General features: G+C 41.0%; 4 protein-coding genes across 4 annotated transcripts in view; all 4 read right to left on the bottom strand.

Moving 5' to 3' along the window:
• Nucleotides 1–28557: 28557 nt before the first annotated feature.
• Nucleotides 28558–37755, bottom strand: inhbb (inhibin subunit beta B). Its single transcript, XM_084544063.1, has 2 exons — nt 36132–37755; nt 28558–30964 (listed from the first exon to the last, which is right to left on the bottom strand). The coding sequence occupies exons 1-2, from the start codon at nt 36517–36519 to the stop codon at nt 30138–30140; spliced, it is 1215 nt and encodes a 404-aa protein (XP_084400189.1). The 5' UTR covers nt 36520–37755; the 3' UTR covers nt 28558–30137.
• Nucleotides 37756–39311: 1556 nt separating this feature from the next.
• Nucleotides 39312–50777, bottom strand: klhdc3l (kelch domain containing 3-like). The gene is made up of 8 exons (XM_084545395.1): nt 50738–50777; nt 45682–45869; nt 43068–43150; nt 42843–42921; nt 42184–42230; nt 41621–41741; nt 41021–41210; nt 39312–40704 (listed from the first exon to the last, which is right to left on the bottom strand). Exons 2-8 carry the CDS (start codon nt 45839–45841, stop codon nt 40077–40079), a joined length of 1308 nt encoding a protein of 435 aa, XP_084401521.1. The 5' UTR covers nt 45842–45869; nt 50738–50777; the 3' UTR covers nt 39312–40076.
• A 5003-nt stretch (nt 50778–55780) lies between these two features.
• slc10a2 (solute carrier family 10 member 2) lies at nt 55781–58541 on the bottom strand (the record flags this gene model as incomplete). The annotated part of the gene is made up of 6 exons (XM_084544553.1): nt 55781–55947; nt 56576–56733; nt 56920–57095; nt 57240–57328; nt 57560–57678; nt 58159–58541. The coding sequence occupies 6 exons, from the start codon at nt 58539–58541 to the stop codon at nt 55781–55783; spliced, it is 1092 nt and encodes a 363-aa protein (XP_084400679.1).
• Nucleotides 58542–66005: 7464 nt separating this feature from the next.
• The window catches only part of gtpbp8 (GTP binding protein 8), a 9308-nt gene continuing 3224 nt past the window's right edge, over nt 66006–72089 (bottom strand). Inside the window, exons 5-8 of the mRNA XM_084544238.1 lie at nt 70621–70751; nt 69023–69122; nt 67482–67600; nt 66006–66749 (exon numbers count right to left, since the gene is read on the bottom strand). Of these exons, the coding sequence (XP_084400364.1) occupies nt 66659–66749; nt 67482–67600; nt 69023–69122; nt 70621–70751 (441 nt within the window). The 3' untranslated portion in view covers nt 66006–66658. The remainder of the gene's footprint in view (nt 66750–67481; nt 67601–69022; nt 69123–70620; nt 70752–72089) is intronic.

Here is a 72089-nt window from a genome sequence, read left to right as displayed (position 1 = left end):
ATCCACCCCAACCTCCACTCTCTGAGGCCTGTTGCTCTATAACAGTCACAATAGAGATTTTCCTCCATTATCTTGAAATTCTGAGCTATGCCTTTAAAAGCATGGTTAATCTTGTTATCAGTTTGTGTAGATGGTGCAAACCACTGTTTGAACTGTGAACCAAGCATTTAGAAGGGCTGAAGTTGAACAAACACCAGTGATGCAGTGATGTGGTGTTATGGTGGGTGGTTATACTAAGCACCACCTCAACCAATGACAGCGGTTAAACGCTTACTCCGTATCAGTAAAACAACAATGTAACAACTTTCTGAATGCAAAAAGAAGTGTTCCTGCAACAGATTTTACTTGCTGTGGAGCAATTTAATATTGCGGTGTGTAACTTTAAGTCTGTTTAGTCGTCTCCTGGAGATTTTTTCTCTCGTTAGCTTGTAACAATCATCAGTGAAAGCACGGGGAGTTTTTTTTTTTTTCCTGTCAAGTGCACGGTGTGTCAACTTTATATTTGTACTTGTGTGAGCTATGAAGCTCTTGAAAAGAGAACAAGTACTCGTTTCCCCGAGTTTGTTCTTCAGGTGGTGCTTCTTTGCAGACTGGGTGTAGTTATACTATTACATGTATTTGGGATGCTTATGTTGCCTTGGCGGAAATGTGCAGTGTGGTGTAAACGCCACAGATTGCATGAAAGATTCTGGCTTGATTGATTGCAGACTTAATGCAGTATGTATGTATATACTGATAGATATCTGTGTCTTTTTTTAAGTAAGTAATGGTAAATCCCACCACATAAAGGGGGTTGTTCTCTGTATATGCACTCTGACAGACACATTAATAATGTAGCATGAATCAGCAAAATTAACTCAGATATTTATTTAACAAAAGGTGTGGCGTGTCATTACTTCTACTGGAGCAATGCGACAAATGTGCACGAGGGTTATTCAGGAAAAGCAATTACACAAGCAACAATCACACAAAGAGAGAGTCATTTACAGTAAAACGGACGTAAGAGTGATCAGAATATACCCAGTAAATGGAGGCTGCTTGTCTGACCTTTCTTTCGCTATGCTGCTGACACCTCATAATTCCTCATGTTGTTGTAGAATACCATGACAGAGTTTCTCACTTTTGCCACTACTTCACACCTCCCACTGGGAGTCTCAGTCATTCCACAGTGTCTGACCATAGCTGAGGTTATTCATCGTCCCCTCAGGAGGGATCACACAGGTGCAGCCCAACCACAACAGCCTAGGTGCATGCTGCATTATCTAAGGATCATTTCACTGTGGTTCCTCTGGCCTCTTGCTCCCCTTTTCATCCGATCCCCATGGAGGAGATTTGTAACTTCCCATTAACCATAGGGTCCTGCCTGCTGACCCCTGTAAAGCCTTTACTGGCCTTGCCCGCTATTGTGCTTTAGACATTGCTGTAGGAAGTTCCTGCTTCCAGGAAGTGTCACAACATTCATCAACAGCTCATGGTATTCCTGCGACTTCCTACCTCGCTTTGTTCATTTGATTACAGTCGTGTATTAGCATGACAGTGGCTGACGTGCTGCAGTTCATGGGATATAGCGTACGTGTCCATAACAACACAGGCTCATGAATACGTTTTGTATTCGTTTTGTGCTCCTAAAAATCCAATTACAGTTACATTTGTTCATAAAAAGTATCCTTGAGTGCGTAAAATGCATTTATTAACGACTCCCCAGACAAGCAGGAGCAATGGCTAACACCCAAAACAATCTACAGTCTGTTTATGTTTCACTGACTGGCTGTCATGGCAGTAATTACTGCCCTCACTAAGTATCAAAGGCAAGAATTACTTGACAAGTAGGTGGTTAGTCAGCAAAGTCTATGACAGGCCAGTTCACATGTCGAACATTTAAAATTTGCTTCTTTCAGTATGTTGGAACTGTTCTATATACTAGACTGAATTCCAAATTGAGCGAAATGTGTGTCATCATGAGTTGAATGGAATGGTTGATAAGATAGGCTTTGTGGCAATTCAAAGGTTGCCTTATTTGTATGATTTTGTTTTCTTAGCTCATAGCTGGCACAGATAATCCTGCATTGGTTATATACACGTTAAGCTCATTGGAGGCAGACAATAATTTTATCTGGCTGTGTGTTTGAGGTCCAAAATACATCTTGTCACACTGGTGTTTCTTGGTCTGTTTCTGCAGTGAAGACTTACATAGAAATTATTTTTTTCACTTGTATAGAATGGATTCCTGTGTGTATGTAGGATTACAGTGCTTTTGCCTTTTCAGTCAATCATTTATTACAGCAGTTGTATGTTTTGTTCTGAATTTAAGAGGCAAAACTCCACTGACGCCGGAACACCCCTGTTGAGTATAGACGGTCTTTAATGTAACTCAGGACTCATTGCGTTCACACTACCAAAGGAATGCGGACACATCCGGACATGCGAGCCAGACCACCTCCAAATATGGCCAGAGATCAGATCGCTCAAATGTAATCTCAATGCGTCCTGTGGGCGTTCATACCAGTCTTTCACGAGATCGGATCGCCCAGATCGGATCTTAATGCAAGGTCTGAACAGGCTGGCAACACTGAGACCCTTAGTGCAACTTTATTAAATGATGTCCTTTCAAACAGGGTAGAATGCAGTTATATGAGCTGAATCATATATAGTTTTGATTAAATCTCTTCTTCATTAGTTTTGTAATTTTGCCAAATCAAAAGAGGGAAAAGAGGCATGGTTACCAAAATACTTCACGATGGATTCAAACTGAAGCACAGGGAGTCTTTCCTTGTGGACACTCAAATATCACTTAACAGCCCTCACATGTCATTCATGCACATGGTACCAACAACCGTCGATTAGTGGATTCAGGTGCACTAATTCAAGCGTAGAACAATGTGGGTACTTGAGGAATAATAGCCACTGATCTTCAAAGTAGCTCAGCAGTTTGATTCCTTAGTCTGTACTTTGTCTGTGTCATAACACGGGGAGGTATTTTGGGCAAAGTGAAGACTCCCAGCTGGATCTGATGACCCATAGAACCAACAAAAAACCCGTAAGAACGGGATGAAAGAGGGGTTTAATCCCTTCTATTGAATGTTCATTGACAGCACATACAAGGGTCTAGAGTGTGTGTTAGATGAGGGTAATGAGGGAAGGTATTATTTTGCCCTCAACCTGAGTAGTTCCTCGCAGGCAAACATTGTCCATACACTTGGAACGGGAAGGAATGCAGGAGATGCAGGTATAAAGAAGTGTGCACCTCGGTGGGTGGGGTATGATGGTAGAGGTTTAACTCTTGAGCCTTAAGCAATCTCTAATAATTGCACTGTAAAATTGAAGGGATTAATCATGAAAAAGAATAAAGCGCTAAAAAAAGGTTTGTTGACTGGCTATTTCCAACAGAAACTAGAATACAGCCATTGATGGGTTGTACGAAAAGGATGCCCTTGATACAGACATGGAAAATTACCATACCTACATCCTTTCTTTTTTGTATCTTTGCAGTTGTTGTTTTTTGTCTCTTTGTTATCATCCATGTCCATTCAGTAATCCATCCATTATACTACCATTTGCCATGACTCTTGTAGGTGGGCATGCAGGAGTCAGTTATATTTTTGAGGTGGTTCTGCCATTCATGTCCATCGTTCTGTTGACTTGTCTTCTCTTTAGACCTCCTTTGTCATGGAATTCTATGTGTCTTATATCTTCTTCAACAGATATAAGGAGAGAGCTCATACGGAAAAACAACTACACCTAGTTTGATTTTCCGCATGAAATATTCCTTAAAGATACTTTGATACTTTCAGATGAGACTGAAAATCTGCCTGATTATTAGTTGCACTGTTTGGTGTAGCCTGTCACAGCTGACTGCTCATCCACCCCTTTCATGCTTGTAAAAAAAAAAAAAAAGAGAGCTCTGTTTTCCAAGCTCTCCCTGGCTCAACAGGCAGTGATTCCGCCTTTCGTTTGAAGGCATGGAAACCTCAGCAAACATGATGCCGAGCGCTCAAGCTTGATTGATGACCTGCTCTTATTGATACAATCCCTCACATGTGGTTTGGCCATTGTAGCACATGTGGTTAACCAATAGAGAACAGATCTAGGTTAGATGCAAAGAGGGCAAGTAGATTACAGGCTTTGGTTGCCGTTCTAATTCAACTCGCTATATTGTCACTGGTTGGTAAAACAACTCCAAAGGACAGTTATATTTTTCAACCTGTCATTATTGTACCCCAGAGGTTTTTAAATAGGTTTTCTCTCATGCTTCATGATCTCAATAACAGAAGTCAAATTAATTTTCTCATGGAACACAGCAGTTGTTCCTAAGCTATACTTTAAGAAAGCTGGTTTGGTTGAAGGGTTTTTTTTCGGTTACTGATTGTCATTATTTTAGTTTTAACCATCATTCTTACTCATAATATTATCCTATGACTAAATTCCACTTCAGGGAAGATAACTCAGTACACACAGGACAAGAAAGCGTCAGATGCTCTGACAGGTTTTGACAAAGCTACAAACTCACAAATGCTTTAGGCACATGTTTCGGTCTCTTGTGTAATACGACTGGGAGGCCATGATCGATCCCATATTCATTCTCCAGCATGACTGCCAAATATACTGCCAGTCATAAAAAACCTGACCTTGCGGCGCCCTGATGTCAATATAATGGAGTCTGGGACTACATGGAGGGGCAGAAGACAGCCAGAATCCACAGAACAGCCATGGCAAGTTATTTAAGGTGCTTAGAACAACCTGGCTGCTCAGTTAATTGATAAATAAAAAAGAATACAGTAAAAGCCAATTACTTGTGAAGTAGAAAGCATGCAAATAGTACAGTTATTCTTCATTCAGTGTAGTGATAGGTGCTTGACATGTGCAGAGTATTTTCCAGACTTTCGTAGACATCTGGATTTTTGGATCTACCAGATATGCTGTATGTATTTTCTGACTTTCCCTGGCTGTGATGAGTAACTTCCATTCAGCACCCTCAAGTCATTTTTCACTGTCTTTGCGGCGATCAGAAAACGTACTTGCTTACATCAATCAGATCAATAATCAGCACTGTTCAAAGAGTCTTGCCAGTTACAAACCAAATGTTTTGAACTACTTCAACTTTGGCCTACTGTACTCTAATTCTGTGCACATAGTATTTTCTTGCAATGAGGGAATTAGTATAATTTTTGTGTATGCCCAGTTTTGGTTGTACCCCCTAGTAAAGTACTTTGGAAAATCCGGCTAAACTGTTGGTTTATTTACAAACTGCCTCATTGTGTTTGGTCATTTTTACAATACCCTCTGGTCTCACTTATTACTGATAGAAATGGCCACCAAATCTATGAAAAATTGGTCAAGTTTTAATAAATACTGTTCAAGAATACAGACGGAATGCTAGAGTAAAACCGTATATGGGCACTGTTAAGGCCTGGCTTGAGTGCCAAAAAATAAAATGGAGATCATAACACAGTCACAAAATTAAATGGTGTGTTTCAGTAACTTGGTGCCATGATGAGCTTCTACACCTGAAGAATGGTGATGTCTTCTCAGGCCTTTCCAGCCACGTCCTCTTCCACCCTACCTCCAGTGGGCTTATATGGGGACTCAAGCCCATGCATCACCCAAAGACATGTGCACTGCCACTGTAAGGCCAATATGGGTGCAGAGGATCATAACACATCCTCCTTCAAATCAGATCCTATAAGAGCCCCAAAATAACAAAACAATTTGCCTCTGCCATTGTGTCGGATCTTCCATGCAAGAATGAAAGCCTGTACACATGAGGACTGCACACGAAACTGCATACAAACAAAAACTAACGTGACCCACACAAAGTGAAACACAAAACCACAAACCAAAAGGATTACCTCCTCGAAGCAGCGCTGTTGTTTCTTCACACGCACGTCACTGACATCTTGACCTTGAAAGTGAAACCCTTTTGTCGTAAGGACTACTAGTACGTGCATCCGCAGATGAACAACATGATTGTGTCCACCTTCTAACGGTACCATGCAGAAATGCAAGTTTTCCTTCAAGAACCAAAGTCACTGTCATTGTACTCACAAGCAAAAAAAGCAGGGAATCCATTCAGGTTGTCTGACTGCTTGTTTGGGAGAATATGTCTGTGACGGTTCCCAGTCATCCAGTTCTAAACGACTGGTGGGGAGTCGAGGTCTAAATAGGAACATATGTGGGTGTAGCCCATCAGAAACTTGCTTGACTAGTGTCCATTAACGACCAGATGCTGGCACGACGAGTGTCTGTTAACAGCTACATACTTACCTGTCATTAAGCAGAGACTGTTTGTCCCTGTCCCCCGTTAACGACAGGTAAGTCCAATTCCCACTTAGGTCTCAACTCTAAGTGGGAACAACCTGTGTTTGTTGACCTCTGCTGACGTGTACTAGTCCTAAATGTTGAGCACGTTTAGCTCCACGTGGCTCAGGCTGAGTTGAGGCAAGGATGCTGCAGACTGAACTGCAGTCTGAAATTGTTCCCTTCCTTTTATGTTTGGAAGGGTTGGTACTTTGCCTTATCCAAACCACTAAGTATTGAGTGAGGTATTTTTCTCATGTTAAGACAGTGAATAAGCTAGATAGACCACCTTTTATAATATCTAGTGTATAATATGCTAACTAAAGAGTTATTTCTGTAAATCAGGCAACATCACTCCCATCCATCTTCATATCTGTTGCCTGGTGCCACTTTCCTTGCCACGGAATAGGAAGACAATGTCCCCACAAGCTCTAATTGGACTGAATGTTTTTCGAGCAGAACATTTCAGAACAAAATTGAAAACGGAGGTAAAAATTCAGAACTCTCGAAGCATGCTACAGCAGGTCATTCACTCATCCTACTTTAAAAATGAATTTGAGACAGGAGCCAAAATTTTCCCCAGTGTCAAGATGAGCGCTTTCTACTGCCACTGATATATGAGTATGTAGTGAAAGTGAAAAGCACTTAGGAGCTATACAACTGAGTCAATTTACCATAACATAAATAGAAGCTCAAAGAAAGCTTGATTTTGCTGGGTGCTGGCAGCAAATGCAGAAGCCGTAAGTGATGACTGGGGTCACAAGGTCTTTGCGGGCATGACTCAGCTTCATAGTCTGCTGTTGGTTTTAGTTTCAGCTTGTAAAATGGTTTCAGCAAACATTTTTAAAGCTCCCAAATCAGAACATCTTCTGATTTTGCATAAACTTTGGGTTTTGCACTGAGCTTTCAGCGAAGTCTTTGTGATTTATGGATGACATGTTAATTGTGGGCTGTGTCAACAAGCATTTGCAAGCTAACAAGCATGGCAGTTAGTGTACAGCCTGTTGTCATAACTTTTACATATTGTTAACATTTTCTTAATTATCTACCAAAGTCAGTGTGTGTGTGTGAGAGAGAGAGAGTGTGTGTGTATGTATACACGCATTTGAGCGTGTGTTTGAACCTGATGCATTACTGACAGGAGCAGGCCCTGGTGCAGCAGTGAGCCATTGTTTTCCTTGGCAGAGATTAGCGGCCCCCAGGGGCCCATGCCACAAAGAAGGCTCTGTTACCCACTAGAGTGCTTTATTGTGCCCCAAATTACCCCTGTGGAGAGGGCAAAAAAACAACATGGCAAATATCGAGCATGCATAATGTCAGTGAGCTAAATGACAGCTGCTTAGTCCAGAAATTCCATGCTGCAGGCTTCACCAGCACGGCTTATCTTTTCAGTACCAGAGATGTGTCGAGTCAACATTACAAAAACATTTCTAGGTTGCACACTCCTAAACTCATAAATCTAGCAAATGCTCTTTGATGTGTGAGAATCTCTTCGCATTTTCACCAGCGCTCGTGTGTTTTTTTTTTTTTTCTGCTTCTAATTTAATTCTTCTGTTCATAGCCCCTCATTTTATCACACGAGAATAAAGAAACCACATTGTTTTGTGCGGCTTTCCTCCCCCTTCAAAGCTTGCTCTTTTTCATCTAAAACATGGGTAGAACTTAACATCCCCAAATACCTCTAAGACGGCTCAAACCTCTCAAAAAGACGAATGGGGTCACGTCTACAAAGAGCAATAATCTTCTTTTCTATACAGCCTACAAATAGCTCTGTCAACTGGCTTCATTGTCAACATCCTAGGGGACTGGTTTTTGAAAGTGTCAAGATCAAAAGGCTTGACTGACAAAGCACACGTTTTATTATTGCAGTGGCAACCCATAAGCTTTTAATGTTGGAAATTATAGTAATTAGGTACAAGCTGTACAAGCCTTGGATCTTGACTGTGGCTTTGAGGAGTTAACCACAAATCAAAAACACAAGCCCATAGGTGAGATACGGAGGGTTCTATGTAAGTATGAGCGCTTTGTACTGTGCCTGCCTGCGGTGTCTCTTAACATTCTGAGCTGAATGGGACTGATGAAATTTAAAGTGTCTCTGTGGCATACTTGGTTCAGAATAAAAGGAACTGTGGTTTGGGATATGGAAAAAGATAAATAAAGTAAGCGTCTTGGTACGGTGGCCGAGAGAGCTCATCACACTGTAACTTAAGAAAATACATGAAAATAGACAAAACACAAGAAAATGAGGAAAACTTTTTATCCATTTAGTGCACTACAAATACTCACAACACAACCGAAAACAGAAGCCGTTTCTGGTTTCTGTGTTTGCATGTGTTTTAAGGTTTTGCAGCATGTGTTTGTGTTCTCTTCTGAGAAAAGACTAATTGATCGCATCCACTAAGCAATCTGATGTGCCAAACACAGAGATGGATAAACCAAATACCAAATAATTTAGTGGACATGGAGCAATTTAGCATTCACATGGAGCAGTATGTCTAGCTGTAAAATGTAAGTCCAATATTCACTCTCCTTTGTGCTTGGTTTTAGACACTGCCAATAAATAACTAGCTCTTTAGCTGCCTATTAGCTAATTTTTTTCCCCAGTGGCTAGTTATTTGGGGCTAGGCAGGTACTGTAAAGTAAGTTTATCACACTTTATGCATTCAAATTATAACAGAGGGACTGTAATTACTAGTTTACCATCTGTAAATAGCTCTCACAACACCTTCCAAGTAAGAATTACCACTGGGCAAGTGAAATATTTGGCACTAAAAAATCTGTATAAGTTCATTGTAATCAATCACTTAAATTCAACGTACTTTAATCCTCATGTCCAACTTTGCAGTAAAGCAACTAGCACACCCTTCTTTGTTCAGAAAATACACTTGAAAAGCAGTATTTCTTCCTTTCTTGTCTTGTTAGTCTTTATTAGCGGTGCAGTGATTTATGCTACCCTCCCAGAGGCTTTGCTGCAATATGCTCTATGAGCCAAACTATTATTTATCCAAAGTCTATTTACGTCTACAAATCTACACTCTAGGGTTCCATCTGAGACATTTTGGTGGTCTATCATCAGTCTATCATGTTACAGCTACTGCCTTAAAAAGCTGGGATAACACTGAGTTAACACTTGAAACATGTTAAATAATATTTGCACAAACTACACTACAGGTTGAGTTTGAGTTTGAGTCCCTGTGCAGCCAGACTATACATCTCTGGGTTTGCATTGTACAGGTCAACCAAATGTCTTCCATGTGGAGCTGAATATAAGCGCTAAGTGTGCAATTTTTAAACCTGCAGCAGCACTGCTGACTTTAAATTGTTTATTTAATAAAATGATGTAATTAGAACTTTGTTGTACTCGTCTTACTGGACATTTTTTTTCATTTTTGTTATTTATACTTAAGTAAAGTGCTCTCTGTTGTACTGAACCAAACTGCTTATGTTCCGTTACACCCCTATTGTTCACTGATTAAGACAGCTGGAAGTGGACGTGAATACTCACATACTGTAAGCATCTGAATATCATTATTATCATTAACTTCCTCTAAACCTGACATGAACAAACTATTAGTGAGCATAAACCTACAAACAGCTGTACCAGCATGCGTATTAGCACACATTAAGCAGTAAAGCTGCAGTCAACCATGTTGCAGTCTTTCATGTCATCTATGATGTTTAATGTGCACTGCAGCTGTGTTTAAGGCAGTGTGTTCCGGGCAACATGAATGCTCTGGTGAAACAACACCAAGTCTAAGGGGTAATACTGCCTTACTGACAGATCACTGACTATATATTACACTGCACAGACCCCCCTATGACATCACCCATTGGATTCCCCAAAGATCTGGTTTGAAGCTCAAAAATGGACAGGGGCAGCGGTCGGCATCTTGGCTGTGTTTTACTCTGCCCTCACTCGGATACTCTGATAATGGGCATGAGGATCATGTTGGGGCAGACTGAATGATGCCTGGTTATTGAAACACGAGAAAACTCTTGGCTAATACGTTAGCTAATGCTATAAAGCTATGCTATGTGCTATTCAAGGTGATAGCATGTGGCCGGGGCCTGGTTTTGCTCCCCTGCTCCTAGTTCACAGCTATTTATCTCACCTCACATTACTTGAGGTAAGGTAATCTAAAGCCAAACCACTCTTGAATTAATGATTTACTGTATGTGTTATTAGAATTACGCAACACAAGTGAAAAATTCAACATTCAGCATTTTTAAAAGACAGAATCGGGGTAACTTGGCTATAATTCAACCAAGGTTTGTTGAGTGTACAGAACTTTGGGCAGAGTTCTTTAAAGCAGCATAATATTTACTCAATATTCAATTCAATTCAGTTTTATTTATGTAGCGCCAATACCAATACATATTGTCTCAAGACGCTTTACAAAATCTGGTCTGAAACCTGGCCTGAAACCTGAAATATGTGTCTAACAAAGACATTAGTTAAGCAACTTAACCCAAATTTATATTTTCACAACCTTTGTCAAATCACTTGATTAGCTATTTACAGTTCTTACTATAAACGGGTTAACTAATATTGAATTAGTTTATAAAGTTTGAATTATTCCAAACATAAAATTAATACGTAACAGCTTATTAAAGATGTCACAAATGGTATACTAGAAGACTATTCTGTTTTTCAGTACCTGGTCCAGATAATGTCAAGATACCTTATTTTTATTTTATTTATTTATTTTGTACCCTTGTGGCCTGCTTCAGTTTTAAACAGCTGGTATTATGTTGTCTTCATTTGACACTATATTTCAAGGCATTTTTATCTCACTACTGTGACATAATACTATTCTATTCTTATTTTCCTCTCATAGTTGCAGTGTGGATCATTGACAGTGACAGTTTTGTCCACTGCGGGGCCCGGGCAGCCGAAGAGACGTTCAGAAGCGACCCTTGCGTGCTGGATGTCAGTGCCTTTTGTTTGGTGTAGATTCCAGTGGAAACGCTCTTCTCTTCTTTTTCCACTCCCTGCGAGGAAGAGGAGCGCTGGATGTCTTCATCCTTCGCTTCAGCAACACGCTGAGGACATGCTTCAGCTTCACCTCAGGCACCTTGGCATCATATTTTTGTTTTTGACTCAAAGGTGGCTGTGGAAGGCCGGTGTCTAGTCCAGTCCAGCCAAATTTAATACGGCCATGTGTCAGCAGTGTTATGGAGACACGTGTTTATGGCATGAATGATGCCTTGACTGAGTGGCCTCACATTCGACAGTCCTGGGGTATTTTTAGGAGATGATGTTTTCGACTACATTAGTCATGTGAGCACCTCCAAATACAGTGGACATTTCACAGTTGGCAGTCACTGCTTTTGAATTCATCTTCTTAGGCTTATACATAGCCCCATATTTTTTACAAATCACACATTTAAATATAGTTCATAATTGTGGCATTCAAACAGACAAACAGTCTTTTATGCTGATTGTAAATGTTACAGTTCATTAAAATGCCACGATCAACTGTCAAACATACAAACAAATCCTGCCATACTGAAAAAACATTAAGCATTAATGTTCAACTTTGTTGCCTAAGGATATTTGTCTGAAGTTTAGGTAGAAAGTGAAAATACTCCCACAATATTTCAATATTCTGACTGTCCTCAGGACACTGTCTCAAAATGTTGCCAAATAAAGCAAAAATAGACATAATCACCTTAATATTTACAGTTATAACTACTATTTTGCTAAAATAAATAAATAAATAATAGTAGCTAGTTTTAGTTACATATGACTTGAACAAGGAAGCAGAGATATAGTGATTTCTTCATCTCATGTGGATCACCCAGAGGAAAGCTTTACACAAGCAAACAGCTACTGTATATAAACTAATGCCCAGTGTGTGTTATGACGTCAATTATCTCACTACAGGTCATAATTTCATTCATTCATCTCCTGTAACCGCTTGTCCTGTGAAGGGTCGCAGGGGGGACTGGAGCCTGTCCCAGCTGTCATCAAAAATCATCTAACAGTCAAATGCATATTTATTTATTTCGTATTCAGTCATGTAACACCTCACTGACCTCTGTTTAGTAAGTTCTGTCAGTGTTAGTGACAACAGTGTAAGAAAAACACATCAACAGTTAAAACAAATAAGATTGTGGTCAGATTATTAGGTACACATTTTGTCGGGTGCTTGTGGTGGTGTTGAAATGAATTGTTGTATACTGAGAGGTGTTTCCATTTCAGTCATTGAGGTCTACGATCATTTAAATGATTGGGACAGACAAAACAATAGAACAACTAAAACAACTGCCAGGATAGCATAACAGAGTTCATAACTCATATTACATCCTCTGATGTAATATAAGAGCATTTTGTCCTCAAAGTTTGTGTTAGAAGCAGGAAAAATGAACAAGTGTAAGGATTTGAGGAAGTCTGACAAGGGCTAAAGGGCTAAAGCTCTTGCAGGATGTTCCCAGTCTGCAGTGTTCAGTAACTATCAAAAGTGGTCCAAGGAAGGAACAGAGGTCAACCGGCAACAGGGTCATAGGCGACCAAGGTTCACTGATGCATGTGGAGAGCAAAGGCTGATCTGTGTAGTTTGATCCAACAGACGAGCTACTATAGGTCAAATTGTTGAAGCAGTTAATGGTGGTTCTGATAGAAAGGTACAGTGCATCACAGTTTGTTGCATATGGGGCTGTATTGCCACAGACCAGTCAGGGGGCCCATGCTGACCTCTGTCGGCTGCCAAAAGTGCCAACAATGGGCTTGGAGCCTCAGAACTGGACCACACAACACCAGGCTCCAGGATGCACTATGGGAAGAAGGCAAGCTGGTGGAGGCAGTGTGATGCTTTAGGCAATGTTCTGCTGGGAAACCTTGGGTCCTGCCATCCATGTGGATGTATCACATACCTAAGCATTGTTGAGACCATGTACACCCTTTCAGGGAAACGGTATTCCCTGATGGCTGTGGCCTCTTTGAGCAGGATAATGCAGCCTGCCACAAAGCAAAGATGGTTCAGGAATGGTTTGAGGAGCACAACAACGAGTTTGAGGTGTTGACTCAGCCTCCAAGTTCCCAGATCTCAATCCAATTGAGCATCTTCGGGATGTGCTGGACAAACAAGTCCAATCTATGGAGGTCCCACCTCGCAACTTACAGGACTTAAAGGATCTGCTGCTAACATCTTGGTGCCAGATACCACAGCACACCTCCAGGGGTCTAGTGGAGTCCATGCCTCAACGGGTCAGGGCTGTTGTGGCAGACAGAGGGGGGCCAACACAATATTAGGAAGGTGGTCATAATGTTATGCCTGTTCGGTGTATTTGTCTTTCCCTTTGTGTTTCATTTTGGTTTGATCATACTAGTAGTCCCCTTGTAGTCATTGTGTATGGCCAGTTTGTTCAACTTGTTTGTTTTGTTGCTGTAACATTTGAGCATAACTATATTTGCTGACCTCTTTTATAGGCTTTGTAAGTTTGGAATGTGTTTTTTTTTTCTTGTATTTGCGTTTGCTGGATAAATAAAGCTCATTTTTTCAATCAAGAAGTCCTATGTCCATGTTGCCTCCAAGTGCTCTCATATACCAAGACACCACTACACCACTAGACATCGCACTTCTGAGTGGGTTGTTTATTTGGATTCTGGAACTGGCAGCAGCCCTGACAACAAGTCAGCTCACTCAATGTGACAAAATAGTGATCAGAAGGAGATTTGAAGAGTTGGGTATTGCAGCGTAAACAAGGATATGAATTGTTTGTGACGCTACAAAGAGAAAGACAGAGACACAAGCTCTGTCCCCGCTAGCTTGCCATGCAGTGTTGGTAGTTGCCCTTTTAGTGGCCGGTGCGGTGAAAGGCTGGTGGGCAGGGGTGACTTGGCCCTCTCCCCATTGTTCCCATAGCTTGGTATTCCCCTCATAGCATGCTCTGGAGATCCCAGGCCCTTCTAATGGCTCCACTCACCTCTGCAACACTTAACAAACACGCCACTGAACTTAATTTCTGTATCTTTCACCTCTGAATGGAAGATGAGTGTATTCATAGAATTAATGCAACAATAAAAATAGTGATCCTCCCAGGTTATTTCTTCACTGATTTTAATAACACTCCTATCTCCAAGTGCTATATCCTTCTCTTCCACTTTCTCTTTCACCCTTCCTCTCTCAGGCCTCTCTGTGTCTCTCCTTCCTTTTTGCTGAGTGTCCCGCTCAGCTGGCCAGCACCTTTTCACTCTTTGCTGAAGGAATTGTCCCCTGCATGTCAAGTGTAGCCATTAGAAGGAAGGGTCTGGATGAGAGGTGCTTTTCAGGTCCCCGTCCCCCTCACCTTTGAATGGAGACAATAGAGCTGTTCTTTATGTCCAGATGACCACACACAAACACACTCACACATGCATGCTCTGCCAGGAAACTCTCTAGTGTCCTTCAGTTGCAAGGGCCCATACGCTAAACTCACGTTTCAAGAAACGGGTATATTACATAACAAAGCCACGATGGCTGCCTTTGACTATATTAATCAAGGCTTCAGTCAAGTCAACATGACTTTAGTATCAGTAAATTTTATGACATGGTTGACAGTGACTGACTTTGTTCTATCATAATTACTACGACTGTCTGTGGGCATTGTCACTTGTTACATTAACTTCCTGGGCAATCCGATCGCAAGTGGCCAAATGAAAGTATCTGTATTTGCACCTGGCATTAAAATGCGTCTCCACATGAGTAAAAAAAATGACCTAAATCATGGGCTTCCTATGAGGTCAATATGGTTAAGGTTTAGGCCCATAACATACACAATCAGGAAACTTTTCTAACCTTTGAGTTGATGTATAGGCACTAGCTTACTAGTTACAACACATGTAACACGCAGCATGCAATTAGGTTTTCATATGTTGTTTTACAAAGTTGAATGGCTCCATGACCACAAGAATATATTTTGCTAATTATGAAAATCATAAGGCAGAGGTAAAATAGCCAGTTGAACATGATAACTGCTAATAGGAATCATTTTGAGTTCCACTGATGACTTGAATGTTTTGTACATCAAATTAAAATAATACATTTCTCTGTCCACCGAATGAAATGTCCTTTTGTTTCCTGAAGTTTGTATTCCTGAAATGATCAGCAAATTTCATGTTACATTACTTTTGTGACAGAGGGGATGGAGTGCAGACAAATATAAAAAAGTTGATTTAGAACTTCAATTTTGAAATTCTGACTATGACGTCTATGAAAAAACTCGCAATTAAATGTGGTATTTGGGTATTATAGTATAGTTTTATATATTGGTGTGAGTCCCGAGTATGAAAGGACAGCGGGATCCAGGCCCAGACATCGTGTTTGGCAGCCATGAGCCCAGAAACTATGAGGGAACTTCTGGCCAGGAAACCTAAAGCACACAATGCAGACCTGGCATCCACCACATACCCCACCAGTTCCTTTAAAGCTACGGGTGTCAGAACATGTTACTCTCTTTGCTAACTTTTTACAAGATGTGGCAGCATGCTTTTCTGAGGTGGGGACCTTAACAACCTTATCTAAAAGGTCTCTTAAGAGAGCGACTTACAGGAAGTTTGAAAAACACACATTAAAACAAGCTGTATGGGGATCACAGAATAGATGGGGGTTATTGTAAGTGTTACAACAGCACTTCCATTCCCACCACCATGGCTTCGCATAAGCCCTTTAATGATAATGTGCCGTACAGTCCCAAGGCCCCCATGCTTGCCTCCTTGACTGAAAAAGTCACTCATACCAGTAGATTAGTTGCACAGGGGCCCTCAAACTAAATGGCTGTTGGTAATGTGCCCATGATGGACATGCTGCAGCGTGTAGCAGCTAGCTCCAGCTCTGCGCCGCCCTCCACCTCTCGGTCCTATTCATACCTCCCACATCCTTCCCTCCATCCATTCTTCACCTTTTCCCTCCTGCATTACCTAGTTGCTATGTCTGTGTTGAGTTGTATACATCAGATGGGAGGGCCATCTTCCCTGTGCAACAACAAGGTCAAAATAATCTCCAGGTGGATAGTACAGCTATTGTCTATGGTAAACGGCTTTGGCCTTGTTTTTATACAGCACTTTTCTACCTATTGGTACTCAAAGCACTTTACAGTCACAGACGCATCTACCCATTGGCTCACACAGGCACACACACATTCACACACAAGTCCCACACACTGGGATTCTGGGTTAGGGACTGATTCCTGACCACTTTGGCAAATACGTGCATGAGAAAACAAAATGCTACCTCTGCAAGCAATTGTATGCACTTTTCAATGAATACACAAACTGCTTTTGTGCATTCAAATTACATATAAACCCAGAGCTAAGGCTGTCCCAATTAGAGTATTGTTGCGTATAATTATTCCTATGAGACGGGGTGCCACTCACGAATTGCTTGTATACTGTTACATTAGAAGCTATGTGCAAAGAGTATGAGAGCAAGTGAGAGTGTGGAGAGCCAGCTTTTTTCATTATGTATTGTTTCAGAGCGGATCACTTTCACAATAGTGTTGTGTTACCGCTCTGCTTTGTTCTTGAGCTTTTCAGCAGGTGTAGCGCTTGTTGCTGAGCTCCTTCCGAAAAGGGCATCAAATCATTTAAATGATTACTGAAGATAAGTGAGGACACACTTCATTTGGCATGAACAGATTAAATTGACTGTCAGACATTTTGTTTAAGTCAGTAAGTCAGTACAGGTACCAAAAATCATGTCTTTGGTTTTTTCTCTAATACTTTCCCTGCAATAGGGCGTGTATTAACATGTGTGTTAATATACGCCCTGTACACAAAGCAGCTAGCTGGAATTTGGAGGGACCAAGACAGAACTATCAAGAGAGTAACTAATCGACTTTGATTCTCCATTTGGCCAAAACACACCTCCTAATTAATTGAAAATATTTGGTGGTTTTAAGATTAAGCAAGCAAATGTTTCTGGGCAACGACTCCATAAGATAAGTTATTGCCTCCTTAGTCAAGGTCAGGAAGGATCCCTTCTGGCTGACAGGTTGGCTTCAATCCTGGTCTTCCAGTTAAGGATGGATCTTTTTCACTTCAAGAAACTCCCTTCTAATCCATTCTTCATCGTTGATTTGTAGGGTAAGGAAAGTTACTTCATTGGAAAAGGAATGTAAGTATGTTCTGCACTTTGGCCACAATGGCAGGAGATTTGCAAACTCTGACCCACCCAGGTTTTAACTACTCACATTAAAAAGACAGCAGTTGGTAATTATTGTGAGCAAAATATGCTCTTATGCAGTCATTACAATGACAATCCATTGATGAGGCCGTGTTCCCACAGCTGCTTGAGTTAAGAATATCCAGCAAATGTCATATGGAGCACACCTGTGTTCTTTGTCAGGAGTGTGTCAATCCTCATGTTTCCGAGTATAACCTTATAAGGACTGCATCCCTTGTGGCTTCAAATGTGCAGACGTCCTGCCTGTATGAGTTATGAAATGACTGTATGAGTTGTCAGCTTCGGTTTAATTGTCTAAACCCCTCCCTTCCCCTTCTGGTTCCATTTTACTCAGGTAAGTATGTAGTTTCCACATTGCTGTCTGTGTGTGGGTTTATGCGTAGAGCCAGACTAATGTCTGAGGCCTTGCCTCAACCAGCTGCTATCAAAGAAGAGGTGAAGTACCCATACACAGACTTAGTCATTCACACACACAAGGAGTTATACATAGAGTCTACTGGTTGTCTTCTAGAAATTAGTCACACCATGGTTTTGAGACATTCATCAAAATAATGAAATCACTAATAGATTCAGACAATCACTGGTATACTCATTCTATTTTAGTACATTTTATTGATACTTTCTTGCTTGCTACATCACTTGAAAATTCAACTTGGTAAAGCATGTGAAGAAGAAAAAAAGGAACTGTGACTGTATTTGATAAACCTTGAATATATTGAATGAATATAATTTATGTTTTGAATCTCATGTCATTTAACCATCTTGACTTAAGATGCTCCTAAGTAAGACATGACATGGGTAACTTGAAAACTCACCTGGATGGCTTCACTCTTTCATCATTCAAGTCAATTCAAATGTATTTATATAGCATCAATAACAATACAAATCGTCTCAAGACGCTTTACAACATCCAGTCTGGAACCCAGCCTGAAGCCTCCAGAGCAATCCTGAAGGCAATGGTGGCAAGGAAAAACTCCCTTCTAACAGGAAGAAACCTTGAGCAGAACCCAGCTCATATGGAGGGACCCATCTGCCTAAGGCCAGCCAGGTAGAGACAGAGAAGAGAGAAGAGAACAGCAGGAGGAATGAGATGAACATACATCTGTCATAGATACGTACATACATCTGACTAAGTGTACATGTAGAATCTAATGATGATGCAAATACAACATACAGCTGATGATGTTACATGACAGTTTGAGAATATAAGAGGAATCATAGGCAGGTCGGAGGACTGTTCATTCAGGTAGGAGTGGATGACTGCAGGAGGCCATGAAGACTGGGCAGGTTGATGAGACCATGACAACAGATGTAGTATAGAGCTCCACAGGAAACACACAACTCCAGGCCAGAGACACTCACAAAAAGATGGAGAGGGGAAGGGGAGGGAGAGAGGGACACACACTGGTTGCCATGCTATACAGTAATAGCACAGAATTGCATGATAGTAATAGAGAAGCAATTAGATAAGAAGTTAGAGGACAAGAGCTCTGTGCCAGAAACAATAAAGTGGAGGACAGGAGCTTGGTGCGAGAGAGAAGAGAGTAGAAGACATGTGTTCAGTGCATCGTCCCCCAGCAGCCTAGGCCTATCGCAGCATAACTAAGGGATGGTTCAGTCCAGCCCTAACTATAAGCTTTATCAAAAAGGAAGGTCTTAAGCCTGACCTTAGGGTGTCTGCCTCCCGAACCCAAACTGGGAGCTGGTTCCACAGGAGAGGAGCCTGATAGCTGAAAGCTCTACCTCCCATTCTATTTTTTGAAATTCTAGGAACCACAAGTAGGCCTGCACTTTCAGACCAAAGTGATCTGTTGGGATGATATGGTACAATGAGGTCTTTAAGATATGATGGAGCTAGGCCTTGTATGTAAGGAGGAGGATTTTAAATTCTATTCTAGATTTTAAAGGGAGCAAATATGATATAGGGAGAAATATGATCTCTCTTGCTAATTCCTGTCAGTGCTCTTGCCATTTTGAATCAACTGGAGGCTTTTTAAAGAGCTATTTGGACAGCCAGACAGTAATGAATTACAGTAATCCAGCCAGGAAGATACAAATGCATGAACTAGTTTTTCAGCATCACTCTGAGACAGGGTGTTCCCAATTTTGACGATACTACGCAGGTGAAAGAAGGCAGTCCGGGTTACTTGCCTTATGTGTGATTTAAGGGACCATATCCTTGTCGAATATAATGCCAAGGTTTTTCAAAGTAGTACTGGAGGCCAAGGTAATGCCATCTGAAGAAACTAAGTGATTAGATAATGAATCTCTGAGATGTTTAGGGCCAAATACAATGATGGGTCATTTGTCTTAGGTTCTTGAAATTAACTCTGACTGGTCTTAAATGACTTCTGATTAGACTTGGATGAGTTTCACCTGAGATGCTTTGAGACTTGATGCAGATTCCTTGCAGAATAAATCACTTAAAATTCACTCTGGATGACCTGGCTGACTTGGAAGCGTCTTAGCTGACCTCAGATCTTAGCTGATCTCTAATCAATCTCCGATTGACCCACAAATTACTCTTCTGACTCAGCTGGCATGATAAAATGATAACTTGAAATGTTTTAGGCTTGACTTGGACAGCTTGATACTTAAAACATCCAAGACTTGATTGGATTTGGACTTGCCTTAACATCCAGGTCATCAAATGTGACCCGAGATGCGGTCAGACGGACCTGGACTTTCAAACAACCCTTCATTACGGTGTCAGTCCGTTATGCTTGTACTCTGCTGGACATGTTTTCCTCTGAGAGTGTTTGAATAATAAAAGAAAACAGAAAACTTTTGGTACAAAGACAGCACATTCTAAATAGGTCCTTTATGTGACCTGCAAAGGAGAGGGTGTTAACTTACTGCTGCTGCTTAATATGTTGATGATACCCCTTGTGTGGATTTACGTTTAAATCCCCATGGCTTTAACATTGCTTGGTTAGACTTAAACACAACCCTTCCCTGTTATTGCAAGGGATTCTCAGTGAAGCCAACCCAGATACGGGCTACAGTTACCACTGATCCTGCTGGTGTTGGGAAAGCATGCAAAGCATCTGGGTCTGTTGCAGCGAGAGCCCTATTACTCATGGTAGATAATCCTGCTGGTCCTATGAGACACATTTGGATAAAACACACCCATAAAAAAGAAGGGAGGCACGGAACAGACGTTAGGGTACAGGAGAGGAAAGAACTCTAGGGGGCACAAGGAAGGAGTGGGAAAGGCAAGGGTCAAAACAGGGCAAGAACTAAAAGAGGGAAATGGAGAGGCGATAAAAGATGGAAGGGGTAAAACGAAAGTACAAATGAAAAGAGGTGAGGTCCAACAAGATGAAATACTCGGCTTTGTGTTTGTTTTGGTTCTGTGAATTCAGAGTCATAACTCTTTAATCTTAATATTTTAAGCTGCTTTAAGTTGTTCAGCCTCCTACACACGATCCACTCATACATCTTCTCTTTGCTGTGTGATGCAGTGACTTCAGAGAAAGGCGCTATTGATGCACATTTTGTTAACTTAACTCATACATGACACAGTCAACACAGCGGACAAGTTGCCACCTAGAAAGTAACCTCCGCGTGGGAGTAGAAACCAAGCTTCAGTCAGAAGCAATGACAGGCTCCTGTTTTTTTTACCCACAAACCACTTTTCATCAGCCAGTGTTACGTAAAGTTTTCAAGATAGGGACCAAATGAAGATATTATTATTAAAATAGAATGTTGACTCTGTCCATGTGCTTCACTTTACCCCTTGTGCCACCTGACTCTAGAGTCCCAATCTAATCAGGTCACTACTGCCAGCTTGCTGCTCCAGGACCAAGCCACTCCATCCTTACCTCAGCTGATATGCATGTGGTCAAGAGAAGGAAGTGGTTGAGATAACTGAGGCGTTTTTCAGCCAGACAGGCATGAGGTAAGGCATCAGGAATCTCTCACAGGGCATTACCTCAGTCTGCAGGCCTACAAACGGCTGTTGTGATAGCCCTGTAGAAAAAACACACACACACACGCACTGGAGGTGGTACCTATTTTTGGCAGCAGGGCTTGGTTCATTGTCATTATTGTCTACTGTGGTAGGTGAAAACACCATGAGTAATAATTTCACATTATGAGGCTGGCTACGTTTTTGTTTGCAATTAAAGATCATGTCTGTTCTTGTTCGAGCACAGTGTGTGTCAATTTGTTGTTTGACTTCACATGTAGTTCATCGAAATAAAAATAATCCTCCGGGATGTCGGGGGACATGTGTTATAGATGTAGAGTTTGCAATTTCTATGTTTCTATTTGGGTCCTTGCCTCAGCTAGCTCCATAGATATCATTATAGACTCAAAAGCAACAATCTTTTCTTCCTCAGCAGTAACCTGTGAGGCTTCCTGGCACAAACACAAGGAATGTTCAGAATGCACCTGAAAAAGTCAACAATAAAAGTATTTAGGAGACATTAAATTGCACACGATGACTGCCCAGTACAACAGATGTCTTTGTTGTGTGTACCCAGTGCACCACAGAGGTACAGCACAGGCAGGGATCCTATTCCACCGCTGTAATCTGAGATAAAAAAAAAAAAGAAGCGTAGGGGGAAAAGACTTTAGAGGGTGGGTAACTTCAGATGGTATCTGTTCTTCTACATCATCCGAGCCATCAAAGACAATCAAAGACTGTGTGTGGTACACTCACTCACCCTGATCCCGAGCCAAGGCAACACGAAATTAATTTTGATCTACGTGATAGAGTAGCCCAAGCCATGCGTCCACGCCCGGCGAGGACTCCTCATACGTCTCATTGCCTCTCAGGCTTTCACTTTGGGTCCTCCGCAGTGGCTCACTCACAAATCAGCTAAATCAACAGGAATGTCAATAGATCAAGCTCCTTCTCCGGTGCGTAATATGAACTTGTTCCATCTGATAGCGAGCAAAAGTAAACGTTCCTCTGTCACTGTTCATCACCCAGAGATACAAGGGATTTGTTGTTTTCGTTTTTGTTTCTTCGTCACCTCTCATTTTTATCTCTCTTGGCAGTTGGTGCCAAGAATGTGTTTGGAGGAGTGGTGCATTGTTTTTCTTCGCGCTGACAGGGAGGCCGTTTAAACCTGAAGTCTTTCAGCGTCACATATATAAGTGTCGTTCACGTGCTATCTGTCTTTCTCATAGCCACCCGAACAAACAAACACACACGCGCGCGCACACACACTCCTGAATACCTTTAAGCACTTTTTAGGGTTCACTTTCACTTCCTGCACTCAACCTGCATATTATCTTCATCATTTTAGAGTAGAAAACATGTCTGAATGTCCAGTATGATTGCCACAAGGGAATGTGTGTGAAAAAAATAAAAATAAAAATCATAGGTCGGATTGTATTATACATAAATACCTCTTCATATGAAAGTATTGCAAAATTCAATTTACAAAAGAAGAGATTCAAGACAAAATGTCTTTTACATCCCCCTCAAGTAATGTTTTTTTTTTTTTTTTTCTGGACTCTCCCCCCCCCCCCCAACTTAATTCTTATATTACTATAACTTTTTATTAAGTCACTACTTTTTAATTATTAACATTATTTTTCAATTTTTTTCCTTGACCATAGCTTGATTCTGAAAACATAACAACTCGTTTCAAAATACAAGTTTATGAGTTTAGTTTGTCCTGTTATTGCGATATTTCTTTTTAAAATCTGACTTAAGTTAAATTCTAAATTCATTTCTAATTATTGTCATGTCAGATTTTTGTAGCCTTAATAAAGTACGAATGAAAACTAATTAGATCATAACAAAGACATAATTCCCTTTACATTTTCCAAAATCGGTCCCCATGTGTACCACAAACATTATATATATATTAATATTATTATATATATGTTAGGAAGCTGGCTAGACACAAGTAAGACCGATTAAAGAATATGAATCAGTTGTTTTTTTTTCTATTACTGCGACATCTGTCAACAGCTCCTTTGTTGTATTTATTCCAGTCCAAAAGGACTTTCCCATGAGGTCACACAAAGACACTTACCCAATCTCTCACAGACAGCAGGGGATGTTAGTACCCAGACAGCGCTGTCATTTATGCAACCACATCCCACCAGCAATTCATCCGAAATGACCTAGAAAGAAAACAAAAACAGTTCATTTGAGGCCAACACAAGAATAAGGTTTTGACGACTGTCTCGTCATGTTTTCATTCACAAAATCCTCATATCAGTGTCTCCAAGTCTTTTTCTTTTTTCGTGCCGATCACTACGACTGAATCCCTTTCGCCTCTGCGCGCCAAACATCTAAACAGCTGCTGTTCTTCTTCAGATAGGCGCCCTCTTTCAACAAAAGTTCTTCTCTTCTTTTGATGCCGTACGAGCCAGATGAGACTTCTTCACTTTGACTCAGGCCACCGCCACCCCTCCTCCTTGCATTTTTTTGCTGTTGTGTTTTTGGTATGCCCATGAAAAGGCCCGCAAAGACAGAACAATAGGGCACCTGCTAGAATAATGAGCCCTCAGAAAGAAATGCAGCTGGGGCCGAGAGTCATACAGGAATGCTGATGATGGCACCGCTTTAAAGTGGTCAGAGATGATCCTTAGCCACACCTTTTATCCCCCTGGCTGGAATTTCCCCTCACAAAGCAGTCATGTTCAAACACAAGCACACACATACACTCTGGCCCTGCACACGGAGACAATGCTGAAGATAAATTAACGATGCTTGTTTATTTTCGTTGAGTCATGTTTGTCACAAAGGAGTATCAGTGTTTCTTCCTGAGTGTGTGAGCAGATTCTCCGTCACTGCCAGCCTATCAGCTAGTCAACTATCACATGTACTACGTCACTCGAATGAAACTATGACACTCGGAAACAAAAGACAGACTGTTTACTTACTGATTCTGCACTGAGCACATATGACATTAGTCACCAGGATTCCTTTCTCTTTTACACGTTGAAAAAACATAAAACTTGAGTGGAAATGAGTGGAAAATACCTTCGGTGAGCTAAGTTTAGCTGGTCGACAAGTCCATGGAAGGAAACAACTGGTAGATGTCTTAATGCATGAATGGAGGGTGGCACAGACAGATGGAAACGCACATGTTTCCGTCTGTCTGTGCCACCCTCCCTTGTTTCACGTCATTCATGCATTAAGACATTCATGCACACACACACACAATTAAAGAGTTGAGATTGTAATACAGTTTACACCAAAGGCTGTGGACCAAATAACTGCAGAGAATTGATGAGAAGATGCAGACTGCTTAAATCGGCTGGTTGTGTTATAATAATTATTCATTATAAAATGAGTAACACCAGTCCATTATCTTATCCAGAGAGTTTCAACAGAAATACAATCATAAAGATAATCGACTGCTCAAGTTTTCATGAAGACAGTTGATTTTCACTGTTTGTTTAGGACCACCACTTTTTTTTTTTTTTTTGCCACAATTACTAGGCTTACTTGGAGTTATGCCTGTCTTCAGATCGCTCTTCTTTCCTTTGCAAATTCCTTCTGGAACAAGCTTTGTAACCTTGAGATGACCAAGAAATCCAAATGCCAATTAGGTTGTGGTTGTCCTTACCCTTGGACACAAGCCGCAAGGGCAAAAATAAAAACCATGTGGTTTGGTTTATACAAATCTCACTGACAAAGACCACACCTTAATTGATGTAAGGAAGTTTACTGGTATTGGGAGGGATGAGAGTTGTTGACTGCGCAGATGGACGATGTTCTTCAGATGAAGAGGGACCCAGGGAGTAGACTCAGGGTGTTTGGGCTCCTTGCCGCCCTTGTCCTTGTAATGAAAGAGGAAACCTCTGTTGAGAACTGAGACTAACAGACAGAGAGAGGGGTAAGACACCTTATAGGTAAGCGCGGGATATAGAATGACATGGCACGTGGTCGGTCTTGTCCCTGAACGTGAGTGATAATAACTTCTTTAAAGCCATTGTCATCATCATTGTGACAACAGTAAACATGGGGTTAAGGTAATGGATGGACGGTCATGGTTAAAGGAAATGCCTCACAATGGGATACAAACAAGGAAACGTCCGGCATTTTGTTGATCCATCCATCCATGACCTCCTCTCTACAGAACTTTTATGACTCTATAGCGGTGTCACTCCCTCCTTTATTTCTTTCATCATAACCTGAACAAAAACTGATGCCACTTTGGGTTGATGGCCGAATTGGCAGACGCCATTTTGTAAACTATGGTTTGTAATCATCTGCTTTCACGAATGACTTGCGGAGTTGTTTTTGTGGGAGTACAGCCTCGGGATGGCATGCTTTTAAACCAATCTCTGACATCAATGTAGATAGCAGCGAGAACAAGCTAGAGGTAAGATTGCGTAATTTCTCTTCAGTCATTCGAATACCGTCACCGCCTCCATTCATGACCAGTGGTGGCTCTCACACAGCCAACCCATTGCTATACTTCTTTACTAAAGGTGGACAGCGTACACAGATGTGGGCATTGAGGCCCCTGAGGGTGCCTTAGTTACTCTGGGAGTCAGGAGGTCAGGATGGTGGAAGGTGGGGTGAGAAGGTGAGAAGGTTTAAGGGCTGACAGGGAGACATAGTTCGTGGGGGACGGTAAGTATGGTGACAAGGCTTCAGTTGTTTTACTAAAGGGGAGGAACAACCTAGACATTATGACATTGTGGATTCGAGAAAATATACACTCTGTGCCATGTTGACCTCTTCACCTTCGTTGCTATTCAGGAGAGTGAAAGTCGAAGAGAAAATATAATCACTGATCTGGAAACACCACTTAGAATTTTTTTGTTGGCACTTTTTGTGTTGAACTATCCTAGCTTTCAGTTGTAATAAGTAAAACTTGCACACTTCATCTTGACTGCATTCTTTGAATGCATTTGTAGATACCAACGAGGATTATACCCACAATGTTTTTGTCTGCTTCACTGTTATATTGGTGGAAAAAAGACTACTTAAGATCGTCTTTGTGACGGAGGTTGAATAAGAGAAAAGAATTAATGCAGTGATCCATTAAAAAATGTTTTTCACTCATTAGTGCTTACAAATATGCTTTCAAGTTCTAAAGCCATTTTATTCCTCCAGTAATCCGTCTGTGAGAAAGAGCTTGCAGGAAACACAGTCCACGTTACTCCAAAGGTCAAAATGTCACTTTGGGTTGTAGGGAGAAGTAAACAGGGGTGGAATAAGTCTCCTGTCTTAAGAGGCCCACGGCATAAATCCTTAGAATAAGACGGCTTCTACATGATCTCTTGAAGCTGAAACAAAGGGTCACGCTTTAATCACCAGTAACAGAAATCCTGTAGGTCAGTGAATGGTTGCCAGCAAAGGACTTGGATTGTAGGCTGAGGAAATCTTTGGTGGTGTCAGAAACTATTTATACGTCTCTGGAGAATGTGAGTGATCAAAATATCCATCATCAACAAATGTAGTGCATTCCTCTGAACCACAGAGTCAAATACAAGCAATGCAAAGCAGAGGAATGCATGGCCCTGGGCAACGAATAGTCATAAATTCATTAGTGAATGCAGACCAGGCTGATTTGGAAGAGCGAATGCTGTTGCAGTGATAAACCAGTTGACCCTGTCAAGTTGGTGGCTGTCATGACCTCAACCTGTGGTAGTATTAGATGTGGGGGGGAGAAGGACAATATTTGTTTAAGCTGATAACTAGGGGTTGTAGAGGTTGAGTGTGTGTGTGTTTGTGTGAGCACACATATTTGTGCTTGTTTATAGTTTGTGTATGTGTGACTTTGGAAAAGAGCACGCCTATGTATACAAGTACGCATGAGAGCAAGCTCAGCCACGGATCTGTACGTGTGCTTGAGTGATTATCGATACAAAGAGTACGGCTGCATGTGCGAGTACACAAACCTATACCGTGAGTCTGTGTGAGTGAGTGAATGACGAAGGCTGCAGCCATGAACAGCAGCATGCTTAATGGCCTGCAGCTCTAGCTCAGTGTCATTAACATTCCAGCTGTAGAGATTTTGGCATGCATGACAAGACAGCTACACATCTCTCTCCCTGCCCTCAGCACAGGCTGTCATTTGTCAAGGGAGGTACAAGCTCCACCAAGAAGATTAAAAACAATCTGAGTCACTTCAAGCCATTTGTCACAGAACGTTTGTCTTCTTGTCTGCCTGCTTGTCAGTCATACACACGGTCCTATATCAATTTATTTTCTCTCTTTTTTTTCATAGAGACGTTGCTGCTCCAGCTGACTCATTCGTCTACCTACAGGTAAAGCGTTATTTACACTGATCCCTCCCTGACATGCTATTTGCCCTGCAGGCAAACAAATCTCATTGCGCTCCTTGGCAGATCTTAATAGACACATTTAGAGCAATTATCTGACTGATATTTTACACTGACACGTGATGTGTTTTGATGGAGCCTCGCAGAAACATTACTTGAAATCTAGCCGTTGGTAGGTGTTGGCACAGACAGACTTTCAGTCGGGCAAGCCTTGTGCTGTTGCATAAAGTGTTGACACACTGCTGCTGACATTATGGCAACTGTAAACCTGCCTTGGGAAACAGAAACATTGTGTTGCAGGGGGAAACTGCGCTGATGTAACAGACTACGTGGCTGCACTGGTGTGCCACAGGAACACTTCTAGCTTCTGAGCGCACACAAATGCACACATGCACAAGTAAGCAAACTGGAACAAGGTGGTCCTTATGCACATGCAAAAACTCATCAACAGAAACTACATCCAAGAAGGAATCAAGCAGGTATGTGAATGTCTTTTAGCTGGCAACCAGTATGGATGCCACTGAAGCTGTTAATCATAGTTGTAATTACTGTTCTACAGCTACAGCTTATGAGACACTCAATCCTGACAGACGACAGGAGAGAGATGTTTTATGTTTCAACCAGTATAGACGAATACTGTAGTGTGCACATGTTTTTCTTGCAGTACCCAGCTATTTCCACCCCGCCCCATTGTTTAGGTGAGTATCTGCCCAAAGCACCTTCTAGCCGAAAAACAAAAAAAACTCCAACAGATTCAGATATAGGCCCAACCCAGTTCTCAGCAGAAGAAAAACACAGTCTCAAGAACATGACACAGAGAAGAATTTAGTTACAAAATATTTAAGAAAACATTTTATTTTACATAAACTGTACAGATGACATTTATTCGACTAAATGATTCTTAGACAAGAACTAAAAATAACTTTCTTATTAAATAGAAAACTGAAAAAAATAGAATTAAAGATGAAAAATGAAGTGATGCTTATTGTACAAAACAGAGAATGAAAATAGAGATAAGAAATGAAAATCATATATCGTACCCTGATACAGTGGTAGGCCGTTTGCAAATGTTTAAAAACAGTATTGTACAGTTACTCAATGGCCTTGCCATCTCAGTACAATAGCTAAAATCTTGGCCTCTTTGGTTCCATTAATTAGGTAAAATACATCTGAAACAAAATTCAATTTACTTCTATAAAAATAACATTTCAATGGCAGTTTTTGTTTCGCTAATCCCGCAACTTTTCAGTGCAAACGTCACAACAATCATTCGCTTTGGAAAGGAAGCGAAAGATTACATTTCAAGTATTGATAAAGAATTGAGGACTGAAGTGAGAAACAAGGAAAGAGAGTGAATGAGAAGGGGGAAAGAAAATTAAGTCTAATAGAGCGTATTGAGTATGGGTATAGGTTACTATACATTGCATAGCTCATGTGGCACTTATTTAGCAATAGGACAGGACACTCAGTACCCCTTGGAAGGCATTTTTTTATACAAGTGCTATTCAGGGCGTGCATTTCAGTCTCTGCAAGTGCTGCACTGCACTGTGGCGACCCACTGGGCCGAAACTAGAGTCTCCGTGTCCACAGGCCCACTTCTACTGAGCCTTGAGGGGAAGGAGGAAGCAGTTCACTCTCTGTCACTCCCAGTGCACAAGTGAAGTGCACTTACGAGATCTATCTTCACCTGGTTGCCATGGTAGCAGGGCCTGCGGAACGCTTGACAGGCAGGAAGTTGAGGTTGAGGCCCAGAGTGAACAACATGAGTGACAACAACAGCAGCAGCAGCGGTGGCAGCTCTGTGGAGGACTTTCTTTTGCCACTGCACCGCTGTAGAGGCTATAATCCTGCAAGGCATTAAGCGCTGCCGGTCTAATTCCACCAGAAAGGACAGTCAGACTGTGTCTGTCTGCATAGTAGGGAAGTGCTGGTGTTCTGAATTGTATAAGCTGATGAATTGTCAGTGCTTTATAAAAACAAAAGTCTACCATGTGCTTAAAGTACTTAAGAGTGTTGGAGAAGCAGGGTTGAGAGTGTGGGCAGTGAAGCCAATGTTGTCATCGGCCGATTCTGACACGTTCCTTAAGCGCTTTTTTATCTTCATTCTAGAGGAGATGACGGGCCATTATTTTTTGACTAGAAATGGCAAACTAGAGAAAAGTATCATTTGGTGATAATCATTCCCTTCTCATCCCATCGCTGACCAGTTGTTGCCAAATGGACAGAACTCGAACAGCAAGCATGTCACTCAGTCTGATAAATACACACACTCGCGCCATCACGTGCAAACACACACATGCACACATGGACACAACACTGATACTTGCTAGATTATACCAGTGTGCGTTGCTTGCACATACAGTAGTTATAGATATATTGTATATGTGTACCGTACAATAACGTCCTGTTTGTACAAAAGGCCTTTCTGACTGTTCCAAGTTCAGATAATGAATGGTCAGGGTTGACTCAAGCGCAGCCACACTCCTCAACAATCATATTGGGCACATCCCTTTTGACAATGTTGTACTCATCGTCAAAGTAGAGCATGGACATAGTACTGAGCTTGGTGGGGATGCAGCAGGAGTTGACCGAGCCTGGGCTCATCCCTCTCATGCGGTACTGGTTGACTACTGCAGTGTGGAAGGATGAAGCCGAGATTGGCACACCTGCCATGTAGGCTGGACAGCTGCCCTCGCAGTAGTTACCATAATAACCAGCTGGTGCAATGATCCAGTCGTTCCAGCCGATGAGACGGAAGTCTATGTAAAACTGCTGTCGGCAGCATAAGCCCCCACTAGTGCCGTCGCACTCCAGCCCCCGCTTTCGAATGCGGTGTTTTCCATCCACCTGCCGTGCTCGCACCACTAAGAACGGCCGGTGGGATGGATCACCTGGGTCCACCAGCACCGGGGCCACACCGGCTGTCTCGCAGCCCTCACAGTGGATTTCCAGGTCCTGTCTCCGGCTGCCTTTCCCAAACACCGCCCGCACTGCCTCAGAAAGGGGGAAAGTATGCCAGCCGCTGCGTTTCAGATCCACTCGCTTCTCCACCAGGGACCAGCGGCCCGTTCCGCCTCCACCACCACCACCTCCTGGGCTTCCTTCCGCACCACCTGAAGACCCATTTTCCAGGTAATGTATCTTGACGGTCACCTTCCTCCGGACGCCCTTCTCAGGACCGGGTGGCAGCACACGGAAATACAACCACAGGTTGGCCTGGGACACATATAGGTTCTGGTTCCCCTCGTTGGAGACGAGGAAGTACAAACTGGATTTGGAGGATGTCTGTGTATCTGTTGGTGAGAGTAAAAACAAAGAATTGGCTTATTATAAATCTTTAATTTACATATATACATAAATACTATACTAAAGCTTGACACAAGGTTAATTTAGCCGAGTTTTATAGTCAGTTTATTGTCGACACATGCTTGTACTGAGCACTGGAAAGAACTCTCTGACTGAATACAAGATATACTATTGGGAACTTTTTGCTGCTCTTTCTGCTGTTGTTCGTGAGCAGAAAGAATTTGCTCAGATGAAAACTGTTCATGAGGCGATCACACGCAGGACGTATGAAATTTCAGTAACATGATATCACATCTGATCCAAGAAAGATAGGGTTCACTACCAGTTATCAGAGGTCATGTGACAATCTCCATGGCAACTGAGCAAACAGCATTGAATGCAGAAGGCCATGACATTTGGCTGGAAGCTCTTTCCAAGTTCCAAATAGTGCACCTTGTCCTGAAATCCAAAGTGCTTCTGTGATTTCAAGAGAAAGGGCTGTAGGCTCCCTTCATCACACATCCAAACACACACGAACATGTGTACACACAAATATATACTCTCATGGAAAGCAGAAAGAACCCCAAGAATGGCACCGCTTTGTCTTCTTTAGATCTGTTTTTCTCTTTTCACCCTCAATCACTGTGTCAGGTGACCTCTGTGGCAGCTCCTGATAGGCCAGCTGTGACAGGCCAGTTCTGGGATCGGGCCCAGTTGGCTTTAGGTCCAGCTTTGTACGTGACAAGGCCAAAAAGAAGGAGAGAAAGATGGGAGGAGAAAAGAGATGAAGAAGACTAAGTGAAGGAGGAAGCAAGTGGAAAGGTGGGAGGATGGTGGACATGGCCAAGGCCCGCAGGGGGTTCACTGAGTTCACTGTTAGTGCCCAACCCCGAACCCCACCCCCCCACGCTACCCCACCCCTTTCCAACTCTTTCCAGTGGGAGCACCCTCAGAGTGACAGCACAAAGACCCCTGTAAGGCACTGGGAGACAGCCGTGCTCCAGTCCGTCATTGAAACACATGGTTTACCAGCAAAAACCGTGATGAAGCAAAAATAAAAGCCATTTACATGACACTAGCCACTTTCTATAGCAGCACAATGAAGAGATCCCGGGTGTCTAAAGGCGGCACTGGGCTCTCCCTGGCAGTATTTTTTTTTTTTTCTTTTTTCTCTTTTTTTTCGGAAGCCTAATGATGTCTTCCAAATTACCCCGAGGTAACTTGAAAGGTTTCTATTTCAGGAGATTTGGTACAATGTGCTCAGGCAGAGCAGTGCCTTTGAAAGCGGCTAAATTACTTTGTTTGCCGACTGATTAGTGTGTGTCGGTGTCAACAGGTGGCCACCAAAGAAGGGCCCCCTCTTTAAGGCGCCTCACGCCTCTTCCTCCTGTAAACTGCAGCTTTACATTCACACAGGGACCTGTTCAGACCAGCTCTCCACTCTGTAGCATGTCAGCTGGGAGGCCAAGCACTTCACACACACACACACACACACACACACACACACACACATTTGCATCCATCCATGCACAGACGCATGCCCATCGTCACGTAAAGCAATACATCAAACATCAGCATTCTCATACCAACGCCTGTTGGCATGTGTCACGGTGCAAAGTGAGTACACGCTAAGATCCATCTGAAGGGAACAACATAAAGGGATCAGCTGAACAGCAGCTCTTGCAAAGGCCCCTCAGGGCTACAAGTAACTAACCTCACCTCATTCAGCGCTGTGCGTTCTTACGTGCCTCGACAGCTCTGAGCTTAGAAAAAGGGGCAGAGCAGTGCACAGAGTACAGGGTGACAGTGTAATAAACAGGCAGGCAGTGAATCAGATAATAATACTGATCAGGAACTCAGTTTGCTTGATCAGACAACCTGGTCATGACATTTTACACTCTGACTGGTTCAACCTTCATGTTTTCTCCCAAACGCAGTTATGTGGAGTTAAAGCCTCTCCCACAAACCACCGCTTTTGCAGTCTGAAACACATATGTAAATATTATTACACACAGCAGCTGCTTGTCATCACTTGTAGTAGGGATGTGGCAAAATTTTTATTTTATCACTGGCAAACCTGACTTCAATTGGTTCATTAAATCTCAGAGGATGATCTTATCTGATTGTTTTGTCTTACCATTTCAATTTTGCTGGGATCTAGAGGCAAGGGAAATCCTTACAACTGAGAAGTGGGGACTATGATATGTCTGGCAAAACGTGTAGCCTTTAGCCAGTGAATGATTTTGTATTGTCAGTCCCACTTGAAAGCTTCCTATGAAACACATGTAGCAGGTATAATGAGTTGTAACAAATATATGGAACCATAAATATAGCTAATGCCAGTGCCATTTATAGTATGCTCTACTTTGTAGGAAATGCAAACAAGGGATGGATTTAACATTCTGACCAACCAGTCTCACCTCAAAGTCACTTTAGTTGCTGCTTCCCGGCTCTTACTCATATCACATGATGCTCTATAGGAGTTTGCCAGTTACTGTCATAAGACTGTAATGGTCAAGTTTTCAGAGAACTTCCATCTGAACACAAGAACTAAGGATTTAATGAGCAGTACATCAAGAATTCTGTCGACACCGATCCCAGAACTGACAAAATCAACGTGCCACAACATTTATTTCGACTGAGGTCTTTCTAAAGAAGGAATCGTTCCTTTCATTCGGTCTTACAAACACTTTTGAGCTGGCCTGGACACGCCTCGCCTGACCCCAATGGAAACGCTGCAATGTGATTATCAGCAGGCAGGACACCTGGGTGGGCTTGGGTGGATAAAGAGCTACTCCAGCGTGTCTCCACCTGCGCCACCACGTCGGGGAAGAGGCCATGGAAGCAGGCAGGGAGGCAGGCAGGCAGGCAGGCAGGCAGAGCGCTCCAGAACACATTACTCAAAGCTGCTGTCGACAAGACCACACGGCGTGGAAGGACGAGGGCTCGGCGCGCAGCATTCGTGGCTCTCACATACGGAGAGGACGGAGACTCAGCTCTCCAGGAATTCCTCATGGGTTGAGGAAATGTTGGACGGAGATGGAGAAGATGGAGGTTTAGGATTGAGACTCTAATAGACGTTAAAGCCACTCCAACACTGGAGCTGGTGTCAAAGCTTCAATACAGAAAACTGGATAAATCATTTATAGGATCACAAGCTATACAGTAGCAGCCAGGCCCACTGACTGAAACACGCCCTTGTGATTGAATGTGGAAAATGTCTGGCGCAGGTCCAGGAGTGCCATGACTGACAGCTCCTCATGAAAGAGTTGTGTCCTAGTGTAAACCTGCCAACCTGACCCTCTGGAGGACCCAGGCTGGAGTTAATGACCTCCCATAATGAAGTCCTAATTCTGAGTCTTGGACCTTAGTTGACTGGGTTCTAACAGCAACGGCAAGCAACCTAGAATCACTGATCTAAACTTCTCCAACGACCCTTCTCTCTTTCGCTCTCCCTTCTTCCCTGCCTGCGTTCCCTGCTCCGCTCCCATGAATACGGGACACCGAATCCCTCAACAAGTACCCACGGGAGCATGTCAGGGGAGAAGGGAGATTGGCATCATCTCCCTCACCCGACTGGGGCCGCTTGGCAGACCTCTTACCTGTGCATTGCAGCAACCAGAGATAAGAAGCCGCAGCTAACCCTGCGCTGAGGCGAAGCAGAGGACACAGGCTGACCACCCATTCCACGCATACACAAAGCAATTAAACGCCTATGCACATCCATTTGCTGGCACGCTGCTCGCACAGCATATGCCAACCTCACCCCCCAACCCGCCTTGTCCTGAGACAACAATTCAGGCTCCCTCATGCTTAGAGGCAACGCGCCCCTGGCTTCAGAGCTTTCTGGAGACCTTGCCACTGAGCCATGCCCCGGCTGGCAGCATCCGATCTGAGGAGCAAGTGCCAGCTGGCCAAGGGGAAGAAGGGGTCCAGGGACCAGGGACCCGAGCCAGCTCCGTGGTACAATGCCACACAAAAGCTCAAAGGTGTGTGGAAGAATAGAACGGGGAAACAAACAAAGTAGCAGAAAAAGAAGAACCAAAGAAGCCCAGCAAACTTTTAGAACTACAAAAACATTCTTTAAGAACTGCAATATACACACACACAAACACAATATCATCCCACACCATAACCCTCCACATACACTCCCCCCAGTCCTCTCCACAGACTCAAATGTCTCATGCATTATTCTGAGCAATTTCTTTTGTTTTCCCGTTTTTTTTTTTCCTTCTTCTTAACGTTGACATGTTGTGTTCAGCGAGAACACATAGTGCTCTTATAATAATTGCCTGGCTTTTGTTCCCTTGTCATGAGGGTGCTCAGATCATTCCCATTGGAAGGCAGGACCTAGCAGTCTATTCAGGCTAATTGTACCAGCAGGGCCAATGGGAAAAGACATGATGGTGTGTGTGCCTGTGTGCGTGTTCAAGACATCCTATTTTGGTGTCTTTAATTCTATGTTTTCTTTTTTGTTAAACTAACAGTTTGTGTCAAAGACGTGGTTCTCACAGCTCCAACTGACAATTATTGGATTCTGTCAAGCGCATATGATTTTAGATGTGTGTGTGTGTGTGTGAGAACTTGCGTATGTAGGGAGAGGCAGTGTGTGTGACAGGGAAAGAGAGAGGAAAGGGTGTTCTCTTTGGACTTCTGAGAATTAGTTAGATACACATTCTTAGAGGAGGGGATAAATGGCCAATTGAAAGACTTTGTCTGTATTTAAAAGAGGGCTTTATACATTGGAGTATTGAGTGTGAGCACCGCTTTAGTGATGAAATTGGATTCAGAGGCTCTTTTTATCCCCTAGACAACACATGGGGGTAATTTAAGGACTTTTTTCTTTAGTTTCATTTCTTTTTGATAAAACTGAATTTAGCAGCAGCTGGGCAGGCAGGTCTGTACTGTGATGCAATAAGATGATGAACACGATGAAAATCTAACAGTCCAATTAGTTTATGGTTGCAGTTTCATAGTTGTTATGGCTATTCTTCCTCTGCAACCGAGTCAAAGCACGGGGTATGATTTAAAAAAAAAATAGAATGCAATCGATAAATGAGGCTGAATAAATTTTAGCTATAAACTCGGAGGTCTTGTGCATTAAGCCTATGAGGTGATCGAGTGAGTTCACCAAGAGGTCGATTTAGACATGTGCAATGAATTATTGATTATTACCTGATTCCGCAAAGCTGATAATCTCAGAGGTCTCCGCTTGAACCTCGTTGTTGAAGGCAGCCTGCCCGTCAAAGCTGGGGATCTCCACCCGGCCGTCTTCTCGCACTTTACCGGCGTGCAGCCTCCGCAGCGCTGTAACCATCGCAGCCTTCGGGATGGGATGGGTGATATTGGGTCTGTCCCTCATCTGCAGCCTGTTCAGTATGTGCCTCTTCACCGCCTCCAAGAAGTCTATGTTCAGCCGCTCCGACTGATCCGGCGCCCTGAGTCCGCAGGATGCGCACGACTCCTGGGGCGCGCTCTGCGTCTCTTTCCCGGTCGGTGAGCTGCAGCGTACGGAGAGAACGCACGCGACTAAACAGGACAATGCCAGACTGTATAAACTCATTTTTATAAACTTTAAGTTGCAGTCCAGAGAAAATGAAAAGTAACTATTAAATAAGCACACTGTGTGAAAAGTAATTTTTAATTTAGGCTACGAATTTGCATGTTCCGGGAGAACATCCAAAGGTGCTCCCAAAAGTGAGACACCTCAAGAAATCCACAGATGACACTGAAATATTTGTATTCCCCAAACATAAGAGTGCGGCTGTACTACGACACTAATTTACTCTAGTCATTTTGCATTCCGTTTGTTATCCAGCAATCTTTTCTCTGCACAAAAAACAAGTTCTCTTTGATTTCTGGGGACTCGAGAGTTTTGATTGTTGACGCGCTTCTGTCATACCACGAATAGGTCAGACGTGTAATCTACCAAAACAAAAGAGGACAAGCACAGCGCCTCAAGACTAAGTTTAAACAAGAAACCCCTTGGCGATCCCCAAAGGCGTTCAGTCCTCTCTCTCCCATGCGAACATGCAGAAACTCCAAAAACTCTGCAGCAGCCCCAAGGACAATAACAGCGCTCGGTAAGTCCCGTGTCTTTTGTGTGTGCGCCTGGGTGCCGTGTCCGGTGCAGATGACGAGCTCCCGTGCGTCCTTGCAAGATGCTGCTCAGTGAGACCCCTTTCTCCCGATTCAATCACGACAACAGGGGCTCCACACACCCAAAGTTTTTTATATAGGAGTCGAAACCACGTGGGGATTTCCACCAACTGGACGCGGGGATTATACTACAACGTCTCCACACCCACGACTCCACTGATGGAACAAGGTTTTTATTATGGTAACGGGCAGGTCCCTCAGAGGTTGCATAATGCATATGTATATATACCTTTTCACGCAAAAACCTCGCGTTATTTGCCTTATGGTGTAGTGTGACAGACACGGCTCGATCATCCTGATTGTAGATCCAGGTTTTAGTAACCATGCTGTACAGTTCACGCTTTTAAAAGTTAGCTGTGTCATTGTTTCTTCCTGACCGCTTCCTGTCACAACTTGGTAGTCACACTTAGATCACACAGAATTACCAAGTAAAACGTGTCAGATAGAGCAGCCCGAACAATCAGCCACTGGAAATTACTCAAACAGTGCCACCTACCGACACATATCTTGTTCCACACTGTATGAAAGATGATTACGAGTATGATAAATACTCAAATTTGAGTGTTTACAGGAGCACAGTGGTGTCTAATTGTCAAGCGGGAGAATTACCAAACCCACCAAACTGACAAAGAACATAACCCTATCTACCAGAGCTTCCTGAGTCCTTTGCAGAAATGCAAACTTTTGAGTAGAAAGCACCAGAACCTACAAACCTACAAACAAACAAAAAAAGATGTTCAGGTCAGACAAAACAAAGAAAAGAATATTTAACTCTTTGGACAGAACCCCAAATAAGAGCGGATCTCAGATTGGTCAGGACTGAAGAGAGAATGAAGGCAGCCAAATATGGAGAGGTCCTTGAGGAAAACATGCTACAGCGCGTAGCGATCTGAGACGGGGATGACGGACAGCATGCTGCAATGGCTTTGAAACAGGTCTCTTTGGCTGTCCTTGAATGACCCGGACAAAGCACAGCCTTAAAGCCCTTTAGCCTATTAAAATCTCTCAAATCAAACCATATGAGAAGGAAAAATGTGTCGGACTGTGTTAAACTGCTCACATGTCATGTCAGCACTGATGTGATTATAAAGCTTAAACAGGTAGATGTGAGCTCACCCATAAACTGAGTGTGGTGGTAATTCTCTGACAGCCGGTCAGTATTATGCACTTGTATTCAACTCCAGTAGGAATGCTTGCGCTAATTTTCAAGCTTTGTGGTGTAAAGCCAAACATTGTTCATATCCACTGGACTTTAATTTAAACTCAGGTGGAGTGCAAGAGTTGTTAAAATATATCAAATCAGTGATGGCCATTCAAGATGTAACTCTTTAAAATAGTTCACAAATACATACTGCATAAAGAGGACAGCAGCAGGAGATAAATGTTTTCAGCAAACCCAACCTATACAAGAGGAAATACTGCATTTGTTTGGGACTATTTTCAGCTGTGGAAAACACAGGTGTTCTGGTCAATATTTCTGGCAGGACAGCCAGCCAACGTGGGATCGTGTGAAAAATAAAAAGTGCAGCTGACAGCCTTGCCATCCAAATATGGGAAACAAAAGGTGTATTAATCATTTCTATGTTGGAGGTTCTTGTGCCATGACCAGGCTGTGTGTTATTAAAATACTTACTATAATCCTAGCTTGCAGAGTGTGGCATTAAACAAAGAGTACTACTAGTACTACTTTTACTAAAATGGATGTGGCATGAGACTAAGGTTGTTTATTTTGGCCTTTCAGGCGTAGAGCAATTTCTGACTGAATATGGATTGTGTTTTTACAGTGGGATAAACAAAAACAGTGCTTAAGGGCATGAATCAAGAATACCTTTTTAAGTGTCAAGGTCTGTCCGTGTCCATAAGGGTGCGGTGTGGACAAGCATGTATATATCAAGGTCTTAATGCAGTAATGCATTTTATAAGCCATCCAGTAACTGTGAGGTACTTCAATTACTGAAAATAATCTCACAAAAAATAAAAACATTACAAAAAAAATCATTGTAGCCTAACGGATTCCCCAAACAAATTAATAGTAGCCCCAACATGCCAATATGATACAACTACTACTATTTTGGTGCTGATGAGAAAAAAGTTTAGATGTTGTGATGTTCAAAATTTGTGAAAATATATAGTTTTTTTCATTTTCATTAAAAGGTAAAAGCTTGAAATCAAATCATACAGACTTCTGTGTTCATATTTGTTTTTGTAAGTATGTATTTGATGGTACAAATCAAAACAAGAAATATCCTATATGATGTTGATGAGCTAAGGCCTTTGGACGAGAAAATGTTGAGCTCTGGTGCCCTCTTGTGTCGTTTAGGTTGTAGTGCAGGTGTTGTTGTCATTCCCCATGTGGTCGGTTTGTGGAATAACAAAGCAATTGTTCTTAACCAGATTTGGAAGACTGTGGGGCTGGAGCATGTCACAAAGGTGTTTAACAAAAATCAACCAAAATTTATCATGGCTCTAAAGAGTCAATAGGGCATTTTTTTTTGCACATTTATGTGTGCACAAGTGTAGGAACATACATATAGGTTTATAATCTCCGAGTACAGTATGTATAATGGATCTTTCTCACAAATATGGCTACTTAGACATCTATTAACAACCCACAGTTTTTCTGATCATTTATTTGAATACAAATAGTAAATGCAAAGCTGGCCCAAACTTCCACCATCCACAAAAATGTTGTAGATGGGGGAATGTTGGTCTGGAGTCCCTCTGTTGGGAGTCATTTATGCCCATAAAAAAAAATAAAAACAACAAAAAACATGCCTCTAAATGAAACCTCTATGGCCTGTTACCAGACTGATGTTCTGATAAGAACTGAGTCATGCCAGGCTATAAATGGTGTGGCAAATGCATCTATTCACAGAATGTCAGTAAAATATTCAAACAAACATTTTAACAAATGAATGATAAGTAACACTGTTTTCTCATAGTTCTCATGCAGAACATATGTTAGGAGTCTGTCAAAGTCATCTGCCATATGGAGATTGGACTGTGACTGTTGCAAGGTCTTCCTCCAAGCACCAGCAGCATATCAGGCAGATGCTGCGCTATATCACCGTCCTCCTCGTCAAGCAGGTCCTCCTCTCTGTTGCTCCACTGCTTCCTGAAAGCTCTGTTCTCAAAGGTCAAACAGCTTCCTATTGACTGTGCATCTTTCCCCATCAGGGCCTCTTTGGGCTTGTCAAGTTCTGAAGAATTGCTTTCATAGGTCTTGTCTAGACTGAAAGTTTCCAGTTCTATAGCGCCCTCTGACCCCAGAAAAGTGAGTGGTGCAGGAAAGCACTTATTGTTAAAGGGCTTAGGCTTCCCATCCTGCAACCTGGGTTGGATTTCTGAGTGAAAGCGGGGACTACTGGTGTTGGCCTTGTAGCTGGGTCCCAGCCCAGTGCAGCAGTGGTGAATCTTTTTGGGGGGGTTAGAACCTTGGAGTGTGGTTATCAAGCCCCAGGTCTGAGTGGTGAAGCTGTACCTCCATAGGCAGCTCTTTGGAAAGTTTTGGCTTTCGCCTCCCCCGAATAGCAGCATACTGTCTTTGTAGGCCAGAGCTGAATGGCCCATCAGTCTGGGAGGACCAGACCTGAGGAAAAACCACAGGTGGTGTTAGTAGGAAGAAACAGATAAAGCAATGACTATTGTGTGCACTGACCTCTTGTTATATTGAACAAGTGCTACAAAATCAGGCTATACTGAATGTCACTTTACTGCAACGTGAGTCGTTTCAAATAGTAAAATAATAAAATCCTAAATGCTTATGAAAAACATTGACGCACCCTTTTCTGTTGATAGGGAAGCAAAGTGTGTTGCATTGCCACCACAGCCTGTACACTGAGTTTGAACTCATGAGTTCCCAAAAAGACCAACTAACAGATACCATATAACTTGTTATAACTTACTTGTTTTTAAGGGAACTCCATGTGTGGCTGGTGGAATTCCACATCCAGAAGTCTCTCTGCTCATGCAAGCGTTTCAAGCCCCCAAAGAGGTACATGCAGTCCTTGTAGGCCACGGCTGAGTGACTGTGTCTAGGGCCTGGGCCCAATGAACCCTGTGATGATTCACTCAGCAGAGACCAAGCCATGGTATCTGTAATGCAATAGAAACATGCATAAGTATCCAAAATAAAACGTGAGGAACTATGTTCACAGTATCAGAGTTCACATGCAATAAAAGGGAGATTATTAACTTGTTACATAATTAGATGACATTAACGTCCATCCCCAATCTGCTCCAACAAATCTCACTTTATGTGTGGGATGTTTTCTTCTGTGCAGAAATCATTGTCTGACGATGCAAAAGCCTGTCCGAAGTAAATCTGCTCAATTTCATAACTCAGTTCCTTTTTTCATCATTGGTCTCACATACTGTAAAAACTTAGGTGGAGCAATATTTGGTTGAAAAATAATTTAAAAAGAAAGGTAATATTGAGGATTCTCCACTCTACCAATTTTTCATAGATGGGATTTTTGTAAATGCAAAAAAAAAAATGAGCTCACCAAAATCCAAACTCCAAAAGTCCTGTGAGGATCCTTTCATATCTATAAAACCTCCATACATCAGCATGGCAGAGCCAATCACAACAGCACTGTGTCCTTTTCTGTTGCTTGGCATTTGGGTCTACACACACAGACAGATGCACAAACAAATATCTTTAAGAGATGGCAGGGTATTAACTAGTAAATGCCTAGAATAAATTGTCACCAGCAACCTAAAACTAAATTCATCTTGGATTACTCTACAGTTTTCTCACATCTATGTATTTTTCTCATTTGGGTTCCATGGAGCCCGAACATGTTCACATACAATTTCGACATTGAATTGGGTCTCATCTTAACAAAAAAACATCCACTTGAATTGCCAAATATGCTATTCAATAACTTTAAAGCATTGCCTTAAAATCACTTAAAATACAACATTAATAAACATTAGTACCATTTCTTGTTCTTATGCCTACATAACATCAAACTAATCAAAAGCATACAAGTGCCACAGCAGTCATGTAATTATTTATGTTTGAATGTCAATTTAAAACAGGAACTAATCTAAGACAAAACTGTACCTGAAGGGAGCTTCTCTTTCCCTGGAAGTGCACCCACTTCTGCTTTTCTGAAACATACATTACGGATGAAAATGAAAGCAAATCAGAGCTTAAGTTAATACATAAATAAAGAAATGATAATTTAATGCACTGGCTGCAGAGGGGTTGAAATAAACTGTTGGAATCAACTGAAATCCTAAATATAATTAATTGCTAAAACCGACTATGATAATAGAGAATAGGAAAGGATTTAAAATACAGTACACAAGAGAGAATTAAAGCTATGTTAGAACAGGCACAGGGCCTGGCCAGCAAAATAAAGAAACACAGGAGTCAACAAGTCGTGGAATCTTTAAAGCAGGAAGCATGTCCTATTATTATGTCACAGCTCCAGGAACCTTCAGTAGCAACTCGTTCTTGTCACAGTTCATTCATTTAACTTCTATTTCTTCGCATAATCTGCATTTTCTTATGTTGTTAGTCACTATTTCTGAAAGACTACGTTTCAGACACAGCTGTGACCTAGAGTACTGAATAATTTCACAGAAGACTGGCAGTGTGGGAGTAGAATCAACATGCAACAACAAGTTCTATCTGTTAAGCCAGAGAATGTGCTAAAACTTGACAGTTGATTGCGAACGTAAATTGCACCATGCATGCTCCTCAACAGTGAATCTTACCAATGTCAAATACCCAAAGGGCACATCTGCACTGGGTGTAAGCAGAATCCAACATGCCTCCAAACACATACAGGAATCCCTGAAAAGGTCAACGCCGTTAAACATATTTACAACACTAAGCAGCGTCATATTAGCAGAGACAGAAGTAACATATCATAATATTTACATAAATGCTCTATGAGATTACAAATGCAAATGCATCAATTCTTCTTAATGGGTTTGTACCTTATGAGCCACCATAGAATGCTCCTCGAGCTCTTCTGGTGCAGCTTCATTTTGGCAGTTCAACTCTGTCCATTCGTCACACACTAAAAAACGTAACACAAATATTTATTTACCTGAGGATCACACTGCTTGAAGCTGCTGAATGTCACACATTACATCTATACATTAAACAGCATCATTTTCTATGTACTGTATACGACAATGTTAATGTCACTGTTGTTTTGCATCCTACAAATCCTTTATGTTTGCCATGTAGTAGTAAAACTTCTTTGCATTGCCACCACAGCCTGTACACTGTATACGGTGGCAGGATGATGTGTCATTATTTCCTTTTGAGTCTAAATAAGTATAGTGAATAATATTATTAACTATTCATCTGGACTCAGGCAGCAAACATCCAGTGCCACTGCAAGAGACCACTGCAAAATGATCAGTTTCTCTGATTTTACTATGTATAGGTATGTATTAAAGATAAATTAACATTTTAGTTTTATTCTATAAAGTGCTGACAGTATTTCTCCCAAATTCCAAATAAAAATATTGTCATTTAGAGCATTTATTTGCAGAAAATGACAAATTGTTCATTGTTCAAAGTTCATATTCATTTTTAAACACCACAATACTAATGTTTTAACTTAGAAAGAGTTCAGAAATCAGTATTTTGTTTGATGGCTTGTGACCATCCATCGGTCTCTTGATCACATAACAGAGGGTTTTAATGGGGTTCAGGTCTGAAGGTCCTTCATCCACTCCTTGATTTACCTAGCTGTGTGGCATGGACGATTGTCCTGCTGGAAGAATCTATGCTCAGAGTTGGAGAACATTGTCAGAGCAGTTGGAAGGAAGTTTTCTTCCAGGATAACCTTGTATCTGTCTTGATTCATGCGTCTTTCGCAAAGACGAATCTGCCCGATTCTGGCCTTGCTGAAGCAGCTCCAGATCATCACCAACCCTCCACCAGATTTTATAGCGGGCGCAAGACACCGTGGCTGGTAGGTTTCCGTCCAGGTCTCCGTCTAATCATTAGACGACCAGGTGTGGGGCAAAGCTGAAAACTGCACTCATCGGAAAAGATGACCGTACTCCAATCTTCTCCTTATGACCATAAGCAAACCTCAGCCTGGCTCTTCATTGCTTGTCATTGATGAAGGGCTTTTTTCTAGCTTTACATGACTAGAACCTGTTTCGAACCCTTCTTAACGTGAACTTTACCACGGCTGTCATTTGCAGTTCTTTTTGTAGGTCACTTGATGTTATTCTACAGTTGCTGAGTGACATTCGAATGAGTTGAGGGTCATCCTGGTCGGTGGAGAGACGTTTTCGCCCTGTGCCAGTCTGTAGCTTTGTTGTCCCCAGTGTGTGCTGCTTGACATTGTTCTTATGATCTGCCGTCTTAGAAAGCAACTTGACACTCACTGTATCCCTCTGCCAGTAAAGCCAGAATTGAAACCTTCTTTTCCTCGCTCAAAACTTTTCTTTTCAACTCTTTTGGCATGGTTAATAGGTTTTGATTCCACTTACTTTTGAGTTACTACTTGCATTGTTTTTGCCATCCAGCTGGTCCTGTTGCAAGAGGACAGTGATGACAACAGCAGTGGTTTAATACTTTTCCTTGTTAAATAAAATTTGGTTCAGGTGATGACCCAATCACTACCTCATTAAGTAGAATGCAGTGAGCTTGTGTTGGAATTCAACAGACACTGGAATGGAATGGCTGGCACACATGTAGAGATGCTGATTTCAGAATAATTTGCAGTGGTCTCTTAATTTCTTCAAGAGCTGTATGTACATTAGTTTATCAGAGTTATCTTGAATGCATCAGTTTGGGATATTCATGAAGTCCAGACTCAGTGTGTCAGTGTGTTTCTGACAGAGTGACAGAGAGCAAGACAGAGCAACTCTACAACAACATTTTGGGGCCAGTGTTCATATACATCAGCCACAAATAAATCATGTACGGTAAACATTGCTTTTTATTGGCATACGTGCTCCTTAATGCGTTTTACAGTTCATATACATCTACATTTAATCCCAAATATGAGTGCAACACACTGTTGAGCCCTCTAACAGTTATGTAATGATGAATGACACTAGCTCGCTCTCTAACACAGATCACCATTGATGTGGCTTTTCCTCATTGGAGAGGAAGAAACAGAAAGAAGTGAGGTTGTCGTCTTACCTCAACAAGTTTGTATTTGTAAAATATCACAATACTGCTGTTACGTTTATCACACCTAATTAATGAATTATTGTTTTGGAACATTGGAAATTTTTCTATATGTTCTGTAATGTGATGTATCTGGACAAGAGCCTGGAACTTTCAAGAGCTAGTACTGTCATGTAGAATTTGTCCTAACATTTTATTTATCTACCTATGTATCTATGTATCTATGTATCTATCTATCTATCTATATATATATTTTTTTTTTTAGTTAAGTTTCTTGGACACTTCATAGGTCTTCATATGTTTGTACAATTGTTAACAGAGGCCTACAGGTGTCTGTTCTGTCAGCGGCCATCCAACGAAGATCAAAATATTCTACTTGAAGGACTTGACATTTTGTCCTTTATGTACAGTTAGCACTTAAATAAATTAATCAGGTGAGGCCCTTACCCACGCTGTACTTCCAGAAGTCCCTCAGACAGTTGTTATCTCTGCCTCCTAGGATATAGACATTTCCACCGTAGCTGCAGCAGGCATGCTTGTAGCGGTCACATGGGGACTGGCTGCTCTGACGAAGCTGCGTCCACAGACAGGGATCACTCTGACTCATAGTGGCATCGCTCTAACTGGATACTTTTCTAAAAAAAATTAAAAAAATAAAAAGACAATATGAAAATGTTAAATGTATATGTTCTATATCATAACCATAAACCTTCCACATGGGTTATTTCTCCTTTTAGTTGACATGTCAAAATAGCTCGAGGCAGCACTGGCTTTGGTTCAATTGATCTACATCTTTTACATTTATACATCATTTTTACTAAACTAAATAAACTTCATTTTTGGTTTCATCATGCAGAGGAATGTATGAGGAAATTAGTACTCTCAAACTGTCATGCAGCTAGGTTCTGCTTAAGGTTTCTTCCTGTTAAAAGGGAGTTTTTCCTTGCCACTGTCACCTTCAGGCTTGCTCTGGGGGTTACAGGCTGGGTTTCAGACCGGATTTTGTAAAGCGTCTTGAGACAATTTGTATAGCTATTGACACGATATAAATATAAATAAAATTTAATTGAATATATTTCAGTTTAAAGTACAAATATAAATTCTGCTCCTAAAGGTACACATACTAAGACACTCCACTGCATCCAATCTCCATCTGTGTAGACATGCCTAATCAAAAGTGGAAGATACCGTGGAGATATTATGGCACTGACACAGCTTACAGAAAAGGTCAAGCTAATGGATGATCTATCATCCCTCCACCAGATGAAACCTGATGTCCTCTGTATTTCTCCAGCTGGTGAAAGATACTGCAGTGGCAACTCCAACACATGGCATGACACGCCACCGTGTGTTAGCAGGGCTTCATTAGTTGTTCTGGTTGTGAAGAGCATGGCTCTCATGGGTGTTAAGTTGGGACTCTGACTCACAGAGCACCTGACTGCTGCTAAGGCCTGGGCGTCTGGGGAGAAGCCTCTGAAACAGACAGACTGTGAGGCCAAACAGACTGCCAGAGAGAGTGAAAGCAGGGCAGAGAGGTGGTGATGAGGTTATATAGATAGATAGACTTTGAATCTTTTAAACAATTAAACAAAAATCTATATATAAAGTCACAGGTCCACCCTATGTTCATGGCTGAGGGCAAGCACCTAACTCCCCAAACATGGTGCAAACATGGCATCCCACTGCTCAGAGTGTACACACTGCCATGTGAGCGAAAGGCTGGGATAAATGCAAGAATTTCTTCATAAGGAATCCTTAAAGGAAATCAAATTAAACATAAAAAAAAATGTGGCAGAGGCAGTCAGTCTTCATATTGTGGCAAACTGCCACAAATAAATCAGTGTATGAGACACACTGCATTGTGTCGGCACGTGTTTCTTAATATAATAATTATAATATAATTTCACAGTTCACATTGTTTTTTTTTTCTTTGTTAGTTGCTGCAAATGTAAGTGAAACACACTGTAGAGCCCTGTAACAGTTAACTACTTTCTGGGAATACGACACTAGCTAGCTTACTAACACAGATCCCCATTAGTGCAGCTTTCCCCCATTGGAGAGCGCTGTCCTCTGCATCTCTCAAGCTGCTGTAGCTTCCTGCAATTATATGAGACATCGTGTGTTAGCAGGCCAGCATTGGGTGTTATGGTTGTGTTTAGCTGGGGCTTGTACTCACAGAGCACATGACAGCCAATAAAGGCCTGGGTGTCTGGGGGAAGGCACCCTGCAATAGGAAGACAGCTGCAGCTAAAAACACTGTGAAGCGTGGCTCTGGGGAGAAAGCCACAAAATGTTCATGTACAGTTGGCAGCCCCTCTGCTGAAGTCATCATTCATTTATTACATTAATTCACCTACAATTTATCTCATAGGGCTGGTTCATACATCAAATATTAATTCAAGTCTTTTCACAATGTGGAAAATGGCTAAATTAAATAGCCACTGAAAACAACTAAATAATACCAAACAAAGGTAGCCACAGTACTTAAGTAATATGGAAATTGTCTGGTCTTGCAAGGTGCAACGTGTAACAGTTCATTAAAACTAAAAAAATGCAGCATGATAAACCTGTTGCACTATCAAACAGAAGCATAAAGTGGCATGGGAGAAATCTGTGTCTTATGGTCTAGACGATGACCCAGTCCTTAAACCAGCTCTAAAAGATTCCTCTAACTACAGGTAAGTAGCGGCTCATTAATGGAGTCTAGGCATGTGAGATTCAGTTGGGCAACACCCATGGCTGTTAACTCCTCATCAGTCTTTAAGAATTGAAGAAACTACTTGGATGAGTTGTGAAACATCTTCAAGAAATTCCACAAGTCCAGTTGCCCTTGTTTCAGCCTTATTTTTTTGTTACCAGCTACCAAAACTGTGTTCACTTTCTTTTAATTGACTGATAAATGTTTCCCAGCTGCAATGATTTATTCATGTAACTACCCAACTGATGACTCACCACAGCAACCTTGCGCAGCTTTCATGATTAGTTCTTGGTCACCTGATGTTAACAACAAAACTTTCCATGTTAGAATATTTATGACCAAGGTACATTCAGCTTTTCCACAGTGGCACACTAGTAATAAACTGACAGCCATAACTTTTCCGCACTTTTCACCTCAACACTGATGTGGCCACCTTGCTATATCTTATCAAACCATCAAATGAACAAACAGCTCTGAGGTCAGGGAAGTGTAGAAACACAACTAACCCTGCTTTGCACCTGATTGTTATTTGAGTAAAGACCACCAACATGGTTAGTAAAACAAAATAAGATGCCATACCTGTACAAAAGTAAAAAGGTGTTTTTTGTCTGTGCTAGCTTGTACTAGCAAGATCACAACATATCATTCATTCATTCATCTTCTGTACCCGCTTATCCTGTGGAGGGTAGCGGGGGGACGGGCTGGAGCCTATCCCAGCTGTCTTTGGGCGAGTTTTACTTGCACTCACATTCACACCTACGGCTAATTTAGAATCACCAATGAACCTAACTAGCATGTCTATGGACGGTGGGAGGAAGCTGCCGTACCCAGAGAGAATGCACGCAGACACAGGGAGAACATGCCACAATATATCAATATATCAAAATAACTAAATTGCAGTCATTTCAGTCCTTGTATATGGACTAGTCATAATATAATTTACTTAAAGTTTACAGATTGGTTCAACAAATGACTGAAGTACAGCAGAAACTGCAACTCATCTACACTGTAATTCAAACCAATACAAATAATACAACCTTTGTTGTATCCTCAATTAGGCGGTCAAAACTTTAAACCTCATAAACATATTAATTCTGGTTTAATTATGTTTTAAGAAGGGTCTGTTTTCTGATATCCATTTATATATATTTTTTTATTATCCATAAGTGCTTATCCTGTGGAGGGCTGTGGGGGGACTAGAGCCTATCCCAGCTAACATTGGGCAAAAGACTAGGTACACGATGAACAGGTTGCCAGTCTATCACAAGGCTAATAACAATTAACTATTATTTTTCTGATGCATTTCAGTTTTGACTAAAACCTTGGAAGTATTTTGTCTGTTTGATTTACACAATGAACTCAGTGTGCAGCATATAGTAACTCAGCAAGTATGTGCTCCTCCAAGTGACAGAAATGTAAGAAACACTAGTTCTGCTATGTACACACTTGTATTACAATGTAAGTAGCTATTGCTGTTGTTGTACTGGTACCTTAAATATCCTACACCCCATGAATTTCATTCAATATGCAAATGCCGACTGTTCACTATTTCATTGTTCATGGGTGTTTATTGGTTTACACTCATGGGTAATCCCAAAACCACAGCCCATTACTTCTAGATTTCATTTCCTCGCCTTCACCGGGTACCATTATTGTGGCAGCTCAAAGACTTTTCAATTGTCTGTGTTACTCACAAAAAGCATCTGTTGCTTCATAGAGCTCCTTCAGAAACACCAATATCCTTCACAGAACGGGTGGTTTCTCTTAAGGTTACTCTTGAACCTACGAATGTACTATTGGCTCCGGGCACATTTTGGAGAATGGCGACACAGCTCATCGAATGCACAGGATGCGTCAGGATTATTGCATAATCCTACTTCTTTTTGTGAGTGGCAGAAAGCGAATGTCGTTGAGAAGCCACCAGATTTCTTTAACACGATATGATCGAGGAGGGGAATTATGAAAAGACGCCCACAAAAGGGCCTTTTGATTTCAAGACTGAAGAAGGCATCTGGGTGGATGGCAAAGGAAGAATGTCATTGTACAAGGAAACACTTCTACACTGTGCACATGACAATAAAACTCTTTGAATCTTAACATTCCCCTAACATCCTATCATATATAGTTTATGTACTGTTTTATTAGCTTAAGAATGTGTTTCTTTGCTGTACTATGAAGACCCTTGTACTGATAACACTGACAGATAATGACTAACCAGTTGACAAAGTAGCACCTATGGCACCTTGAGCCTCAAGTTTACAGCTAACGGTATTAACTTCACTACTAACTTACGGTCTCACTGTCTTACAGTAGTGAAGTTGGGACGTCGTGTTACTCCTACTAACTAGAGTAACAACCGTTACATGAGCTGAAGCTTTTTTTTTAAGTCTCTATCTTTTATTTAGTGAACGTAAACGCTAGCTACTATCGAAGCTAGTCCGGCGTCTTGCTGAAGGCATGACAACCACGTCAGGAGGAACGCAACCGTTAACTCACGGCTCCGCTTCCCGACGTTTGCTTAACAGACTGAACTCATTTATTTCATAACGGCCATATCAATCCGCGTCTTGTTTTCTACTTACAGCTACAAATATAAAGACACATTCGTCCGGGGTAGTGGGGGTGAAGTTGAAGAAGAAGAGGAAATGAGACGAACTTTATGGGGGCGTCCTTAACGTTATTTGATACAAACGAGACGTGATACAAACTGTTCCCGTGTGACGTTGTTTTCGGAACCCTAAATCATAAGACATTTCATGTACGCAAAAAAAATGCAATATAGTCAAAGGACATTTTGTTACTTACGAGAACCCCACTGCGTCTCTTCCTCTGATTGCCGTTCTTCTGTAGAAGGGCTGTTGCTGCGTTCAGGGTTGCCTCGTAAGTTAGGAAGCCCTAAAACGAAAGCGTGTGATGCATTTCAAGTTTGTTTAGCAAACTTCAGTAATGTCGCCCCCCACCATCTAACTTGACACCTTGACACTGCACTTCATTATTTAATACAATCCAGAATGTTCCATCTGTGAAATGATGGGCCTATCTGTTTGATAAATTCCCACTCTCCCCTGACTCCAGTGGGGCGACATAGAATCAAGCCACCCCCGTCAGCATCTCCCACTGTGCCTGCGATCTCTTGCTCAGGAAGCAGAAGGCTGCATAGTCATCCGTAAGTTGGAGACCTTCAGGTCAGGTGTATAGTTTTGTGTCTACTTGTAGTCATGCTCCTTCATTTTTCCATGCGTCCTTTTCTTTTACACAGTCAAAAAAAGAGAAGAAAATTCAAGCCCCTCTTCAACCTGACTCGTTTAACTACTGTTAGGTTAACATAAATATGTCAGTTTTTCCATCGATTAACACTTATTACAGTCCATCATTCAGCTATGAGCAAGACATCACATCAGCCTGAGCAGCTGATGGAGTTGCACATCTAGTATATAATCTGTTTATGTTCCAAAACTCTCTTTTCTCCTGTCCTCTCCTTTCTTCCTCTTCTGTGCGTCACCAAGCCAACCACGCTGACTCTTCATATCCTGTACGGTTTCCCTTTTTGCGTCTGTATTCTCGGGCCCAATGGCCATATTTTCCACAGACATAACACACTTCCCTGTTCCCTTTATTTCCTCCTCTTCCTTGTCCTCTGCCTCTTCCCCTTCCTCTAGGATCTTCCTCTGTTAAGAGTATCTGTCCTTTCTTTCCCTTCTTCTTACTTTTCTAATGCTGCTCTGCATGTTTAGCATACCCTTGTACATCGGTCATTCTGGCAGTGCGATGAGTCTCCATATTTTTTAGTGATAAAGCTGCTTATTTGAGGCAGACAGCCTTTCAGGAAAGCATTCTTAAGCTGTTGTTCATAGGGACTGTCCTGGTCATGGTTTGCTGGTGGAGTCACGCCATTGTTTGTGTCATAGACCCGCAATGTTTTAGCTTTACAACACGAGTTCCCCGTCTTCTTATTTTATCTGCTTTGATCTTATTTTATTTCGTCTCGGTTATAGCCAACCAGTTTGTATGGAGTTCACCCGAGCAACCGGTCCAATGTTGGTGAACACCGCTTCTGTTATCACCGCTAGGTTTCCGTGGTCAGGGAGTTTGTTGTCACCGTTAGGTTGCCCCTCTCTGTGTTCTTCACCAAAAGACACTATACCCAACCTCTCCTTTTTATCTGTTTTTATTTATTTCACTGTTTATGTTTAGTTTTTTGTTGTTTTTCCATTTTTATTTTACTTTATTTTTATTTCTAGGCCTTTCTCTCTCTTATTTATTCCGGTAGTCTTCTCACACAGTCTATGGACTATTCCTAGTTCTTGTTTCACTCAGTTAAACGTGGCTGCGCTTCTCTGATTATTCTTGTATCAAGTCCGCAGTATAGTGGCCCATATACTGAGGGTGTTGATTTAAACAAGAACATCATCACCGCTTTATCTAACACTTAACCTTTTAAACAGAATTAGTCTCTGTATTTTACAACAGAACACTCATACGCTTTTTCAACAGAACACTTAAACTGGCCTACCCAAGAGTCCAGTGAGCCCGCTGTGTTCTCTTTAGGATTCCTCCCCCCAGCAGGTACCGGCCTCTTTACACAACAATTCAGTTGGAGGTCTTTCTGTAGGAGTCCCAGACTCCCCCGTGCACGGTGTCGGTCCCCAAAACCTGGACGGAGGAAAGACTGTTGGGATCCGGTTCGAAGGACCAAGTTGTTAGGGAAATTCTTTTATCAAGAATTACAGAGTCACAGGAGTCTCATTTTCAAGTTTTACTTGCAGCAAGGAGTCGACACATGCACTACAGCAAGTACAGAATCAACTGCCAATAGTAAGGTTACATTCACTTTTATACAGTAGGTCCTGCCCTAGAGAAGGTTACAGAGAGACAGAATTGTTAAAAATCAGCTAGTCATGACCAAGGAGCTGTAGACTGGGTGCATCTGTGCCTTGTCTGTGGGACCTTTCCCCTACTATTTAAGAAGAAGATGACAGTTTAACCTTTGTATTTTTCCAACACATGTTAAGTGCTGTGTGTCCCTCTCATGTTCTGGGTTCCGCCGTCCCATTCAGACTTGCTCTGGGGGTTTGAGGCCGGGTTTGAGGCCGGATGTTTTAAAGCATGTTGAGACAATTTGTATTGTCATCGAAGCTGTATAAATAAAATTGAATTGAATTGAACAAATTAAACAATGTTTGGGTTAATGTTTTTTGTTTTTTTTTCAGGGATGCCCTGGCCGGCTGTCTATTTCGCCCTTACCTAAATGGGAAATATTTGATGGTTTAATATTTATAATTAGAATGGTACATATTAGTGTACACTTGGCTAACACACAGATTTTAGCACCTTGCAAAATATATGTATAAACACTAACTTCTGGTAATGCTAAATAACACATTCAAGGAAACTTGAATTTGACTTTTGAATACCATCAGAACTTGTTTGGAAACAGACTGACACCATCAATCCATCAATTTTTCCATCCATTCATTGATTAATTCATATTTATGTTTTAATCATTTTTGAAGTACATGACATACATGTACGCGAACATTGCAAACTGATTTTTTCTCTGTGTGTGTAGGCCTATGTTTCAGAGTTAGCCAACGGGATATTTCTTTTCTGTAGTGTGCAAACCTAACTTATACAGGGCTGAGGCCATTCAAATGAGGGCAAATGTAATACAACTGTGTTATTCACCTGGATAATCATGGCTTATACTGGAATTACATACAGCCACTAAATGTGACAACCACAGCCTGTGTAGCCACATAGGCTGTGAGAAGTCAACATGATTGACTTCTCTATATCTGTATCTTTGAGCACAACATCCAGTTCTCCTGTACAACTACTACAGGGATTCGAGTGATGTTTACACATCACAACATTTGCAATAGCAGTCTAAATAGGCTCTAGACTATCCAAAAAGAAAAAAACACACACTGTGGAGTACTTTGTCATAAGCTTCCAAGCCCAGTTTCCTATAATTTAAGATCACATCCTTTTGCTAGATGGACTAAATAAACATGGATAAACACATGTACAGTGGATTAATTCACATTCCTGGGGGAAAACACTGTCCATGTTTCGTTAGGTATCGTTTTTCGACAACAATGGAATTATTGTCATGTTTAAATGTAAGAATTCCCAGCCCTTCCACTGGTAAGTGAAGGCATCTTGAGTACACTCATCAGTAGGAGGGGCCAGTGAGAGGGGATGAGAACCCATGGGTGCCTTGTTGAATTGAAAGAGGGAGACAGAGATAGGTGAGCATGCTCAAGATCACATGATGGCTCTTACACTATATTGTACATACATTTGTGCCAGTGGACCTGCTTTAGCAATTAAACTTTGGACTCTGAGGTACAATAAGAATTTAATGTGATGGGTTTATGACTGGAAGGCATTATGTTTCTGGCCTTGCGCTGGGACATATTTTAATGTTTTACCACAATGTTAGATAATAAAGCTTTTCATAAGAGCACATTGTTCGCTGTCACGAAAAAATGAAAACACTAGTATATTCAAAAAGTTCTCTCAACATTTATGTGTTTATTGAGTTGAGACAAGCACTCACGTTCACATTACAGCATGGATTATGACAACACAGCATGAGAAAAAACATTACATTATTTTAGCAGGCACATTTCTGTTACAGTTAAGGTTTTTAAATAGATTTTTGTACATTCTTTTGTACAAAATAAAAAGCTTTCACTCAATGTAAATCTGTAGAACTGCAAATACAATCTATTAAACATGTCTTCATTTATTACAATAAACTATAATACAATGTGTATTATAAATATACAGGGATTACTCCATATCTCTGTTTCCTCAGACAAACTAATTGCTTACATATCTTACGTATTAAAAAATTCCAAGAGCCGGCTGTGTTCAGTAAAAATCTTTCAAAACCTTTTGATTTATCTTGGAAATAGGATGTACTGTTTAATGACGTGAGAAAAGAACACTCAAAATATTTGTATTAAGGCCCAAGGGCCAAAGTTTGAAATTACCAATGTATTCATTTTAAATTTCAGAAGAGCCAATAAGATTGAAAAACAAAGAAGAAAATACATTTATTTTTATAAGTGTCAGGCTTTGAGTTGGACGTCTGTGCTGTCGAGAGTGCTCCCCCGCCTCACTCATTCACAAATCCACTGCTGGCCTCCAGCTCATTCAGAATCACATCACGTCCCTCTTGCATCATCCTTGGCCCCTTATAAGTCAGCTGGCTTTGTCTATTCAAGTTGTTGGCCAGTAGTAAAGCTCTGGGACTCCCTGCCTGTGTGTCGCCGGGTGCTAACTCTGATGCGACTTTGAAATCAATTCTTGAAACCCACTTTAATGAAATGGCTTTTTCTTAAATTCTAACTACTGCATGTCTGCGTCTGTTTTTCTTTTTTTTGTACACAGTGCTGTACTTTTAATTCTTCTACTGTTAAGCACTATGTAATTTGTTCAGAGAAGTGTTATTGAAAAAAAGATATTATCAGATATTATCAGATTATTAATCATTGATCAAGGGGCAAAGGCAGAAAAGTCCATCAAACATAAAGTAAAAAGGAAAGTTGTTAAATATTTATATATGAATAAATTAAAGCGCCTCACAACTACAATACAATTTGGCATAGTGTGCAGGTCACTGGCCCTCCTCGGAGTTAACTGATGGCCAAAGGAAGACATTTGTGCAGCACTGTGCGTGTAAAAAACATCCAATAATGACTAGAAAAGGATATGTATCACACGCCTCCAGCCTGCAGAGTGCACTGTGTGTTCACGGTTGAGTCAGGCTGATCTCTTCAGTAGGATAGGGCTGTGGCCATGGATGTTCATAATGACTAAGTCTGTGGTCTTCAGCTCTCACAGCTTTGAGTTCTTCTCATTTACCTTCACATCAGCATTCTCATACGAATCAAAGGCACTGTTTTCCACAGCATATTGTTTGAACTGTGCGGGATCCGAGGGTAGGCTCTCATTGTCTGCGTCAGGGGAGCCACGGCGGCATTTCCTTATATAGGCCTGGTAGGCTGTAAATGGAGAAACATGGATTCAGAAACTGGATAGTGATTTTTTAAAGGGGTAATGAATGAACAATGAAATTAAATGAAATATATTTAAAAAAAAAAATAAAAAAAAAAAAATTCTCTTGTGATTGTGAAACAATCCTGCTTCATTCACATGCATGCTGACACAAAAAGATGGAGGTCCAGGAAGTGGCACGTGCAGGTTTGCAAGCATCTATGACTAAGGGTACAGGCTTCCACACCAAATGAACTTTACAACTTGTTATCATTTACTTTATCATCATTAACCTTGACCATTGGCATCCGTCTTTCTCTGCAGTTTGCATCACTATTTCCTCTGTATGAAATAAAAACTAATGGAAAGAAACAGTGCATCAGGGAGGAGAGGAAAATCATGTCCACTGTTGAACAAAGCAGTCTTCTCATAGTGTCGTCAAACAATCTGATTCTCTTGCATTGCTTAGAGGTGCCAGAAGCGAGCTCTGACCCCAGCATTTGAAGGGGCTGACAACAGTCAACCAAACAGAAAATGGAAGGAACAACAACTGGAAGTTCATATTCTATAAAAAAGCCTGCACCTTTAGCAAAATTGCCATCACTAACTGTTTGTGTCTGCATGTTAAACCCTTACCTCCCACGGCTACGACAGCCACCACAAGCTGGAAGATACTGTAGATGAGGGGGAATGCAAACATGATTTCCAGATCTTCTGGTTTGAAGGACAGTTGGACAATGGTACTGCACAACTGGGCATTCTGGAAACCTGTCTCCAATGCAATGGTTCGACATCTGATCAATGAAAAAAAAGATGAACATCTTCATTAGGATTGTTTGCAATTTCATCATTTCAAATCCTCATGAAAAAGAATTTGGCACTATCAAAATAAATACAGAAAAGCAGTTGGACACATCACAAGCTACTGGTTAAGGTTTAGTTTGCATTATGGTAACATCTCTGCAGTGGTGTCATCCTACCTGAACCAGGGCTGACCCACAAAGCGGGCCAGCAAGAATCCCAGACCGAATCCAATAAAGGGGTAGATAGTTCCAATTATCCATAAGGAGGGTGCAATGACCCAGGAGGACTGGTAGAGGACTCCTCCGACCACAGCTATGATGACAATGAGAGCAAAGCCAACAATGGAGCCAATCTGTGCACAGCAGACACACAAACACTTAATTAAAACCCAATCCAGGCATTTGCACAAGTTAAGCAATGCTAAAATAAAAATAAATGTAAATGTTATGACAGCTCCAATGATCAAATTCTGCAAGATACTATAGAATATTCCTACCTTAAGGATCTTCTTTGCCACGTTGGGCCACTTGCGTTTTACCAACATGCCCACACCAATTGGAATGAGAAGGGCTGCTAGAGTGATACCTGAGGATACACAGATTTCACGCCATGTTACCATAACGTGCACGGCTTTTTGAACAAAACCACAAAGCAATTTCAAAACATAGTAAATTTATAATCGATGAACATTAAAATAAACCATTCACAAAACAAAATCAATTTTTAATTAAGTATGCCAAAGAGTAAATATTATCCAACACGTGTTTTTTTTTTTTCTTCTTCCTGGAATTCTCCCAGATATTTCTGTTCGCTTACCAATACTGTCGTATGGAATCTGAATGGTGTCGCTGGAAGTCCAGGTGGTGGTGTAAATGAGCAGGCACAGAGGCATCATGCCCAAGGCCAGGATAGAGGAACAGGATGTCATGCTGATACTGAGGAGCAGACAATGTGGGCAGTGGGTTGGTCAGCGTCTCAGAGCACATTTATATTTTTCAAGCGGCACAAGAAAATAAACATATATAGTCGTATTAGTTCATATTTAGGTCCTATATAGAAGTTGCTGAGGTGAAACATACATGTGACGTTATTTCTAGAACCATCAAATTCACAAAGTAGTCTTTGTAGTGTATAATTAAAACACTGTAAGGTCAGTGGGAAGTTGTGTATGATATTTGTTGTGTAATTGTTACTTATATTATTGAGAAAAAAAACACCGTAGGATACAGAAATGTGCTTGTACATAATACATATTACTGTGTCAAATAAGTGTGCTGAAAAATCCTTTTTAATGGAGATCAAGAATTGCATTTCCTGACAAAGTTAGATCAGATGGACAGATTTTTTTTACACAGCCTGAGAGCTTTCTCCCATCCAAACAACAAAGAACCTGCCCAGCAGGCCCAGTTTCTTACCTGAGGTCCATGTCTCCATCCAGCCAGTAGCAGATAATATTCGAGGAAGAGCCTCCAGGACAGCAGCCCATAATGATGATGACGATCGCCTGCACGGGCTGCACCCCAAAGGCTAGTGCCAAGGCAAAGGCTGTGAACGGCATGATGCCAAACTGGCAGAGGAAGCCAATGATGATGCCCCACGGTTTCTTGAGGTGACCCCACAGCTTACTGGCTTCCACAGTGCAACCCATGGAGAACATGACCATGGCAAGCATTATGGTGAGCACTGTGCTAAGCACGAGGCTCAGTGTCGCATTGAAGTCACTGACAGGAGCAAGGCAGTTTGCCCCTGAACAGACTGTGGCATGAACATCACAGCCCATAGGTACAGTTGCTGCCATGGTAGAAGAAGAGGGAAGTGAATGGCTCCGGGTTTGAGACAGGCTGAGAGTTCCCGCACAGCTTCTTAGAATCCACAAGACCGGACCAGCTTCTTCCTCTCTGATATCCAAGAGTTGACTGGAGCAGTGAGAAGTGTCAGCTCGCTCCCCTTTATGCCTGCAGTGCCACGGCCAAATAAAATTGGGAGGGAAAATCAGGTGAAGGAAAAAAATCAAAAATTAACCAATACTTAATGTTTTATGGGGTCAGTGTTCAGAGGCACGAGCATATAAAAAGGGAATCATACTGAAATATGAAAAGGGATTGCATAACGGCTCCAACTTTTATAGCCCTTGGTATCTTAAAAGTTTATTGGACAACTATCCTGTGTAGCATCATCATCTGCCAGCAAGGAGGGAAGATGCTTACAAGACATGGTACACCACGTACATACTCTTTGAACAATCCCGATTAAAATTACCCCTTTGACCTCTTTTGTTATTTGTTATTGTTACGCTGCTCATTCAGAAAAAGGTATTTCCTTTTTTCATTTTAAAGCAAACGCAAATCTCAACGACTGATGTTAAATAAATATGAAAAAAGATTAACAGCATAGTTATACTAAAGTAGCACCTACGAGGATACTTGTATATTTTCAAGGCAATGAATGTTCCATGGAGGACAGAAAGGTCAAAAAGGGCACAGCAGTATAAATGGAGTACAGAGACACTACAGCAGTTGGTTCTTTTTCTTGATTATTATATACTTTTTTAAATATTAGTGTTTTGGAACGGGGAAAATCCAACAAATCTGTTGCAGGCCTTTTTCTGACAAAGTTAGGAAAAGGTTGCGCCCTGATGGCTTCACAGCTTCAATTCTTGTTAAAGTCGTTTTCACAAATACTGATCAATGTAATATGGGTTGACACTTACGTATTCGTTTGTTTTGTGTTTCATATTTGCATTTTATTTTTTTATTGAAGACATTTTGCTTTTAAGTATCGTACAATCTTAATTATATCTAACAAAACATTGTAAACCTATCACACCTAAAGAAGTTTAGGAGGGAGTGAATACTTTTTTATAGACACTTTAGATCAAAATGCTGCACATGCCAGATGTAGAAACAATAAAATGTTCCCTTTAAAAAAACAGTTTTTATTCACTGCTGATACTTGATCCTTTTGGCTCTGATGTGCCAAAGCTTGCCATGAATCAAGACGAGCACAGCTAATGTTTAGGACAACTCTGCACTCTGTTCTGTAATTTTCCTAACAACTCATTTTTTTCATGCCATAAAATCATATTTAGGACAAAAGATCACCCATTGGAATGTTCTTACCTTACTGACAGTAGTCCTACTGAAGAGTTACTTTCCAGCGTCTCTCTAGAAGGGGTAATGGCCAACTACAGGTTAAAAGACAACCAGCCAACACAAACTCAATAATGTGTAACTATTTATTACAAAATAAAAGATGACTGAGCAGTTATATAAATGAAAAGCAAACACAAAATAAAAGGCTGTTGAATGAAGAATTAGTTTCTTGGTCACCACATGAGTTGTAATTGTAAAAGTAAAATCTGAATAAAAATGGAATCTGGAAATCTGAAAAACACAAAATATTTTGTCTGTTAAGAAACAGTGATGGCGGCTGTTTAATGCAGGATTCTTGTTTCAGTATTTATCTTTTTGTCCTACATTCTTATTATTCTTGTACAGCTGTGCAATGACAATAAGAAAGGCCACTCAAACATATATTAATTCAATAGTGCAGAATAACTCCTCCTGCTGCTCTCGGGGATGGCTGCTGCCATCAAGGAGTGTCATTGCTATGGGGTGGGGGTGCCTGGTCTGGTCTAGGTGGGTGCTACATGTCTAAGTAACATCCACATGAATGCCAGGTCCAAAAGTTTCCCAGCAGAACATTGTATTGTCACAAGATGGTCAATGTTATTCACTTCTCCTGTCAGTGGCCTCCAAATTCAGTTTGACTAAGTGCAATAATTAAAAGTTGACAGAAATGCAATGACTTTCTGTCAATTAAAACTAGATGAAAACTATGAAAAATGTGATTTAGATAAATAAGCATTTAAACATGAAGAACAGCACAAGGTGTTGACCTGGCCTCCGAAGGCCCAAGAAAAAAAGAAAGAAAGAAAGAAATATATTTTGAATAAATGAAAACAACATTTCCATAAACTCTGCAGCGCAGCACAGATTGTAGTCAGGTACATACGTACAGGATGGAATCCAAAAAGAATACATCAACAAACAGGTGAGCATATTAGAGGTTGTGATTGTCACATTCAGGATAGGACTCCCTCTTGTCATGACAGATGGAACAAGGTTTCCTGAGAAGCCTACTGTAGACTGCGCAGAGTTTTGAAAAAGCTCAAATTCAATGAAACCGATGACGCCTCTTTTTCAGCTGACATTTATCTTTGTTAGATGTTGAATACAACACAATAATTACATGCTGTTCTCTACCACGTAGCATTCAAAGTTGAATTAAAATGCTAATCTAATTTACCCTAGTTGCTGTTTTTAGTACTTTTACATACAAGAACAATGCTGACAACATGGGACCTAAATAACTGTTAAATCTTCATGTTCATGTAAGGATCCACGGATGAATTGTAAAATAATGCGCTTTAAAACACTTTAAGTGAGCACCACTTTAAATATGTAACCTGGCGTGTGTTAAGTCATGTTGACAACCCCAGTGACATGTCACAACGTGCAAAACAGAACTCCAGTTGGCACTTTGGCCGGACCTGTTAAAAAAAAGACGACACGTGCAGTTGTTACCTTGGTTAGAGGCTGTTGGATGGCAATAACAGACACATATAGACGGTCCAGAGGGAGTTTCTTGTAGAGAGACACATTTTAATTGATATGTAACTTTTATAAGACTGTTAGCTGCGCGGACTGTTTCCACCATCAGTATCCAGCACGTTATGTAATTAAATGTAATGTAATTAAAAAAAAAACAAAAAAAAACTTTAAATTGTTATTATTCCCCTACCATGCAAAATTTTGGCTTGAAAGTGTCCGACATCCTTCCAGTCAGGTGCTGCAGATGGAACAGCACCTGCTGTCTTTGATGGCCGAGACTCACTAAATGAAACGCCTTGAGTTCGAGGGCAACACAACGTTTGTGCGGCTGCCATTGTTCGCATAAATCAGAGGACAACGTATTTGTCTGTGTTACATGTCAGCTTGTTGAAAAATGAGCGATAAAAGTAGAATGATTAATGAATGATGAATAGGGGTTTGAGGTACACTAAGCTGTGTTACTTGAGTATATCCATTTTGTGTACAGTCTTTCCACTCTCGAGGAAAATGCACATTTTACTTCACTACATTCATTCGACTCTTTTAGCTAATAGGGTTAGTTTAAAGTTTGGATTTTAGTTGAAAGAAATTCCAAAGAATTGCTTTTAATACTTATATTATTATCAGTTCTAGTAGAGATTTAATCTCAGACATGTCACTTAAATTACTGAAATATAAATACATTTGTGTATCAGAACTTTTTTTTTTTTTTTTACTTCATTCGTTGGACTAAACTAGATTAGCCAAAAACGAGCTCACCTAGAGCAGCTCCAACATTAAAAAGCAATATTAAAATCTACTTTACAGGTTCACAGTGTTTCTCATTCACACCAGTGCTAGCAGAGATGTGTTGCAAGGTGGCAGCCTGCTATGAGGAAAAAAAAAATGTTCTCCCAGCCGAGCCACAGCGGCCTTATCAGTCACAGGGGACATGTGCATACTCATGCAGTATAGTAGTACTCATATATAACGCACTGAAGGCAGGACTTTCGGTAATTCTTCTCACTGCATAAATCTCTATAGTTTCCGAGCAGTAATTCACGTCCCTATCTTAAATGTAAAGGTGTGTATGGTGCATCATTCTTCTGTATGTGTAGTTCAGTGGTATGAGGGAGGGGACGGTAAGACACTTAAAGTACATCTACAGAGGAAGGCTTATCAGTCTTTATCTGCCCCATCACCTTCAATCGTTTCACCTTTGTCTGACTTGTCCTTCATTCAGACCGCAGTAAACCTGAAAGATCATTTTGCTCCTGGTGTGTGAGGGAGCGTGTCTTGGCTTGTCACGTCATGGCCATTATCTTAAGAGATCTGATTCCAGATAACAATCTAACCTGATGGGTTCACATTTCACGCTTATACTGCTCCACTGTAAAATAAGGAATCCAAGATAAGACGGTTTGGGGAATTGCACTGAATAGCTTGTCTTTTATGTAACAAGTGCGAGACAAATGGAAGGAGGATACAATGGGAATGTCAGTATGTGACCTTGACCTCTTGTAAAGTAACTTCTATAAAACAGAAGTTTATTGCGGCATGTTTGCTGATCTATCGTGCATTTTTAATCCCCAGCCTCCACCCCACTCTGAGATTCTCAGTATACTTCCAGTCTTGCTAAGAAGCCATTTGTGAATAAATTTCTATTAACTCCTGTTGACATCTAGTCAAATTACTGTTTAAAGGTGAGACGTTACACATTTCCAAAACTTTTTGGAAACCATTCTCATACTATGCACTTTGATAGACTGGATGCTCCTCTGAACACAAGCATTGCACTGCCTATGTTACACTGCACAGTTTTCAATCAGTAACACTTGCCGTGTTCGCCTGAGCTCGAGTAATTCATTCAATAAAAATGTCTCCCATCTCAACTGGAACGGACTAGTCTCATAAACAGGAATTTTCAATTGGATTGAGATCCTTTTAATAGAAAAATATTAGTAACAATCATGTAAATGCTTGATCCAACCATTCAACTCTTGGGGTTGTCACTGCCAGTCTTTAATGAAGACGACGACTAAAAATCTTGGTCTGTGACCATTTTTTCTGTGACTCAGACGAGGCGCTGACGAGCTAAACCTAAGATCTGATGAGAAAAACTATGACCAAATGTTAATGAGATAAGATGGGACTAGAATGTTATATTATGTGATAAGATGTTATTAGAATATCGGACATTCAAAACACATTATCCCTTCTAATGGGCTGGCTGTTTTTTAAAATGTGCACCCTAGTCATTGGGTTGGATATGGGGTGTTTGATTTCAGTCAGTTGACGGTAGTCTACCAAAATTAGCAATTGGCCATAAGCGTTGTGGCTACAGATTAGGTGAGAAGCATAGACTGCAAAAAATAAAAGTACAACACGTCACACTCAAGAGTCTGAGTAGTACTGTCTGAGGGTGGAGGCCTGTAATTGATAACCCGCCCACACCTCTGCCTAGATTAACTCACATGTGTGTTTGACTAATACTGCGCTCTGCTCTGCCTCCACCAGTTACACAAATATGCTGGATTGTACACGGCACTTATTTTTTTGTTCTTTTTCCTACTCTTAAGGCCCTTTTAACTACCTAAAATGACAGAAAATTATTTGATGTGTTCTTTAGTGTTTTAGTTTGGCCCAAGTCCCATCCACTAACATGGAGGAGGTGGAGCTTGTGACCTATACTGCAGCCAGCCATCGGCTCCACATGCTTTGTCTTCACTTCAGAGGAGCAGTCATGGCGTCCATTTTCTCTGCAGTCTATGGTTAGAAGAATACGGCTTTTGAAGGCACATCGCCCTGCTATTTATGCAGCCCCCATCGTGTTAAGTAAGCTAACTAAGTTAAAGGAGTCTCACCGAAGTACTTTTCAAGTTGCTGTTTTGCACTACATGAAGTTATCACCCCCTGCTGACTTTTTCCTCACACATATTTAAAGAGTGTACAGTAGACTGTATAACGGATTAGCATTTAGCAAACTAAAATTGTCCATAAATGCAACTCCTGGAATGATACCCTTGTGTATAAGTCCAAATACAGTATATTATTCAAGTTGCAAGCCTGCAATTTATTAAGATTTTAATTATTATTTTGTTTCAATAGACTTTTCAAAAAATAAACTCTGGAAAGGGATATGTAGAATTGTGCAGCGTCCATATACTGACAGGAAATGTAAATAACATTGACCATTTTGTGACAATACAATGTTCTGCTGGGAAACTTTTGGACCTGGCATTCATGTGGATGTTACTTAGACATGTACCACCCACCTAGACCAGACCAGGCACTCCCACCCCATAGCAATGACACTCCTTGATGGCAGCAGCCATCCCCAGCAGGATGCAGCCTGACACAGACACACACACAAAAATGCTTTAGGAACAACAAAAAAAACATGAAGAACAGCACAAGGTGTTGACCTGGCCTCCAAATTCAGTTTGACTAAGTGCGATAATCAAAAGTTGACAGAAATGCAATGACTTTCCGTCGATTAAAACTAGATGAAAACTATGAAAGATAAACAATACTTAAATGTGATTTAGATAAATAAGCATTGTTTTGTCTGAAGACCAAGACTAAATTAAAAAATGGTTGACAAAATGATCACTGTTTCACAATTCACTGAGAAATATAACACAATTAGTATTTCTTAGTAAATGGCTTCAAAAGATTGAATGTACACTGCACATTCATTCCTTCATCTTCTGTAACCGCTTGTTCCTGTTAAGGGTCGCGGGGTCTGCTGCAGCCTATCCCAGCTGTCATCGGGCGAGGGGCGGGGTACACCCTGGACAGGTCGCCAGTCTATCACAGGGCTAGTACACTGCACATTAGTCACCATAATGCAATATTGGACTTCCTCTGGTAGAAAACATCTGTATTTTAAGTTACTCTGATAAATTCTCACATAGAATTTATCTAAAAAATAAAAAAAAAAGTATTTATATGACCTTTCATAACTTCTTAGGCTGCGCTTTTAACTGGGGTATTATCTTTTCCAACCTAAATTTCATAACAACAGTTTTATGTCATGGTTTATCTTAATGGCTTTGACTCATATTGTTTTATAGTGTTGTACAACAACTTATTTAAGGTACTAAAGTTTGGTATACACCTAGAGATATGAAAAATTATATATATACATATATATATATATATATATAAAACAAACCACTGAGAACAGCAATGAAGGACATTGTATTTTCAAAATTCTCCATTCCGTGCTTTGCAGTAGTTGTAGCCACTTATTATATTCGCAATCCAGTCCATCCCGCTATACTATCAGGAAAGTATGTGTCAGTATCAGTCATATAGCGAGCGTCTAGCATACACGCTGCACCTAGATTTTGTTGGTATTTTCTAATTTTTTTAAGGTTGTGTAGAGGTAGGGAATAACCTTAGTCTTGGTTAAACATTGAAAAAGAAAACAGTGACGTGTCGACTTTTTCAATATTTAACCAAAACCACAATCTTTCTTAATGTTAAACCAGAACACATGCAGGGTGCATAAAGTACAGTCTTGTTTACAGTGCCATGCCTATGACAGCAGTTGGTGAATGAGACAAAAAAAGAACTGACGTTAATGGAAAATCTGGCGCCAACAATATAATAATGTAATCATATTTTGATAATGGCACGTCATTAAAACACATGAAAACGCAACGTTTGTCCGGTAGCTTATCACTTTATTTCCACCTTCTCAGTTTTTCATTTGATGCACCGTTCCTTTCTCTTATTAAAAAAATAATCTTTTTTTTTTTTTTCAAAATCAGTCTGCCTTATCCAGATGTTGCTATGGAGAATTCAGGGATTTAATTTTGTGTCACAGGTAGTTTCCCCCTAGCAAATTTTCCATGAAACGTTTTCCTTTTTTTTTTTTTTTCCACACCAGGACAATGGAAACTACCAGGAGGAAACACTTCAATATTTCCTTACAATGTTCGTCTGCATTTCAGACCATCAGTCAGTCAGTCAAGCCTCATGGTTACTCAGTGTTACCACAAATTATGGTCATAATATACTGTTTATGCCATATATTCTTACTGGGACTGTTACTCTCTCTGTTACCTCTACACTACTAACACTACAGCATTCAGTTCTGTGAAGTGGAATGTAATCTGTAAAGTAAAAGGATAACTTGGAAGGAAACTACCCAAAAAACATGGACGTTTTTATTATTAGAAAATAAAAGCCTCTTTAGCAGTTGTTTAGCAATTTTCAAACAGTCTCTGCTATTGCCGAAATATCCCAGAGAAGGTGAAGTGAGATAACCACCAAGCGACATTTCCACTCAATGAAACTGTTCCTGGGCCTCTCGTCAGCTCTGAGCGGTGTCCTTCAAGTCGATGCTCCCTGTCACATGGGCAAGGAAGCATCTGAGGAGGTAGAGCCCCATAAAATGCAGGGAGCTGTTGCAAAAAAAAAAAAAAGGTATTTATCAACTCATTTGACTCTCAACACACTGACAATAAATAAAATGAAAATTATAGGCATATGCATGCAGCATCTTATAAATGTTAAAAGACTGAACTTCTTAAAGACAGAGATACTGTTAGACTCAGCTGGTAGCATTTAGTTATTTCAAGTCCTAATCATTATTTTTATTTTTTTTTTTAAATATCATTTTGTGATTTTACATTTAAGATTTCACATTTAAAATTTCCCAAATCTAGTAGTGTGTGGTGATTTTAACACATCTTTGTTTTCTAGCTTTCTAGACTGACTTTACTCTTAAGCTGCATTGATGTGTGCTATGTCCTCTGTCAAAACAAATAAAAATACATTAATAAATTAATATTATAATAAAGTAAGAATTATAATAATCCAGTTTAATGTATTTATTTTGAAATGACATAATATCCACAACTAAAAACAGAGTCTAAGAATAATGAATGATGCTGTTAAGGTGTACATTTAGTTGATTTTTACCCTCTCAACTATGAGAGGAGAAGGTGGAAGTAAAAAAAGACTGGTGTTATTCTTTATTTTCCTTAATGCCAACAAATCCAGGGAAACAATTCAAATGAACTCAATCCAATTGGTGTTCTGGTGAGTATTTACGGCAGCAGGACAGTGTTTGTGAGACTTTTTCTGACAATGACAAACATGCATCTTTGTTTCAGAATAAGTGAGACGGTCACCTGATCAGAAATGGCTGGGGGAAGCAGCTTGTAGTCTGTGTTCTAAGCATATCTTGAAGATTCATCAAGTTTGTCAGCAGCGTTCCATGTCCACATTTGTCAATCTTGGTCACCACCATCTGAACAACAAAACATTTGACACATTGCAATTTTACCGCTGTGCACAATAAGAACATAGGAAATTCTTACAAACTAATATCAAAATAAGAACGAAGCTGAACTGTCAATAACTAGCATTGTGATCACTTACCAGGAATAACAACAACTCTAAAAAGTGTCCAGGTGATCTGAAAATGTTGCAGTGACAGGAACGGATTATCGTTTAAGGCTAGGTTTAAATATTTACTTTCTTTCAAGTGCCGCTCAGGTAGCAACACAATTGTTGGATTTCTCTGTAAGGTCTTGATCTTACGATGTAAAGTTCCCTAAAATGACTTATGCAATGACTGATAAATAAAACTGAACTGATCTTAATTTTTGAACTTATTAATTAACTAACTGAGCTTTTTCTAGGACTGGATTGTGTTTCATCAGCAAATAAAAAAAACAGACTTACTCTGACATCTGCTGGACAGCTAAGATCACTTCACTGCCCAATCTGAGTTTTCAAAGATTCTTTTTTTAAATTGTGCCCTGCTTTGATTCAACAGCAGAACTGTTTAATAATCTGAAACCCTTGAAACCGGTGGTCTGCTTGTTGAAGCGTTAAAACATGCACATTGCCCACCTCTATAACGACACATTTCCAGAAATGTTACTGAACACTGATAACGGATGAACAGATTTAAGTGGTTGGCCAAAGTCACACATAGCTACTGTTTTAGAACGTTTCACATTTGGAACTGTGGCCGTTTCAGCTCATGGCCTCATACTGTTTCTGAGTGTTCATCTTTGTTAAAAGCGGCGCTGTCACAGTCTTAATGTGTTATAGTGTTTAATAACCTGAGAGCATGAATAATTGACTGCAGAGAGTGCGTGGAGAGTGGGGGTGCTTCATTATAACATCAGAGCGGTGGTCTTTCGGTGGGGACGGCAGTTTTTAAATAGCTGAGTGGGAGCGTTCAGCATTAATTCAGTGTGGACATAATGAAAGAGTAGGAATGATAAAAATGTAAAAAAGGAGGGGTAAAGCTGGTTAATGGTTACCAGGGTCACAAAAGAGTGGAATCCCTGTATTTCCAATTTGCACACAGTGTATGCTTTCTGCTGTGATTCACTTTAAACAAAACACATAATATAAGCCTGTTTCAACACATTGTTTTGGCCACAGTTTTCACACTTGCAGCAGATGATATTGTAAACTACCTCTCAAAGCATATTATTTGCTCGCTGCAACATGCCACACACAGCAAGTTGCTATTTCGCTAGTCTGTAAACTGTCACAGACCATAGAGGAGTAAGAAAACTAATAGATGCATCGACTAATCAGCTATATAATGTGTACACGAATGCCCAGTCAGAACTCAAAGTTAACTTAAGTAATAATATGAAAATACATATCCACGGCTTAGCGATCACTAAAAGGTGTGCAAGTGTCCTACCACGTATGGACATCTGGTCTCCTCACACATCTCCAAGGCAATCAGGTCAGCCTTCTGAACACCAACACTGCCATCCACCAAAAGGAATGTCCTCACGAGACTGAAAAAAAAAAAAACAGGCGTCCACGTTTTAGTGTAACCAACACCAGGTCGATGGATGTCGTGCTCAAGGTCCTTCTCTTTCATATAAAGAAGAACACAAATGTTTATTGGCTGAGATATTCAGCTGTAAAAATGAGGCGAGTGCATTTAAAGTCACCATCATTTTTTACTTGAGACATCTTTTAAGACATGTCTTTAAAGTGATCAGCTAGTGTACTTGTGAAACCCGAATTAACTGTAAATGACACTGTGGTAAAAAAACAGCACCACCTAATGGATCAAGTCACATCTGTACGTAGTACAACTGAGAAAGAAAGTGTGACACGTGCCACTGATTTTGGGTGCATTTCATTTGTCAGTGCGGCTCCTCACTCTCGTAACTTGCATCTGCCAGAGAGGATATAAAAGAATAAAAGCGAGGAACATAAGCCACAATAGACAGACTGTTTAACAAACAGAAATTGTGAAAATATGCATGTTTCATTTTGCTTTTGTGATAATGACAACATGATATATTTGTTAGCCCCGTTTTTGCATGTGTGTTTGATGGTTGATATACAATGCAGCCACTGAGCATTTTATTAGGAAGACCTCCTTTTCAACAACTACCCAATAGGCCTGTCAAGTGGCAGCAATGTAATATAAACATCAGAGAATGAGACCGGATGGAGCTGACGCAAGGGTTATGGGAACTCGGAAAATCACTTCTCAACACTACGCTGAGCAGCAAAGAATCTAAAAATGACAACACGTCCAACATTGTTGCTGACGTGCTACAGCAGCAGAAGATTATGTTGAGTTCCAGTCCTGTCGGGCAAGAACAAAAATGTGATGCTGCAGTGGAAACAGGCTGACCAAATGTGGACAGCTGAAGAGTGGAAAGGCCCAGAAATTGACATCAACATTATGAATCCATAAACCCAACCTGGCTTGTGTCAACAGTCCAGACTGTTCATGCAGGTGTAATGGTGAGAGGGATGTTTTTGTTACAATCAGTCAGTGTCTGAAAGCCAGAGGCTCCATGTCACAAAGCAAAAGCTATCTCATAGTTGTTTCATAAAAGTAGAATTCAGTGTCCTTCCTGGTTACCATATCTGACCCCAGTAGCAGACCACTGAGGTGTGGTAGAAAAGGAGAGGGAGCAAAATCTCAAAGGAATGTTTCATACATCTTGTGTAGACCTTGACACCGAAACAAAATAAGACTGAGTGGAAGCAAAGGGAGGCTCTATTCAGTACTTGTGTGATGTTCCTAATAATATATTAAAAATAATAAGGTGTTTCTGAGTAGTTTGTATTACTGATGATTTTGAGTTATCTTTGGTATCATGGATTTATTTCACCCCCACAAGGGCCCATACTATTTAAGGGAGTTCACAGCATACTTTATGTTCTGACTCATATGACAGCAAGGTCACTTTGACCCTCCAGACATCAATCATATGTGAATAAGGGCTATTAATGCTCTCTGAAAGCAGATTGAAGTAGATATCTTACTTTTTCCTTGTATAAAGGTAAGGCTCCACCATATCCACAAAGTCTCTGGGCGCCTTGTGTCCGTAGCCTGGCATGTCCACAATGGTGAAAGCTTTGCCCACTCTGAAGAAGTTCATTTTCTTTGTGTGACCCTGAGGTTAAAAGAACAGTGAGAGAAGTCAATAAAAAAACAACTGTGTGTATGGGTTAGCATCACAACAGTTGGTCACTATATTTACATATGGATGACATGGCATTAAACTAAACAGATTTCAGTAATTTGCAACCACATATTCAGTTTTTTGAACATCTGATTTTCTAGAAAAAACGACTATAAAAACATGTTCAAATCTTGTTCTGAAATACTGATGTTCTAGTGCTTGCTCTGGGTTCTGTAAAGCATCTTGAGACAATCTGGATTGCCTTTGAGCATGGCTTGATTGGTGGTGTCATCAGTCAGTGAGCTGCTGCTCTGCAGACCGAAACTCCTTGTTGGTGAGAGAGGTCAGAGGAGACTAGTCACACTGGATGGAGCTGACACAAGGGTTATGGGAACTCGGAAAACCGCTCCTTAACACTGCGCAGAAAAGAATCTAAAAATGACAACACATCCAACACTGTCGCTGATGTGCTACAGCAGCAGAGGATTATGTTGAGTTCCAGTCCTGTCAGTCAAGAATAAAAAGGTGACGCTGCAGACAGAGGTTCACCAAAAGTAGACAGTTTATGACTGGAAAGACAATCTGGATTGTTACTGAGGCTACGTACATAAAATTGAATATAATGTTTACAAGTCGTGGCTTAATCCCTCTATTTGTGACTTATGCCTCTAGGCTGGATATCATCTTCCTCAGTTCTTATCCAAGACTGTATTTTCAATAGTTGTGAACTATGACTACATTGTCTGGTAATTTGTATTGTCAACCTCTTGTCAAAAGCCAAAGTCATATAATTTTCTTGTATTGTAGATACAGTTTTTAATTACAGACACTGAGTGACTTATTTACTCTCGATCTGACCATTTCTTCTCTGGCTGCAGAGAAAATGCAGGATCTCAGACCACCTATGCAACAAGATTTTTACCCTGTTTCATATTGCCTCCAAACATCATTCACCTGCTTATATAGTTTCTTCACTGTGCCGCAGAATTTATACTCGTTTCACCAGCCTGAGACGTAGAGTGTATAAAGATAGGCGACAGAACAGCTCCTCTACAGTGAAGCCAAAGCAGGTAGAGCTCCCCCTGGTGGCTGGCTGCAGTATTCATGGGTTTCACCAGGTCCCTTTCCACAGGTGTTTAAAATCAAGCACCTAGATTATGAATGTAGACTGCATGGTGCTTGATTAAAACACCTGTGGAAAGGGACCTGATGAAACCCATGAATAGGTCATAAGCCCACCTCCTCCATGTTAGCAGATGGAACTTGGGCCAAACTAAAACACTAAAATACAAGGATAGTTTCTTTCATTTTAGGTAGTTAATATAATAG

This window comes from Chelon labrosus, assembly GCF_963514085.1.
Source record: "Chelon labrosus genome assembly, chromosome: 5".
Lineage (NCBI taxonomy): Eukaryota > Metazoa > Chordata > Actinopteri > Mugiliformes > Mugilidae > Chelon > Chelon labrosus.
This window is presented reverse-complemented; position numbering and strand designations above follow the sequence as displayed.

Bases quoted from the DNA above. Each gene is read 5' to 3' on its own strand.
- inhbb (XM_084544063.1), bottom strand. From the start codon at position 36,519: ATGAGTTTATACAGTCTGGCATTGTCCTGTTTAGTCGCGTGCGTTCTC. The intron at 30,965-36,131 runs GTAATAATCAAT...TCTCACCAACAG, and splicing joins TATCAGCTTTGCGGAATCAG to ATACACAGACATCCTCCAAA.
- klhdc3l (XM_084545395.1), bottom strand. From the start codon at position 45,841: ATGAGTCAGAGTGATCCCTGTCTGTGGACGCAGCTTCGTCAGAGCAGC. The intron at 42,231-42,842 runs GTAAGATTCACT...TGTATGTTTCAG, and splicing joins CCTTTGGGTATTTGACATTG to AAAAGCAGAAGTGGGTGCAC. The intron at 41,742-42,183 runs GTACAGTTTTGT...CTGTGTGTGTAG, and splicing joins GAAAGAGAAGCTCCCTTCAG to ACCCAAATGCCAAGCAACAG.